At 36.6% G+C, this 72,089-nt stretch overlaps 1 protein-coding gene across 1 annotated transcript in view; it reads right to left on the reverse strand.

The window, feature by feature from the left end:
• Positions 1-1,684, reverse strand: part of LOC113355673 (potassium channel AKT1-like) — a 6,032-nt gene extending 4,348 nt beyond the window's left edge. The window contains exons 1-4 of the mRNA XM_026598589.1: positions 1,230-1,684; positions 373-729; positions 204-261; positions 1-110 (exon numbers count right to left, since the gene is read on the reverse strand). The exon at positions 1-110 is cut by the window's left edge and continues 208 nt beyond it. Of these exons, the coding sequence (XP_026454374.1) occupies positions 1-110; positions 204-261; positions 373-729; positions 1,230-1,426 (722 nt within the window). The 5' untranslated portion in view covers positions 1,427-1,684. The remainder of the gene's footprint in view (positions 111-203; positions 262-372; positions 730-1,229) is intronic.
• Positions 1,685-72,089: the final 70,405 nt, after the last annotated feature.

The following is a 72,089-nucleotide window of genomic DNA, read 5'->3' on the forward strand; positions in this document are numbered from 1 at the left end:
TCATGAAAGTTACCAAAAGATGCACCAAGCCACGTTCTTTCGGCGTGTTTGTGACGTGCAGCGATAGTATAATAGAAACACGCAGCACAGTGAACGGCAAATATAGTCACCTAGAAAAGTTACCAGCCCAGGTAAGATATCTATTAACAGTAAGAAAAAGAGAAAAGAATCCATAGAATTTGATATTCCGGTAAGACACTCACACAGACAAGCTTTGCACACCTCAGCCAAAAGTAGTTAAAGTTTCTATCTTTCTCCAATCTGTTACAACAAAGAACAACACAGAATGATTGATGTCCAAAATTTGTCTTCCCAAAAACAATAATTGCATTCATTTATGTTTTTCAGATATCTTCGACACCGATTACTTACCTAGCGAACATAGAACTAACTCTACGGAGACGCCAGAGCCGAAGCATAGTAATGAAACCATACTGCGGGCCAACCACTTTCCGGGCAAGTTCTGATGGGATTGTAGCTATAACATCAAGTATCAACCAAGTTTTTGCATATCTTATGGCAATATCCCTACGGTTGTCAACGAATAGGTACGTATTCCGGTCAAGAAAGGCAACAAAGAAAGTGAGAACAATATCAATTGCAAAGAATGCATTGACGATATTATCTGTAATGGCTAGTCCTCCTTCTGGTTTTATCATAAACCCAAATTCAAATGGAGATACCCAAGCTGTGTATGCTACCAGAAGAACCAGAAAATTTTGCCAATATCTGCAAAGAACAACATTTGCATTAGATAGAACTCCTCAAATAGCTAGAAATCACACATTTGCGCAAAATGAAAATTTAGCTGAAAATTGATACTAGTACAAATGAAAACAGAAACCCAGAAATCAATTCTTAAAAAAATATATGAAAAATGGAACAATTTGGAAAAAGAATAAAGGGTTCCAAAAGAACTTCAAAAAAAAAACAAAAAATGCTGTTTTGCTTTTCATGCATTGTTAATCTCGTCAAAAATCAATACTTTCTGCATTATCAATTTTCAAAATGAAAACAGAGAGATATAAAGAATATTTCAAAAAAAATAATAAAATTAATAAATTTCCACTCAAAAAATCATAAAAAAGATTGAACCCTTGGAGGAAAAAAATTCTAATGAAAATGAAAAATCAAAATCATTGTGGGCTTTTTTTCTTCAATGAAAATGAAAAAAATCCGAATGAAAATGAAAACTCAAAATCCTTGTGAGAAGAAGTAGGCACTCCCACCTGTAATTAGGATCATAAGGTGAAATAATGAATCTACGAAGTTTGAGTCTGCGATTACTCCTAGCACCAAGAGGAGGTAATATTCCAGAAGAAAGACTGTAATGGCTTCCATCCATTGACATCTGTTCTGCTATTTCTTCCCCACACATTTTTACCCTAAACACACCACCACCGCCGCCACCACTTCGTTTCTCCATTGTTTCTTCTGCTTTGGTTTTCTCCTCCCTCGGTTTCTGAAGTTCTTTGCTTTTATAAGCTTCCCATTCCACCTGCTGTTTCTTGTTTTTTAATCCCTCGACACCTTCTTCTTCCTCCCTCTCCCTTGGAAAAGTTTTTTTTTTTTTTTGCTTTTCACTGTTTCCTGTTGACCCTACCTGGTTATTATTATCGACCTAAATGAAAAAAAAAAATGGAAAAATGATAATTACCGTCTATCTGGAAGATTCAAAACACACCCTCCAAATGACGACTACCGGGGATTCCTCGCGAGAACTCTAAAGAGTGAAAAAGACAGCCTGCATTTCAAAAAGTGGGATCCAACCAAATTGTTAGACAATTTTTTTTACGCAAATGTCCGGGCATTTTTGATCTAAAACATTACGACCAAAATATATGATGGCTCCGATGACATTTGATAAAATACTTGTTTAAGCAAATAAATTAGCTAGACGTTATTCACATTTCTAAATGGTTTATTGCAATGTTGTTAGATCAAAATATGTTCATAAATGCATGAACAAATTATTTTTCTAATAATTTTTCGGGACATTCTTATTAACATTCCGAAGAAGAAATCAAGGACGGTTAAACAACAACTCTATTATGGGGATTGAAATGTATAAACAGGTTTGATTCTCTCTCAGTCAAGATACGTTTGCGGATTTTTTTCTCAATAAACATATCGTTTTTTTTATTATAACGAAATAGATTAGTATTATACTATCCTATTGTTGATGGTGGTTTTTAGTTTAGGGTCAAAATCGTAAAATTGTACATCTAACATGACGTCACTATGACCATTAGCACATTTATTGAATCAATCAGCATGCCTACGTAAGAATTACCGGGGTACCTTTTTTTTTACATGGGTCATGTTCCACGGCAAAACCCTTAACACTGACTGACATCATTTATGCCAAACCCTAATTCTCATGCTACCGCGCCAAGGCATGCCAACCATGTCAGTCGCACCACTGTGCCAATGGCAGACCATGCCAGCCACATCTCCGCGCCAAGGCATGCCAACCATGCCAGCCACATCTCCTCGCCAAGGCATGCCAACCATACCAGCCGCACCACCGCGCCAATGGTATGCCATGCCATTCGAACCTCCATGCCAAGGCATGCCATGCCAACCACACCTCCTCGCCAAGTCTTGCCAACCATGCCAGCCGCACCTCCGCGCCAAGGCATGCCAACCATGCCAACCGCACCACATGTGTCAATGGCATGCCAACCACCTTGTCGCGCCATACCATGCCGGCCTTCCCTATGGGACTACCAAAACGAAGGCGTGCGATGATTAACGGCCACCCTTCCATCTTAGATGCAAATCTTGGCCATCCAAGGTCGCCAAACAACGCATGGTAACCTTTGGCCCAAAACCCTAGTTTTGGCAACACCTCCCGCCAAGGCATGTCAACCATGCCAGCCGCACCACTACGCCAATGGCATGCCATGCCAGCCGCACCTCCGCGCCAAGGCATGCCAACCATGCAAGACGCACCACATGTGCCAATGGCATGCCAACCACCTTGCTGCGCCATACCATGCCGATCTTCCCTATGTGGATACCAAAACAAAGGCGTGCGATGATCAACGACCACCCTTCCATCTTAGATGCAAATCTTAGCCGTCCAAGGTCGCCAAACAACGGCATGGTAACCTTTGGCCCAAAACCGTAGTTTTGGCCATGCCAAACCGCGCCAAGGCATTCCATGCCACATGTGCCAATGGCATGCCAACCACCTTGCCGCGCCATACCATGCCGACCTTCCCTATGCGGCTACCAAAACGAAGGCGTGCGATGATTAACGGCCACCCTTACTTCTTAGATACAAATCTTAGTCGTCCAAGGTCGCCAAACAATGCATGGTAACCTTTGGCCCAAAACCCTAGTTTTGGCCACGCCAAGGCATGTCATGCCACATGTTCCAATGGCATGCCAACCACCTTGCCGCGCCATAACATGCCGACCTTCCCTATGCGGCTATCAAAACGAAGGCGTGCGATGATCAACAGCCACCCTTCCATCTTAGATGCAAATCTTAGTCGTCCAAGGTCGCCAAACAACGCATGGTAACCTTTGGCCCAATACGCTAGTTTTGGCCACGCCAAGGCATGCCATGCCACATGTGCCAATGGCATGTCAACCACATTGTCGCGCCATACCATGCCGGCCTTTCCTATGCGGCTACCAAAACGAAGGTGTGCGATGATCAACGGCCACCCTTCCATCTTAGATGCAAATCTTATCCGTCCAAGGTCTCCAAACAACGCATGGTAACCTTTGGCCCAAAACCCTAGTTTTGGCCACGCCAAACCGCGCCAAGGCATGCCATGACACATGTGCCAATGGCATGCCAACCACCTTGCCGCGCCATACCTTACCGTCCTTCCCTATGCGGCTACTAAAACGAAGGCGTGCGATAATCAACAGCCACCCTTCCATCTTAGATGCAAATCTTAGCCGTCCAAGGTCGCCAAACAACGCATGGTAACCTTTGGCCCAAAATCCTAGTTTTGTCCACGCCAAACCGCGCCAAGGCATGCCATGCCACATGTGCCAATGGCATGCCAACCACCTTGTCGCGCCATACCATGCCGGCCTTCCCCATGCGGCTACCAAAACGAAGGCGTGCAATGATCAACGACCACCCTTCCATCTTAGATGAAAATCTTAGCCGTCCAAGGTCGCCAAACAATGCATGGTAACCTTTGGCCCAAAACCCTAGTTTTGGCCACGCAAAACCGCGCCAATGCATGAAATGCCACATGTTCCAATGGCATGCCAACCACCTTGTCGCGCCATACCATGCCGGCCTTCCCTACGCGGCTACCAAAACGAAGGCGTGCGATGATCAACGGCCACCCTTCCATCTTAGATACAAATCGTAGCCGTCCAAGGTCGCCAAACAACGCATGGTAATCTTTGGCCCAAAACCCTAGTTTTGGCCACGCTAATCCGCGCCAAGGAATGCCATGCCACATGTGCCAATGGCATGCCAACCACCATGTCGTCATTCTCTATGCGGCTACCAAAACAAAGGCCTGCAACAATCAACAGCCACTTTTTCATCTAAGATGCAGATCTTAGCCGTCCAAGGTTACCAGCTAACGCATGGAAACATTTGGCCCTAGTTTGGTCGCGCCTAAACAAATCCAAAACCCTAACTTTTGTCCGCGCCTAAACTAGGCCATATTAAAGCCATACTGATCATGCTTTCATGCCACTGGCTACTAAAACGAAGGCCTGCAACAATCAACGGCCACTTTTTCATCTAAGATGCGGATCTTAGCCGTCCAAGGTTACCAGCTAACGCATGGCAACCTTTGGCCCTAGTTTGGTCGCGCCTAAACAAAGCCAAAACCCTAACTTTTGGCCGCGCCTAAACTAGGCCTTATTGAAGCTATACTGATCATTCTTTCATGCCACTGGCTACCAAACGAAGGGTTACAATAATCAACGGCTACCTTTCCTCATAAGATGCAAAATCTCGACCGTCGAAGGTCACCATCGAGTCGGCAAGTCTCCCAAGCTCAACTTTCCAGACAACAACAACATGCTACATGTTTTCAACGAAAACGCTCGAGACATCAACACATGTCACAAACTGGGGGATGCTCATTGGGTATTGGTTTGGCGGTTTACAGCGTGCGGCATACACTACGCCTGTTATAAGACAGTGTCATAAGGATGAGGCGGTTAGTAAATACAGGGAGTAATGGTGAAACGATTTCTTTTAAGGAACATCAATTCCAGGCGTTACCGGTTACCACCACCTCCCATTTACTCACCCGTTTTCCATTTTTTAATGAGACCAGCGTACGTTTCACTTCGATTGGTATAAATAGGCATTACCTATTTCCACCGAACAACAAGTTCTGGTCAGGAGGATACAACACTCAGAAAATATTTGCTAGCTTTCCATATGTTAGCTTCTCACTTTCTGATACAAGTCATGAAGCAACAACTCTTCCAGAATCAACTATTCTGGTATGAACACTCTCTTCGCTTCCCTCCCCAAAACCAACCCTTGTCCTTCACTTTGTGACCAAAAAAAGTCTGGAATGACCATTACTTGGTTTAGGCCGTATTTGTACATATTGATCTCTCGAATCTAAAGTACTCCCTTGCAATACATTGTTTAGAGTTTAAACTCGTTTCTCACCCACACACCCGAAATTACCAAAATCAGCATAAATCGTTTTCACCCTCAAACACTTGGCGACCACAGTGGGAGATCAATCTCTCGGTTGCAATATCAACTTCCAAATTTCTGATATCACCTTTCACTTCCAACTCCAACATGGTGGAACCCAGATCCGGATCAGCCGCCGAGAACACCAATGCAGAATCTGTCCCTGGTGTTAACGCTACTTCCAACGGCATCACTACGCCGCCTACTGACCCCAGCAGCACCGAAAGCACTCCTTCAGGTGTAACACCACCAATCACCAAGGCCAGAGCCGCTGCCGCCTCGAATGTTCCAGCGCAACTTGTTAATCCTGACAGTACAGAAAGCGCTCCTTCAGGTGTTACGCCGCCAATCACCAGGGCCAGAGCTGCCGCTAGCGCTCCTAACTCTTCGCCAAGCATGGCGCCTCCAACCGCCACTAAGACTCCAATTACCCCACCAACGGGACGAGAAACCGGAGGAACCATAGGAAGCCGACCTTATGTTACCATCGCTGATTTAATGGAACGACAGGAAGTTCTCGCTAGACCCCAGACGAACATGGTCTCGATACAGAAAGAAGTACTTGTTTTTCTCAAATCCCTGACAGAACGGCTGCCGCAGGAGTCAGGACCTCCAGAGCCAATGAGAGACGTCTTCAACACCCCTGGCGTCAGCACCTCGACGGAACGCATCTCCGTGGACGAGGAGATTCGTGCCATAACTCCATTGGAAAGAAATAAGCCGTCCAATTTTGTCACACGAGAGGATCTGGAGCAACTTCTCCGGAATCGAATCAAGAATGATGAAATAAACATGCATCAACATCAACCTCCTTACCCACCTGAAATACAAAGAATTCCTCTTCCAAGAGGATACTCCTCTCCTCTTTTTTACCCTGTACGATGGTACCGGAAATGCACGTGAGCATGTCTCTCGATTCTTGGAGTCCCTAGGAGAACATGAATACAATCACGTTCTTCATCTAGGAGAGTTTTTGAAATCGCTTACCGGAAGAGCATACACATGGTACAACAACATCGTGCCAAACAGCATCCCCAACTGGGGTGGCATGGTTACCGCATTTTACAAAAAGTACTTCTTTGTGTCTGAACAAGTTACCTTCTCGGACCTAGGAAGGATGTACCAATGGGACAATGAACTTCCAAATGATTTTGTCAAGAGATTCAGGGTTCAAGCACTAGACTGTCATGACCCAAATGTGACCGAACAACAACTGGTGAATTCATGCATCAATGGTATGGATCTCATTTACCGCACCTTGCTATAAAACCTGTGTTTCCAGACATTCTCTGAGCACCATGAAGCTGCCAGGCGATCAGCAACGACAACACCAGCATTATTAAAAAGAGATAGACCAACCAGAGCTGAAGACGTGCGCGAAACTCGCGGGAATAGACGTTTCATCAACAAGTAGTACAACGTTGGTCCCTCCTCTGTGAGCGTAGTAAACGAGGGAGGAAAAAGGAAAACCCCAGCTGCAGACCAGCAACCTAAACGCGAAGTACCAACATGATGAGAAACTCCTCCACGGAAGGCCGCCGCTAAAGATCCCATGCGTCATCACGAAGTTGAAGGAAATGCCCTGGATTTCCCGTTTCCCATTGAGGAGGTGATCGATCTATTAGAAGCATGGATTCAAGATGATGTTATCAGACTACCATCTCCCAGACGCCCACCGACTGAGGCCGAGATGGAAAACCCCAAATACTGCCACTATCACAGATTTTTTTCATCACCCAACCAGTGATTGCAACAGACTAAAACATATTTTCAAAGAAAAGATAGAGGAAGGGGAACTTCAGCTAGGAAACGAGGGAGTATATCGAGACCCACTTCCGGTGAGGAATTGTAGAGTCTCTGGGGACTCCGTGCACGAGACTGTACGATCCATGATGCAGCACATATGCAAAATTCTCTACCTTTACAAGGTACAACGCCAAGATATCTTCACGGCTCTCAATCATGTCATGTCAGGCAAACGGCTTTTTCCCACTACAGAAACCACGCCAAGATCCCAATCTCTCTCAGGAAGCGGAATCGAAAAAGACAACTGGGGACTGCTGACCACATCCTATTTAAGAGGTATTGAGTTCGAAAAAACGATAATCGATGCGGCCTCTGACTTCAACATTGTTACCTTCAAGACTCTGAAAGCTGCGAGATTTACGAAACAAGAGGCTACCCATTCCCCATACGTGATTGAGAGCCCGGGAGGAGAAGCCTTGAACGCGTACGTCTACATTAATCTCGAGATCAGGATGGGAGACGCTATAACGCATATCAAATTCCACATTGTCAAAGAACTAGGTTACGACATGATATTGGGGCACTTGTGGGTACTCGATAACAAGACGAAAATGAGAACATCCCCTCTACCGATGTCAACATCCTTCATAATATTATTAATCTAATTTTTAATTCTTACAACCTTGGGGAGGAAACCATGACACATTTCTTCATGTATTGTCCATTTCCCAATTATGTCTGCAGAGGCTCTTTGGTTATAACAACTCTGAATCTGAAAACACTACCACCCAAAGGAATGGTTTAATTCTTGGTTTGAAAATAAAGCCCAACGAAATTCATGTGATTAAAAAAACTGAGTTGTATCGTAATCTGACTGTTAGAAGCATCAAACAACACCTCTACTCTTCTAACAGGGTCCATGATAAACATGATCATACCCTTAACAACAAAATTACAATACATTTGACATGATTCAAAATGATTATTTCTCATCCACTGACAAAGATCCATCCGATGTAACCATAAAAATCTGTATTATATATGACTCTGACAACAACAGAAGCGACGCTTCCCTAATTGATGTCGATCTTGCTGGAAAATTAATGTATTCGAGCAAGAGGACTCCCGAGATATTTTGGATAGGATTGAAGCTTGAGAAGAACTGTTTTAGCTTTTGGATGGGCCAAAGAGATGCAACATCATAATGTTGAACTCCAAGTTGAACATATAGCTATGCTCTGGAAAATTAAAACCTTTTATGAAGATGTTGTCCAATGAAGATTTGCCTTATGTTACCATGCAAGTTATAAAGATAGAAACTCAGACAATATCCATCTATTCTCTTTTGTTCTCGTTAATCTCAGGATACATCAGAACTATCAACTTTTTAATATTACTCTAATTTGTAAGAGATATAACATCTGTTTTTTTATCAGTTGGCTTGGCCAGATTCTTACAAATTAATGTTGTAGTATCTATAACTCTTCTATCGGCATGGATGGCATGATTATCTCCATATTTCATGCTGGAATATATAACATTTCAGGGAGAAGGAGGTAATCATTTTAGGCTTTATGTAATTTTATTATACAAAGAAAAGGTCATATAAAAATTATTTTATGCAAGTTTCCTATTTGGTACTTTACCAGTATGGATTTCGTTTTACCTAGGACATAGGCTTTCAAATAATATGCTACGACTTTCATTCAGATTTACCAGGTTGATGATACATTTTTACTTAAATAAGATTAACCCATTGATAACTATTATTTCTACTCATGACGAAATAAGAAATGTTATTTTTAGCATGCATCCTTGGACTACACCTAGACCTGATGGTTTCTCCCTGGTTTCTATTAAATTATGTGGCCTACTGTAGGTAATGATATTGTTAATATGGTTCAATCTTTCTTCCACTCGAAACACTAACTCAAACAGCTTAACTATAGTTGTACCGCCCTCATCTCCCCTCCCCCCCCAAAAAAATAAAAATAAATAAATCTTGTTTCTGCTATTGATTTTAGGTCCATAAGTCTCTGCAATGTGAGCTACAAGATTATATCTAAGTTGCTTGTCACTAGACTTAAGTCTATGGTGAATTAGTTTTTATTTCATCGTTTCAGACTGCTTTTATTCCTGGTAGAGTGGTAAAAAATAATATTGTTATGGTACATGAACTAATTGATACCATAAAAAAAAACAAGAGTAAGAAAGGATGGATGTCTATAAAACTTGGCATGGGTAAAGCTTTATTTGATGGGATATAGCGAAGTTTTGTAATTAATAGACTATAAAGCTTAGGTTTCTCTAATGATTTTAGTCAATGCATTACTACTGTTTCAGCTTCAATTCCTTTGAATGGTTCCCCTAGTGAGATACTCGAGAACATCAAAGAGGTTTATGATAAGGTGATCTTTTATCACCGTATGTTTCCATACTTTGCATAGAATCTCTTTCTAGAGCTTTATTTACTGCTGAGAAAAACAATGATATTCACGGTTGTACTGTCGCTAAAAATGACCCTTCTGTGTGTCACTTATTTTTTTGCAGATGACTGCCTTCTATTTGCTAGAGCATAAACCTCTGAAGCTAAACATATAACTAATGTAATATATAAATCTAGCATATATTTTGGCCGCTCTGTGAACTTTGAAAAATCTAGCATAACATTTAGTCCTAAAGTCCCTAATAACATCAACTGTGAAATTTCTAATACTTTGAATATCAAAATAATGGCTTTGCGGGATAAATATCTACGTGTTCCTTTTTTACTCCAGAAGAACAAGGTAGAATCCTTCAATCCTTTGTTGGAAAAGTTAAGTGATAGACTTGCACCTTGGAAGTCAAAATACATTGCTCAGTCAAGTATGATAACTCTTAATCAGTCACTTTTAGGAATTCTTGCAAGCCATCATATAGCTGATTTTCCTATGCCAAAGAAAATTACTGATAAAATGGATGTTGTTGTAAGAAACTTTTGGTGGAATAAGAAACAAGGTGAAAAATGTGTTTATATGAAAAGATGGAATCATGTAGCTATTTCTAAAGACTTAGGAGGTCTAAATATTAGGAAATCTGTTATTCTTAGTCAAGCTCTGCTAGGTAAATTAGCTTGGAGAATGATTGAAGATCCTGAAGCCCCTTGGGCTATTCTGCTTAGGCAAAGTATTTTAATTATTCCAACTTTCTCAATTTTGTCCTACCCAGACAACGTTCTTGGGCCTGAAAAGGCATACGTGATGGGATAAACATCATCAAAAAGTTATCTTGTTAGCAAATAAGCGACGGTACTGATATTTCCATTTGGAAGGATACTTTGATCCCTAATATAAATAGTCCTCCTAAATCCATTTATATCTCCGATAATATAAATAAAGTCTCACATTTAATAGATGAAGAAAATAAAACTTGGAAAACTGATACTCTAGAAGCTTTATTTGATAGAGATATTGTTACTGTTATATAGAACATTAGGATACCTATAGATGGAAAAGATACCACAGATGGAGACCAGTTTTTAACGGGGAATTTTCAGTTAAAGCTGCTTATAGGGCTATTTTAGATGATACCAAAACTAGACCCACTAGTAGTAATGATATAGATCGGAAAGCTCTATAGAAAACTAAATTTCCAATAAAATTGCAACACTTCCTGTGGATTTTTTTTATCAGTGCTTACCGACTAAAGATAAAATTAGTAGATTTAGTTCTCGTGTTTTGGATGAATGCCCTCTTTGTAAATGTCACAAAGAAACTCATCGACATCTTTTTTTAGAATTCAATGTTTTCTCTAATGTTCTTTCTAATATTGATCTAACTTGTGTGCAGCTGCTTCAAGGTAAGGATATCCATCAGTGGATAAAATCCTGGTTTGATAAGGATGTTTAGAATAGACCTGATAATACTACTCAATTCTAGTATATTTTCTTTATAATGTAGCATATCTGGAAATTTCGGTGTAGTGTTATCTTTGAGAATTCACAGATTAAAACTGATCCAATTGTTGCATGCATTAAGATTCATATCTTAGACTGTTTAAGAATACAATAAGTTCAACCTCCTGTTAGAAGAGATAAAGTAACTGAGATACATTCAAGGAACTGGAAAAGACATTTGAATAGTAATACAAAAGTCAATTTTGATGCAACCTTCTGCAATTTTGATAGAATGCATGAAATGGGCTATTAAGTCGTGATGTTTCAGGTACAAGCAATGGAGCTCGGGGAATCTGCACCACAACTCTAGATCCGAAACAAGTTGAGGCGTTGGCAGCATTTGAAGCAATTCTTTGCGCTAAAGATAAAGGCATTTTACAGCTACACTTGGAGGGAGATAGTCAAAAAGTGGTGAATGCTATCAACGGAGAAAATGAGCAATCAAACGGACCAATGCTCCTATTATTCAAGATGTAGTTTATTTACTTAAAGTTTTAGCTCATTGACATGTAGTTTTATCCATTGTGAAGAAAATAATATCGCAGACACTATTGTAAAAGAAAAACACTTTATCTTTTACAAGTATACAGGAATGGCAGGAGCATATGCCTCCTTGGCTTACTGATGCTATTAATTCTGATGAAATATTACAGTCAGTCGAATAACTAAATGAATAAATTTCTTCTAATGACTAGATGAATAAACTTCTTGAAAAGATTACAAAATTGCCTCAACAACAATGGTACAAATATTAAGGCAGATAACTTTTTGTTTCACAGACTGAGAATTGTCATTCAAAAAAATGTAGGATCTTAGCTTGTCATGAAACTCCCATCCAATTGATGTTATTATTTTATAATGGCACTCATGTGCACTGCACGTGAACAGTTAGTTGGCTATTAACGGCAGTTATAACAGATAGGGGGTTTCATCAATTAGAAATTTATAAAGGGGTAATGAAAAATAGGTATCTTTTTTAGGGGGAAACGCAAAATCCCCAATCCCAACCCAAAAAGAAAAGAAAAGAATATTGTATCAGCCATGCAAATTCAGTTCTATGTACATACATTAGTTGGAACAAGTGGAATGCACGTCAATACTCCTTTGTAGTTTGGACTTTGGACACATTAGGCGGTACATCATTTATGGGATGGATCTAGGGTTGCACAACGGGTAGGGTGGGTAGAATATGGTCTATACCCGCCACCCTACCCGTTTACTGGCGGTTAAGCAAAATTTTACCCGTCACCCTACCCGCCATTAAACGGCTAAGATCCTACCCAACCCATTATCTGGCGGGTCGGGTAGGGTAGGGTGGCGGGTATAACCATTTATTAAGAAAACCTTTAATTCAAACATATAAACTATGAATCCTAGGTAAAAACTATATCTTACCTCAGTTTTCCAATGTACGTGTTGCTTGCCCGAGAGAAATCATCAGATACCAAAGATATCACAAAATCAGTGTTGGTTGCTCTTCTAACTTTTCTAGCAGCAAACAACAATTTCCCATTCTCCCCCAACAATGCTGCAATTCGAGAAACATAATTAGGATCGTACATCTCTTTCCTTATCACTTAACAAAGGATTAAGATTACACTCTAGTCTCTTACTCATACGTTACACTTCAGCAATCAATTTCAACCAAACACGAGTCATCTCAAGTCCTCAGACTCCTTAACAGTATGAATATTCTGAAAACTACACAACTTACCAGGGGTTAAACCCAGATACAGATGATAAATAGAAGTTGTTCTTTCCCTTTTGATGAAGCATTGTATTGGCGATACCCGAGGACCCGGCTACACAAATGAAAATCAAATTCAACCCTTTAGAGTCTCACAAAAATCAACCAGAGAAACTTAATTTGTCACGTTAATGAGATAGGGAAAGTGAAGAATCAAACATGTTTTAATGAGATAGGGAAAGTGAGTCTACCAGACTGTTCAGGTGTCTTAACAACTTCTTTAGTAATATCTCTCCAAGACCTACAAACTGAACCACAAGCAACAACATGTTGTCTCGCAGGCCATGAAATTTCACTTGCTTCTAATCTCTGAAATAGGGCTGCACAACGTGTAGGGTGGGTAGGATATAGCCTGTACCCGCCATCCTACCCGTTTACTGACAGTTAAGAAAAATTTTACCCGCCACCCTACCCTCCAAATAATGAATAGGATAAGATACGGTTAAAAAACTGGCGGGTAGGGTAGGGTTGGCGGGTATGAGTAGGGTATGTGCACCCCTAGATGGATCAGTTCGATTACGGTAATCTTGCCATTAAAGGAGCCCTCTGCCTCTCTTATCCAGTGGTCTTCAGTGGGTCCCGTCTCACATGCTCATTAAAGCCTAAACACCGGATCTAGTATCATCTTCCTTGTAACTGTGTCTGTGTTTGAAGAAATTTCGACTAAAATACCCTGCACAAACTCCAAGTGGTCGGTGAAGTAAAGGATATAAATGTCTTTAAATACATAATTAGTCTAATCTAGGCTCTAAGCTAAAACTGGAAATTGTCTGGGACATGTGTACCTCACTTTTATGCGCCGTGCTTTCCATTTCAAGGGCAGTGCCTTAATTGTTAATTTTTGTTATTTTGAGAAAAGAAAAGGTTGAATTTTTGTCTTAGAAATCACATCCTAAACACGGAAATGCCTGCCCAGTTTAGTCAAAAATACATGCATTCATATATCCAACTAACAAATTTCTTTTATAGATTAGGAGTTTTATTCCCGTGTTATCTGATATAAAAAGATATAAAATCATACGGAATGCCGTCCGTGCGGACAGCAAACTTATCTTTGGCTCCATCCAAACCCTCACGTCACGTCTCAAGAAGGAAAGAGTTAATGAAAAACATGGGAACTACATGCCCGTAACAAGTTGATTAGGTCGGGAATTCAAATTTTGTCAGACACCAAATTCTATATCAAAAAAAAAATGTCGATTCACACTGATATAATGCTAATTTTCGCAACTTTTTATCCGTAGAGAAAATGTCGAAGTAAAATAATTAAGATGCATGAACCCGGCCCTCTACGTATACTCAACGATCACGTATGGACCTTTTTCTGTTGTTGCCGCATGAATCATCTTTCAAAAGTGATTTAGCTCATGATTGTCAAATTGTGAACCGTCCACTTCACAAGTTAAAAAGCTATCTACAAGAAAGTGAACAGTTTTGGACACGAAAATACGTACACAAATTTGTAGGGCAGTTCGAGAACTCCCATGATTCATACTACTTAAATAACATGGATTCATGGAATATTCTTTCCCTTTTTTGATTAAAAGCCATTTCTAGTAGTAGTATAGCCGTAGGTTCTTGTCATTTCTTAAATGGTTTTCGCGGTTTTACCTTCACCTGCTTTTGAACTTTTTTGCTAAAGCAACCAACATAAGTATTACTTCTACTATACTATCCATTATTAAGTTTATAGAACTGATTTGGTTGGTAATGACTTTGCCAAATTGTTGAGTTTTTGATCGTTCAAATTTATGATGATGAGTGATTCCACTAATTACTTTGAATATTTCGAACTTTTTTGCACATGTTTACACTCAAAATATGGCATAAAAATGAAAAATTGTCGTTGAATACTTAGTTTTAGCGGAAAATGGGTCATTTGTCTAAATATTTTTAAATCACTGTTCAAATGGACGATTAAAAAATAGTTTGGGTGAAATGACAAAAAAAAAATAGTGAGGATGAAATCAGTTTCATCCTAGCTTAAATTTAAAAAATAGCAAGGATGAAATTGGATACATCCTGTGTAAATTAAAAATAAGAAAAAATATTTGAAAATGGACACGATGAAACTGGTTACATCCTGCCTATTTTTACATTTTGTCCATTTAAACAGTATCAAAATCTAACTGTCCATTTCACCCAGAAATGGTTGGTTTTGGTCTTTTTAACAAATTTTGTGTAGTTTTAAGATTATTTTTAAATTTGGTTATCGTGTCAATGTAATAGAGGTTTAAATTTAATTAATCAATTTCAGCTATATGGTAGCTTGATTGGCCATGTTCTTAGGGCATGCAACATGCTAGTTGTTTTATGGACCTACTTTGATAGCTAATGTCGTTAGATAGGCGATTATCAAACGTGGTTGGGTTGAATTTGACTTGAATATTACTTATAGTTTCTTTAACATAGGCTATGTTTTGTCTATTGAGTAGATTTTAGGTTAAGACTTGGTTTTCAAATCCACGTGAAGATGGGAAAGAATTTCGCTCGCGCTGCATAGTATCTCTGAACTAGTAACACTGCAAACGACTAATATGGTTGGTTACCATAATGCTAGAATCATTGCGCTCACATAAAAGGCAGGAGTTTTCATTTCAAAATGGTTTGTGCATCTAATAGTCCTTAGTGCATATGGAGAGTTGCGCACCAAATGAAAAAACTATATTAAGAGGATACCGTTGTTTTCAGATGAACTTGAAGTTGTGGTTCTGATAGTACGACTAGAAGTAAGCTTGTCTTCAATCATCCCCAACTGTTGCCTTGCCATGGGGAAAATTCTGTAAGGAATTTCAAGGCTCCGCCAACTCTACATCACCCATCATCTTGCCTTTCGATCTTGTTTTCTGATAAATTTTAAAAAAACTTGTGTTGCAGAGCCTCTTCAAATAATGTTGTTAGAGCATTGGTTGAACTCGCAAGTTCGCTACCTCAAGCTTGTTATCAATGTTAGATGTGCAAAACTATATCTTGATTTATAGTATACTAAAATCAAGTCTCGACATGAATAGAGTATGCTAGTCGAGTATCAGGTATCACTCGTCGAAGATCGAAGACTGAAGAACTGACGAAGACATTTACGAGAACTTTAACAATAAATAGCTTGTGAAGACTATCTTATCCTACTTAATCATGGTATAAACCATTCTATCTATGAGACTATGTCGTATGATTTTAGTAGGTTTAATATTGCAAAGAGGAAATTTTAAAATCAAGCTTGTCTTGGTTAAACTATCGAAATATGATTCAAATAATGGATGTTCATAGATGCTTCACAATCTTAGTTAGAACAATTTACTGTTCACAAACTATTTTTGTTTCAAGTTGGTCATTGGGAAATTGCCTAAGCAACAACGTATATTGTTTATAACTGTTGAGAATGTTTCAAATATAGTTATGAAAGAATTGAACTGCATAGAGCAAAGTAGTCGATCTGAATTCCGCGAAATGTAGAAGTTTGCAAACCCAGTTTGCATACCTTTGCATCTGGGATCGAAAATATGGGGATGTTTGCATACCCTTAGGATCCGACTTTTGCGAACTGTAGAAGTTTGTAACCCGCACTTTACATCTGAGTTCGAGAATGAGGGAAGGTTTGCGAACCCAATTTGTGTACCCCTACAGCATGACTTTGCGAACTTTTAGTAGTTTGCAAACCTATCAATGTGACGGACCGGAAAATTACGCCTGGGCGCGAAGGCCATAACTCCCCCGGTGCGTCATGATGAAGCTACGATCCGGTCCTTATGGTTAGGAAAATGCATGTCCATTCGTCCTTGCAAGCATGCACGTGGAGCATGATGCAGATAAATTAGATTTAACACCGTTCCAACTTACCCTCGTTCCGAAAAGGGTTCATTAAGAAAATAAAGACTTTCTTAAAACGGCTAAAACGGTCTTTTGAGGCCCTAAACGATGTAATTTGGATAAATTCTGGTGACCATGTGAATCTATAGATCAACATGTTTTGATCTTTGGGCCATTTCCCATCAAAATGGACTCATCTTGAGCTAAATTACGACACTCGGGTTTTTAGCCTATGTCGAACGCCTTGATAGGAAGTATGAGCATCCAAGGAATGAAATGCAACTAGCCTCATCAAGTTTGGCCACAATCATCTCTTGCATCGAGCTACCGAGCCAGATGATATGAGAGTCCAGGATGTCGCAATCATCTCACAATTAGATGATATGAGCAACAAAGTGCTGGACCAGCAATGCTGCAACTCATTGCGGCTGCCTACGTACCATCCCTACTATAAAGTGATCAAGCACAGACCGTAGTTCATCCTCGAAGTGACAAAAGCTTAAGCCAACTCGTTTGCATGGTCCAGGCCAAACAATAATGGTAATGGCCTAGTCCATGTAGGAGTTCCGTAAAAATGCATCCAAGTGATAAATACTTGGCCCGCGGCATGGAATAGTGATGCCCATGCTTAACACGCTCCATTGGTAAGGCTACGCATCTATAAATGGTCCTAAGCATCATTTATACTCTTCCGACTAAGCTATGAATCTTACTTGGTACATGGCCCGCATATGTACCTTCAACCGACTACCCCTCCATATATATGTTAACTTTACATTTTTTACAACTTAATTTGGGGGACCAAAAATCATTCATCAACTCCCCAGGCCGTGATAGCTGCACCTCACCACCCTGGCCAATTGCGATGTACGACCTTGATGGATGTACATTCAATTCTGGCTCACATGCCAGTTCTAATGTCCGTCCATGACGGCTGAACATTTCCTGAGCCAAGTCTCGTGAAGGTTCGTGATGGATGTACTTCCGTCTTTGGCCCATATGCCACTCCAATGTCCAGCCGTGATGGTTGTACATCTTTAAGGCTATCTTACTTGGTGCATGGTCCGTATGTGCACCTTCAACCAAGTACCCCTCCCTATATATGTCTTAGTGGAATTTCTACAAGTATGGGAAGGGGACCAAAATGACATGCCTGCTTCATTGTTCATCGTAATGAATGCGCATAATGATTGTGCAACATTCGTTCGGCCAGCCCTCTCTGGCCTGATGCACAATGATTACTCACCACTCGTTCTGCCGTATTGCACAATGATTATGCAATATTCTCTAGGTCATCCCGCTCTAGCCTGATGCACAATGATAGTACGATATTGGCTCTAAGGTAGTCTTCATAATGCGCAATGATTACGCTACAAGCTCAATGCCACCTACCCAACTGGTCTAATGTATCATGATGATGCAACATTGGCCCTTGGCCAAATGCCAAACGTAATGCGCTATTTTGGCACGATATTGGCCTTAAGCCAATCTACCGCTTACCAAGCAACGGAAGCTTTGAATGAAGCTTCATCTCAGGCCATGACGCATCTTTTAGCATGCGCCATGCTAAAAACACTGTGTGTTACAATCAAGTTCCAGTTTAGCAAAAGCTAACAAACTATTCTATATGACTATGTTCGATTTTTCTACAACTTTCATAAACACTTCTAAGAAAACGTTATTCACAACTTCACTTTAGGCTTGTGTATTATTGTTTAATCTTGAGTATTATTAAACGCTGCTAGTGCTTGTAAGTTTAAAAGATGATTTAACTTCTACGGACTATCATTATGCACGGTTCAAAATCCAGACCATAGTGTATATTCTTACGTGTTTCAAGACATACTTTCACATGCTTACATGAATTCCTAATAAGAATTTCACCTGAACTGAGAAAGTGTTTGCATGGATCTCAAAATTTTCTTAGCTTGATTTCAGAGCTATTTGTAACCTTGAAAATTTATATATAGAGAGACCCTTCTAGATGGACTTTATAATCCATGACACTCGTGTGTCCTAGTTGAAGACTTCACTTAGGTATTCATGAAACCCTGTTAGACTATCTTTTTACCTGATAGTTCTTGTATCCTACTGTTGTCCTAATGGTTATTGAAGTTCATGGATCATGAACAATATAGATAGAAATCACAAAGTTATCTTTATCTCAGACTTTATAATTCCTCAAGATAGATATATAAATTATTCTTTGATTCGTTTGGATTGTTATTGAGAGGTGATTATAGATTTAGGCTTCTCTGCTAACATAGTGTAAGTTTTCCGTATCCGTGAGGTTTGCTGGACTTCGTTTGCTGCAAATAGATTTCCAAACCTAGGTTGAAACATATTAAACGGGAACTCAAATAGGCTTGTCAGTTAGAGTTAGAGGTATAAAGACTCCAGCTAAGGGAATCAAGTGCGTAGACATAAGGAACACAACTGCAGTTGAATTTCATGTAGGGATAATTCGGTCTCAACTACATTTCAGTCTGAAGTCCGATAATATGCTAGTGCCTTTAGAGGTTTAATACAGTGTGGTGTTCAAAGATGGACGAGGGCCCCGGTTTTTTCTGCCAGTACAATTTTCCTCGTTAACAAAATTCTTGTTTGTTCCTTTTACTTTTTCTCATTAAAATTTATTATTTTGATTGTTAAAAAACATTACACAGGTACATACTCTCATTGAATGGGAAAATTGGTGGTGTAGTTCGTACCCTTTCCTCTTCAAATGTCACGCCAGATAAAGGTACCATAAGCTTTTTCTTAAGAGTTTCAGTGAACTGGTTTCCATGTTAACTACTATATAACTCTCCAATAATCAATCTCCATAGAGTGTCTTTTCTTGGGAAAACCTCCATATCCCTTTTCACTAAAAGACAATCATTCATGAGATCCATTCTTTTTACTTCCATACCACTATCATTATTCTTCTTGATGACTTGCTCCCATTTCACCAAACACAACTTTCCCCCCACCTTTTTTTGTCATCCCACAACAGGTTACGCATCAGTTCTCCACGTGATAAACTATAGAAGTTGGCATCTCAAATAACGATATAAAGTATACTAGAAGGCTTGAAATAGCGTTTTTGATGAACATCACTTTTCCAACTGTTGAAACATAGGACTTTTTCCAACCACAAATCTTTGTGTGATTGTATTAGTTAACTTTCCCAATTTTATAAGATATACGTATCTCCTAACTGAAGACCTAAGCAATTTGTGGGCAAAAATCCTAAAAACAACTAAGAAGAGACGAGTATCTGAACATATCTTCAATAAGACCTACACCAATAATTTTTTTCTTAGCAAAGTTTATTTAAAATCCAGATAAAAACGTGAATAATCAGCTAGAGTAGTTGATTGTGATGCTGCTAGATCAAGAAGCACTTCATTATGCATCTTGACATTACCTTTGCTCTTGCACTATTGGAAAACCTTCTTAAGTAACAAACAATTCAAACAACTACTGAATTTGACTTCAAGCAATCCTCGTCTTGAACATAATTTACTCTAACGAGGCAAAGTATTATAATAAAATTGTGTGCATAGTGACAGAGGGAAGGTTTATTCCTCCTTAGTCAAAACTGACCTGACCAAAATCTTCGATCTCTTTATCCTAAATTATCCCCACCAATGTTTGATTTACAAAAAAAATATATCAAAAACATCTATCCTAAAACCTACAAAAAAATGGGTCCTACAAACCCCACTTGCCTCATTGTGCCTCTGCCGTTGTTTGTGCATAAAAATGCTTTTCATATTTGCGCTATATATTCAATGTGTTTGCAAACATAATACTACTATCTTCACACTTTTTAAAATTAAAAAACTAGTATGTGTATCACTTTAAAAAAACTGGTTATGTTTTAAAAATATCGGTTCGAAATTACTATTACACACATCTTAATGTTTAATATGCTTCATGTTCAAGCCTTTATCAATAAATTTCACGGAACAAAGTTTATAGTTTTTTTCTACCTGCTCTCGAATTTCCCTTGAATTTATCGGATGAAACTGTTGTAAAGGTTTAGCTTTGTAACCCTTTTCAACTCCATCCCATTAGGGAAATATTTTTTAACCTTACCATTGCCTATTCACCCGGAGTTTCAAATAAACCAAGATTAATCAAACTAAACTTGTATAACTTCGGGCATCATGGTAATCAAATACTGGTAAATTCATTGTCAATTCCTTTTTATTTTCAGTAGCTCATGTATTCCTTTTTTTTATGAATGAAATATTTCTCTCAATAAAAGTACATAAAAACAATTTGGAACATATCTTCAACAACTTAAGTTTGTTTCTTAGAGTAGCAAAATGTGGTTAATGAAGCCCCTTTGTGAAAACATCAAAAAGTTGATCAAGAGTGGGATGTAGGATATTTACAAATATTTGGACTGAACTAATTGTCGTACAAAGTGAAAACCAATAGCGAAGCGCTTCATCCGGCTATAAAAAACTGGATTGGATGCAAGAGAAATAGAGCTGATATTATCACTGCATAGTTGAGGAGACATAAAATAAAAATGAAAAAGTACTTAAGTGGTTGACAAACCCATAGACAACGATATTCAACTTCAGTTGAACTATGAGCAACTATGGGTTATTTCTTGGAGGATCAAGAAATAGGGTTAGGGCCAAAAAATATGCTAAAACCACTTGTGGATATTTTGTCATATGGAGATCGTGTCAAACTATATCCATACATAGCAACAAGACCTTTAGAGAAACAAATACCATAATCAAGAGTGTCTTTGATATACCTGAGAATATAAATTGTTGCAATGAAATGAGAAGTAATGGGTGATTGCATATGTTGGGAGACTTGATTAATTGAGAATAAAATATCAGGTCTTGTCCAAGTTAGGTACTGCAATGCACCAACTAGAGATCTATACTCTGTTGGGTTGGATAATAGCTCACCATCCTCTTTGTTGAGCTTGAAATTAACAGGAAAGGAAGTGCATCATGGTTTTGCACCAGCCATTCCAGTCTTGTGAAGAAGATCAGTAGCATATTTGGTTTGTGAAAGGAATAAGCCTACAATATTCCTCTTGACTTTCGACCTCAATAAGTAGTGTAGAGATCCCAAATCCTTGACTGGAAATTGAGAACAAAAAGAAGTAGACTCCTTGTGATAATTATGTCATCAACATAAACTAGATGTATTGTAATGCTAGTTTTGGATTTGTGAACAACCATTGAAGAGTTTTTTAGAGAAGTAGTAAAACCCAAAGCCAAAAGTGCATCATGCAGCTTATCATACCACGCCATAGGAGCCTGTTTTAGTCCATAGAGGGACTTGTGCAGTTTACATACATAGTCTGGATGATATGGATCCATAAAATCTGGATGATTCATATAGACATCTCCAGTTAGATCACCATGCATAAAGGAATTACTCACATCTAATTGAGCAGTATCCCGGTTGAAATAAACAACAAGAGATAATATCACCCTGATGGTTATTGGTTTCACAACATGACCAAATGTTTCATTGTATTACAGCGCCTCTCGTTGAAGAAAACCTTTGGCAACAAGTCTACCTTGTATTTGTATTTATACGAAAAACCCATTTACAACCAAAAATATTCCGAGAAGGATCAAGTGGCACTACAATCCATGTACTAGATGACAACAAACCATTATGTTCATTCACCAAGGAATCCCTCGATATGTGATGTTTATTGGCTTGAGTGAAGCAAGTGGGAATGGTCCCAAGGTCACAAAGAAAAGTACTAGGAATGGATGTTTTGTGGAGAAAAAAATACGATTTTGTTTAAATATACCATATTTTCTTCTAGTAAGCATATTATGAATGTTCAATGGGGGTAAAGGAGATATGACAGATTCAGCTGCAAAATTAAGTTGTAGTGCAGAAGAAGTAGAAGTGGGTACGATAGAGGATGAGATAACTGAATCAGATCTTTTGAAGATATTATAAATGCCTGCAAGATGAAAAGTTCAGTAATCCAGGAGATCTGGTATATAGATGCTTTCAACATCATGGTTGATATATGGTTTACTAGAAACAGAGCTTACTTTGAGAATATTACACCCAATAGTACAGCTGCACATAAATGAATTTTCTCAATGATACGGGACTATGAACCAAGACTCAAAGGATGTATGTATAACTCTTCTTATGACTTACAAGTCCTTAAATACTCAGTATGAAATTCAGGAAGGTCAAAAACTTCAAAGCCATTGAATGTACTTTCTCATTGCCTGGTCCTGATTATACCTTACTTTATTGTGATGGTGCTTCAAGAGGGAATCCTGGAAATGCAGGGTATGGCTTTATTGCCAGAAATAGTGAAGGGGATTTCTTATCAGCAGAAAGTGGAGGACTTGGTATTTCAACAAATTTTGTTGCTGAAGTTATGGGAACAATACAGGCTTTAGAATGGGAAGTATCTAAACTCAAGCATAAGGTAATAATCAATTATGATTCCACAGCAGAAATAACAACATTTAGACAGAATAAAGTCCCTTGGTTCATATTGAGTAGATGGAAATATGTGTGCAACAAAATGATGTCAATACACTTCAATCATGTATTCAGGGAGGTAAATATCTCTACAGACTTCTTTGCAAAAAAAGGTGTCTTTTTGGCAAAGGGGAAAGTACTGAAATTCACAGAAAGACCCCAAAACATGCACATAATGGAATCCCCTAGTACTACTTACTACAGATTCAATTGATGGGCTAGGATCTGGGATTACTTGTTCCAAGTTTGATTAATGGGCTAGATAGTTGACTGGGCTTTCTTTATTTTTAGTTTTTCCTCTTTTAGTCTGGACATGTTGTCCTCTTCAGTTGTTTTTTTATTGATTTCTTGTAATTGCTTATTCTTTAATCAGTAAAAGTTATTTTTTGGCAAAAAAAAAAAAAAATAACCGAATCAGGTGAATAAGTAGATATTGCAGATGGGGTGAAGGAACAAAACTAGAGGGACAGAGAGCTGCATAGGTAAAAATACTTTCATTAAATGTTACATGTCTGAAAATGTAAACTTTGCGAATGACAACATCCAAACATACATAACCTTTGTGAGGGTCATTATAGTCTATGTAGATGTATTGTTTGCTTTATGGTTTAAATTTTTGATAAGTGTAGGGTTTCAACTAAGGAAAATACAAGCAACCAAAAGCTTTAGGAAAATAAAAAATTGGGTTTCTTGTTGAAAATTTTTCAAGAGGTGAAATGAAGTTGATAGCTCCTGTAGGTAATCTATTAATAGCAAAGTTTACAGTGAGGCATCCATCTACCGAGTAAGAATCACGTAGACCATATTGAATTAAAAAGGTTCTACAAATTTCAACTAAATATTTGTGTTTGGATTCAGCTGTCTCATTTTTTCTGAGGTATGAGGGAAGCTGAGCACAATACCAAAAGTAGAGGTAAGGGATCGAAGTTCTCTATTTACAAACTCTTCACCATCATCAGTCTTAATTCCCTGAACATTAATACTGAATTGAGTCTCAACCATTGTTATGAAATGAACAAAGATGTTATTTAAGTCTGGTTTATGGGATAAAGGAAATAACCAGCAAGATTTAGAAAAATATCAATCAAATCACATAAAAACTGAAACCAGTAAAATACATAACAGGTAAAGAACGTCGAAATTTCATATGAATAAGCTCAATAGGACTAGAAGAACAAGTATCTGACACTGAGAAAGGTAATTTATGAGCTCTACAAAAAATGACATTCTGTACAAGAATATGGTTTATTTCTAGTAGTAAATAAATTTAAAGGGTGTAAAACTTTCTACATTTTTTGAAAAGAGGGATGAGCTAATATCTTGTGCCAAATGGTTGGCGTAGGTTGAATTGGGGATAAAGCTGATGGTGAGTTGAAGTAAATTGAGTAGTTTCCACCTTCATGTGGTCCTTGTAAAAGTATCTTCCATGATGGAAGATCCTTGATACAAAAACCAGATGAGGTGAAGGTCAGAAATCAGTTGTTATCTTTGGAAAATTTATGAACAAATAGAAGGTTTTGAGATGCCTAAGGGACAAAAAGAACTTTGTTTAAAAGAAAATGACCATTATAAGTGTTGAACAGAGGAACCTGTATGAGAAATGGACATACCTTGTCTGTTATCCATGGTGATATTCTCACACCAATGAAAGGAGAAGCAGTTTAAAGAATAGAAGCATCATTAGTAATGTGAGTATTAGCTCCCGAGTCTGTATACCAAGGATTTTCGCCAAGTATATTTGTTGAGGCTAGCATATCGTAAAAATTCTAAGGTGGTTGGCGACCTTGATAGGTAAAATCAAGTCTCTGACAACATTAATCAGTAGTGTGGCCTACTTAATGCATATTTGATATGCAATAGGATCACCAGAAGGAAAGGAGATGGATCTAGGAGCAATTATAACCACCACGGAAACTTATATTAAATGGACGCTTACCCCGATAATTAGAACTATGACTAGTGATAGGATTAAATTGTCCTTTACTAGCATGAAATAGATTTTGAAGTGTTTGATAGAAAAACATGATATATTTCAGTAAGAACATTAACATATCTATTTGCAATAACTATTTCTTCACTAAGATGCAAATTATGTAATTCTCTCATTGAAACATGTGGATAACGAAGATGAATCGAAGTAGAAAAATGAATGTGATCAAAATTGAGACATTTAAATTAGTGACTAATATTTTACTATCAGAAACTATAGATCTGTAGCGCCCCCTAAGCTAGCAGATGACTAATCCAAGAGATTAACTAAATAAAGAGGCACTATAATCTAAATCCTTTACTTAGACATTCAATTAGAAATCTGCTACAAAACTTAACCCAGATACTATCCCGCTCTGAAATATATATATATATATATATATATATATATATATATATACAAGAACTCCTCTCAAATGATACATATACAATCATTTGGTTTAAAAATAGAATATACTACACAATAAACATAGCAGAAGTTAACCAACTAACGAACTCAACACTTCGACGCATCCACCGCGTAACTCTAGTCTGTCTCTGAAACTAAAGGTGGGAATGGGTGAGCACATCATTCATAAAATGGGTGCCCAGTAGGAATAACATTTAACTTTAAAGTAATCATAAGCAAGAGTTGGAAAACAATACATGTTTTTCCCAAACATTATAAAGTGACCAAGTCACTCAAATAAACAAACATGTATATGGAAAAACTCCTTCTTCAAACAATGTATAATATTGATGCCAATTCCACACCGAATAGTTAATGATATCACCCATTACTGATGACCCATAGTAAGCATAAAAGTTGAATTCATGTAGATATAAATGTGAAGGAGCATATCATATATACCATAGGTGGAAATTATTATTTCCCATAACAATTCACAATGACATTCAAAACATTACAAGTCCTTTCCAAATCATGGAAAGATTAAAAGAATCAACAGAACAATCATAATACAAATAAACAATGCATGGAAAGCACAAACGGTCAATGCATGAGTTTATTAAACACAGAATTTTGTAAAAGAAACAACAATGGTTTCAAAAGAGTTAAATGTATTCTCACTTATTTTGATGACAAGCCACGCCTACCTCGAGATCCACGATACACTGGTTCATCCTTTGAATTGATCGTTGTTAATATAGACTAACTGTTAATACAACAAGAACTCTAAGAATCTAGCCAAAATGGCTCACACAAGAATCGTACAAGTCTATCTAATGATTCTAAGCCCACTTATGGTTTTATATCTTTTATTATCTATCTTTAACATATCTAAGAGTTAGTAATTCACTTAGTTTTGTTCTATAGTCTATTAGCTAAATATTATGAATATCTATATCTTTGGAGAAGGAACCAAAGACTAATTCATACCATAAGAGGTCCAAAAAATCTAATTAAGAAAACTGCCCCAAGCCCAAGTTCGGAAAAGTCAACTAACAGTCACTAATGGTCGAATTAACGGTCAATGATCAACTAACAGTCAACGTCCAAGGTCAGGTCAAAATCCAGGGTCAAATAGTCACAGTTTAAAGTCTAAATCGGTCAACTGAGTCAGTTCGGGTCTAGACAGGGAACTCGGTGAGTCTACACTGATTCAACTCAGTCAGATAACTGAGTCAGGCAGGGTAATTCAGTCAGACACCTGACTGGTAACATGATTTAGGCACAAGCCAAACTTCTAATGCATGACAACCCTAGTTATTCTACTTGCAACGATTACAGCAATTCACTTATCAAACAAACTTCATAAATCTTCAGAGACAACACTACTATCCCCATCTGTATCTCTAATTCAAAACTCAAGTCTTCATGGTACATCATTGCAACTATTCTTTCTCAGAACCAACAACTCCAACTTCTAATTATCCATTAAACACTTCTTACTTCAGTTTAATCAACTCAACATCATTCTTCAAATCACAGTTCAGTATCCAAATTTCACAGACATCAATCACATCCATACTTTAGTAAATATAGTAATCTTACTTCAACAACACAACTTCATTTCTTGGTTCTCAATTCAACTACAATACTAGTTATTCTGCACCTCAATTCAACAACCACCAATACAGACAACTCTTTACACACAACATGAATCTCAACAGCAATACCAATAACAGCACAGGAAGTACACCATCTTCTCAATTACAGTAACTCTTTTAACTCTTCTATCATGAACAATCTCACAAACTTAAAACAGAACATAATAACTTTACTAAGCTATTGAGAAATAAATTACCTCATGATAGGTCAACTGAATCATCACCAATAATAACTTCATCACCTTCTTGATACGAGAATCAAACCCCAGTTCTTCAACAACTCCAATCATGATCTTCAGTTGATCTTAGCTTCAAAATACTGACTTCTTCAATTCCTAATTACTCTTCCTCCGAACCCTAATTCACTTAATTAGTTAAACCCCATCTCTAATCATTCCTCCATACTCTAAATTTCAACTTCTACCTCTTATTTGAACAATTACACGAAACCCTAACTCTCAGATCATCTCCAAAACGACTTCAGAATTTCAATTCAACTACAACTTTCTTTTCTTCATCTTACAACAACTCTGCAACCCAACTAATTCACGTCGAACTCAAAAACTAAGTAAATACCCTAGTTCTGCTTCTCACTAATTCATCTTTCTTTAATCTTCTTCAAACTCTAATCAAACACCATAACCTAATCCATCACCACCATCCTCGATTCATTTGTCTCATAACTTATCTTTAGAAATTTCCCAGCAGATACTTCTCTCTGAATTGCAAGAGGAAGAACATATGAAGAGGAAGGAAAGAAGAAGAAGAAGAATGAAGAGAAAATAAGACTTATCTTCTAGATCGGTTGGGGATAAGACCAACCAAAAATGATAAAGGCACTCTCCAAAATGATGTGGGCAGTCACAACGTGTCCTTGTTGCATCAAAAGCATTTTCTCGGAAATGGCAATTTTACCCTTCATATTGTCTTGATGTTTTCTTCTTCGTCCGGTATCCGATTCACACGTAGAGTAGTCCATTTTGCATAACTTTTCGAGATATAATCGATGGTACGAGTTTCGTATCTAGATCGTTGTTTGATTAATTTCTAATAATTAACGTTCGTGTTAAACTAATCGAGTTATTATCGACTAAATCGTCTCTTGACTAGTCTAATAGCGTTGACGAGCTTGAGGGTCTTTACAAGATCCACCGACAACAAGTTCATCCTGTAAAATTCTAAGAGAATCTAGATAATCTGAGGTAGATCTATTATCTTGCTTAAAAGATTGAAGTTTTGTTCGAAGTTGGATAAAATGAGTAGCTGAAGCTCTAGAAAATTTCTCTTCAATAGCTAATCATAAAGCTCTTGAAGAACAAGAACCAACAAAATAAGGTAAATGCAAATTTGTAGATTGAATCCAGAATATATATAATAGTATCATCTTCATCCATACATTCGGTGTATTCAACATTTTCAATGGTACCAACTCGAGTGGTAAATTAAGTAGGACAAGGATGAGATCCACCAAGAAATGTGAGTATCTTAAATCGAACAATAAACGACATCACGAGATACTTCCACGTTAAGTAATTTGTATTGGTAAGTTTTAGAGAAACAAGATTGGTTGGTTAATGAGTTGGAATTCGAGCAGTTTGATATTAAACCATGAAAAATTGAAGATGAGAGATGAAATCTGAAGTATGAAAAAAATAAAATAGCGAAAGAAAAGAATTGATCGAACTAAAAGAAACCTAAATTGAAAGGTTTCTTTAGCTGATACCATAATAGATTTTAATAAATGAAACTCCCATCTTATTGAATCTAAGAAACTTATATATGAAAATAAATTTTTAACCTCTCGAACAGAATAACAATTTTGTTTTACAGACAAAAGGTAGATAGATAGATAGATAGATAGATAGAGGACGGGCATACTAATCCTAGACATACATATGTAGGATTGATAGTTAATATATAAAGGCAGAAACTGTAAATTACTGACTCAGGACAAAACTGAATCACACAGATTCAACTGTTGTTAGCCTCTACACAGCTTAATGGTGAACAACAACAAAATGACTAATTAGCATGCCACAACACTCTACGAGGACAAAGAAAGCCTTTTTTGCTTTCAGCTATGCAACGTTAAAACTTTTTTTTTTCAGATTAGGTTAACCATATCAATGCAAGTGCACCCTTTATGGAAACTTCCCATCCTCTTAGTTTATTTTCAATGCCTTAATGAAGATATTAATCAGGCCATCTCATTTAGAGAGCCAACACAATTTAATCAATTTATCTTCGTGATCAAAAAAATAAAAATCGATCGGAAAAATGAAGCAAAATCTTGTGATAAATATATTGCAACTCTCCTCATTTATTTGAAAATCCCATAAAGAATTCTACTATAAAACTCCAAATTATTTTCCCGGTGGGTGTAAAACTATCAGCAATTTAGCATCTACTATTAGTAATGCTAATTTTGATTCTTGGGTTGTGAATACTTTTGCACCTCCGTCTACTGTTATTGTGCAGCACTGTTGATGGTGGAATTTCAACAAAGGCTAAAATCGTAAAATAATTATCTCGCATGTTTCTCACACGGCTTCAGATACGTATGTGAAACTCATATTTTAGGATTCGTGGAAGCTCATTTCACAATCTCTGACTGAGCGTACACCCTCTCAGAGGTATGTATGAATATATTATTCGTAAAGCCTCCCCGGCTGAGCTTTTTGACACTTCGCATATTTCATCAACACCTCTATATATAAGCGAAATGATTGGACGGCTCCTAGACATATTGCATGCTAGTATAAAGCGTTAACGTCTTCAGGATGCCAAACTGTTCCCTGACTATGTAGAGCGAATATATATAGAATCTCTTAACAATTGGACGGCTCCTAGACATATTGCATGATAGTATCGAGTGCTAACGTCTTCGGGATGCCACGTTGTTCCCCGACTATGCACAATCAATATTCCAAATGAGTATGATGCTTTCATCATCTCATACCTCATTCTCGAATAAAAAATGCTCTAGACATATTGCATGCTAGTATAGATCAATTCTTAGATTAAATTCTAGCGCAACATTCCTTAATCGAATTCCTAGAAAAATAACCTATTTTATCTCATTACTCCGTTTCATGGCTTATTCCCGTCTGAATTCCATGAATTAGTAATTGATAATCAATCTATCTGATTACTCTGTTTCATGGCTTATTCCTGGATGAATTCCATGAATTAGTAATAGATAATCAATCTATTTTATTACTCTATTTCATTCTTAGCTGAATTCCAAGAATTAGTAATAAACATTCACTGTTCGGGCATCTGGGTCACCACCGAGTAAGCCCCGAGAAAATGGTGCGAGTGTATTTAACAATAATGCACGAATGAGCACTCAAATGCATAAACGAGCATTCAAAAATATGGACGAACGAGGAAACCTATGCAAAATTTGAAAGGAAAATAATTAAAAATAATAGAGAGACGCGCACGGGACCGGGCCCATCGGCCGGCCGGCCATGCCGTTGTGGCCAGTCCCACGCCTCTTTCTTTTACTTTGTAACTTATTTTAGTCGTGGCCGGTCCCACACCTCCAATTCCTTATTTTATTATTATTATTTCTTTGCTCATCTCATGAAACTCCTTCGTTTGAGCAAAAACCTAATTTTTCCATATTTCTCAAATATTTCTCAAACTATCAAAAAACCAAAAGTCAATTGGTCATATAACCGACCGGGCTTGTCACGGCACATATTAAAATATCATTATTTTAATATTCTCAAATTATTGGTCGCGCGAGCAAGATTCTACTTTCTCACTCAAGCAAAATTGAGAGTTTTAGTCAAGATCAAACTCTTCTGAAAATCCAAAATATTGCTCGAATGCACATGAGAGAATACAAAAATTCTCGAATTGAGTCACGGACAATATGGTGACACGGGCATGCCACCTTGACCGACCAAGGTCGGCCCTTAGGCTTGCAGAAGCCGATCCCACATCTTATTAATGATTTTGACCAAATTAATCTTTCACGGTCCATATTGGGTTCAAACTCTCTCCAACCAACTTGGAACTTGATCAACCGACCATTAGCTGGTCCCACGACCACCAAGGGCCAGTTTTACACCCCTTGGTCGGTCCCTCCTTTCTCCATAATTAGGTTTTACCACCTAATGCTCAGACAAGTACTATTTTTTAATGATTAAACGATCATTTAATCATATTTTCACCAACTGGTCTACAAAGAAATTTGGTGCACGCTCATTTGAGCACTTTGGCGCTACATGGTCGATCATCATCCCATGTAGCCGGTCCATCTCTCGCTCATTGGTTGATTTTCAGTAAATCATCAATTGATCAACAATCGACCAAAATTTAGGTTTCAAATCAAATGCTCTGCAAAGCATGATTCTGGACACATTCAAACTCTAATAATTTTATGTTTATCTAGCAATCAACATTCTAATTAATTATATTATTTGGTCCCACCACCAATAATTCATGAAACGAGTAATATATATATTGCGCTTAAGCTAGGAGCATGTACGATCAACTGGATTCAGAAATCATTGATTCATCTATCAATTGCTCGACTGAGCAATATTCCTCATGTTGATTCAACTATCAACATTCGAGAATTCTATTGATCCATCAATCAATATTCTAATTTAATGTTTATTCATGTTTGCTCGAATGAGCAACATGGTTCGAACAGACGACCATCCAATATTCCTACGGACCATATCAGAATAAGTCCTTGATTGAGCAACCTCATCGGACGATCAAACCATGAGTCTCAGAGAATACCACATTCGTTCATTATGCGACTCATCAATGCTAAGACTCATGTCTAGTCAATTCAACAACTGACTAATTAAATACATGTCTGCCTTGCAGACTTCACGTTCGTGAGACATCAATCACATCATATGGGGGATATTCTCTAGGGTTTTGGTTTGGCTGCCTACGACACGTGTGTACACCCACGGTGATAAATGTGAGTAAGTCCCGCAAGCATCTGAGGGATCTATCAAAGTAGTGGATGGACAATCAACCAAGTCTCCTCACGACATGGAACTGGTTTTACCATGATTTCCCACTCTTTCACTTCAACAAACGTCATACTTACTGGGATCAATGTGTCTACTATTCTTGCAATATAAATAAGTCTCTGAATCCACGATTGAAGAATTAAGAATCATCTGGAAAACAACAATTTCGAATGACAAGAAATTATCTCTCATTCAACAGTTCACTTGCAGAAATCTTCAATACACATACAATCCTTGATCATCGTTGATCTCACACACTTCTTAGTTTCCCTCCTACAGATCGACCCTCATCCCTCTTTGTGACCGAATTGACTCTGGAACGACCATTGTCTTGGTTTAGGCCGGAGTCCTACAGATTGATCTCTAGAACTCAAAGCACTCTCGTGCAGTGCATCTGTTTGAAGCGGGTTTAAGCAGTTTGCTCGGTCGAGGAGTCTCCGTCTGCATGGTCGTCTCTTCACTTTCCTAAAAACCCATCAAATTATTTTCCCCCATCAACAAGCACAATCTGCAAGGAGGAGGGAAAGCTGATATAATCTTATGACATTTATGGAAGGCTACATGTAAACTAGTCTTCGAAAACGTTCAGCCTAATGCAGGAAGTATTTCTCATGTTATTAATAGTTATTATGATGACTGGAAATCTAATAGCATTTTATTCCCATATAGTAACAGTCATATTAATACCAGGCACTCTAATCATTGGAAACCACCATGTGTAAATGTCATTAAAATTAACTTTGATACCTCTTTCATAAAAGATACGGGTAATGCAGAATTGCAACTAATTATCAGAAACTCTGCAAGTGCACATCATGGAATGAGATCGTGGTCAACAACAACAGTAACTGCAGAAGGAGTTGAAGCTGAAGCAGCTCTTATGGCAGTCATACAGGCAATAGAACTGGGGATTAGAAAGCTTCACCTGGAAGGAGATTGTAGTTGTGTTATTAAAGCAATAAATGGCACGAGAACTGCAATTCGGTGGACTACAAACACTTGGATTGAAGACATTATTTCTTTATTATGCAATTTTTTCGAATTTTAGAAACATACTTTTGAACATAGAAAAGAAAACAATGCAGAGAATAAGCTTGTAAAACATGCAACTTCTACTTTTATTAGGAATAGTTGGTTTGATCCTCCTAACCGGATGAATGCCAGTTTACAGATTGATCTACAAAACATGCTTGATTAATCTTATTAATAAAATTATTTTCTTATTAAAAAAAAGGGTGTGATTTTGATAGCATTATTAGTTATGTGAAAACGATGTTAGATACCCCATAAGTCTGGACCAAGTTTGACAACAAGATCGTAAATGGGACCTTAAAATGGGAAAATCTAGTCCGAAAGAGAGTAGTCCTTGAAGGTTTTGTCTATAGTTAGGGAACATACGTACCCTTGCTAGTATGGATCCCAATTGAGGTCTCAAGCGTCTACATTTGGAAGATTCAGTGTACAACAACCAACCTCTTTTTTGGGTCAAACTCTATGACCACTTATTTCACATGCAATTGTGAGATTGTTTCTGAGGACTCATCAATTGGGTTCCTAAATCACATTATATAAATACACGACAATCTCATTGCCTATGTCATCGGTCCCACGTTACCGACAGCATGATATGTTCGGTTGGCCTACCTAACAGTTTATAGTTATTCAGTTCTAAAAGGGAAAAAAGCCGTTAACATGGAGGGATTACTTGGACTAAAGCGTCATTTCAGCTCGATCTCTTTTTTGTTTTCTCCGGACCTTTACGAGGCTTGCAAATTGCAAGCTACGAATAATAATACTTCGCCGCGAAAATTAATGATTTGAAAATGGGGCTCTTACCTGTAGCATGCACTCTTTGAATCCAGTTACGTTTTGTCCGAGGGAGAGCAAAATGTGAACTGAAAAATATCTGAACCTTTTTACTGGGTTTTTTCAGGTAGGTGTAGAAATTTTTTAGCACCAAAATATGCAAAAGAAGCCCTTTGCCAAGTGTAAAATCAGGATTATTAACTTCCGACCAACTCAAAAGTCAAAACTGTAACCAGTTTGTCGCTTCAGAATTATGGTGCCTACACCAGTCCCATTGTTTTGCTTTAGTGGTTTAAGAAATCAGTGTCTTTTACGGCTTCATCTTTGAATAGAATTTACAGGTGGTGAAATAGTATCAAAAGTACAGTGCATGCGTTTTACATTTTCAATCTCCAGAAGGTAAGGTTTGAACTTTGAAGTCCAAATCAGCTTATTTTCCTTTTTCATAATTTCATCTTTTAACACTTTAGTCCCAAATAACCAACCATTTTTAGGGGAGATCCGGGAAAAATCAGGGGCGACTTTTTTATTCTCATTTTATAGGTGTGGTTATGGGATGTCCTAATGGTTTGAAAATAGCTATATGCCTTTTAATGATCGGTAGTTTAGTATTGGTTTTTGTTTTTTCAACCGATTATGATTATGTTCTTCTCTTTTTTGCTTTGTTTCGAAAAATTAAATTTGGGGCTATTATCATGATCGGTAGATAATAAACATCACGAAACTATAGATTGTGAAAATTGAGAAATTCAAAATTCTTAATTGAAAATTTTGAATATGGAGCGACTATCATAATCGTTAGATAATGAACATCACGAAACTACCGATGGTACAATTGGTAGGTAATCAACATCAAGAAACTACCGATTGTGAAAATAGAGAAATGCGAAATTCCATTAGTTTTCGAAAATTTTGAATTTGAGGCTATTAACGCAATCGGTAGATAATGAACATCACGAGACTACCAATTGTACAATCGCTAGATAGTAAACATTACGAAACTACCAGTTGTGAAAATACAGAAATGTGAAATTCCATTAGTTTTTGAAAATTTTGAATTTGGGGCTACTACCACAATTGGTAGATAATGAACATCGCGAAATTACCGATTGTACAATCCGTAGATAATGAACATCACAAGACTACCGACTGTGCTATCTATTTGAACAGAAAGATATAATCGGTAAACAAGAGAATACTATTATCTACCGATTGTGAGACGTTAATGGGGCTGAATGCATCTCTTTAATCAGTATTAAACTTTATTGATGTTTCTCACCTTCTTCTTCGTATCCATTCATGTTTGTTGTTGATTTAAGAAAAAGTGGTATTCTCCCATTTTTTTCTTCTACTCTGAAACCTTAAAACTACCAAACCAAAACAATTTTCCTCTATAGTATAAACTAAACTTCCGATTGTTATGGATAGAATCGGCATTATGAAAAACGGGAGATAAGGGATGGTTTCATTTTAGGTTTGGATGATCCTATTTTGTTTTATGAATCGCCCCTAATTCTTTCGCTTCCGGTATTGCCCTAAAAATGCTAGGCAAAATAACTGGTTAGTTCTCATGAGCTCGCTCACACAGGATTTGTGTAGGTATTTTGACATTGTAACATGGAGTCAAATTCATGGATCAATGACTCCCAAATTTGTTGCACCATAGACTCAACAACATGGAATCATATAAATCTAGTTTCATTTTGAGAGACTTGGTCACAAAAATCCTAAAAAAAAAAATAGCTCTAAATTTTCCAAAAGAGTCACGCAACTACTATGATGCTACAATGGTCCATGGCATACTACCATTCCATACTGGTCCAGGATCTTTATTCAAAAAAAGAATGGTCCAGGATGAAATAGTCCACAGTTGGGACCGCAAATTTCCATTCCTATTTGTTCAGAATGTATATAGTCTTGGATATCCCCGCAAGTGTAACAAAATACAATAACTACACTGTACAAGCGTAGTGTTTTTTCTCCAACTAGTCAATGGTGATCAGCTTAACTGGTAGCTAGGAAGTAGCTATTGAGAGGTTTGACATTTTGAACGTTAAGAGATCAATGTCGACTTCACATAAGAAAATCTACAAAAACAAAAACACAAGCCATTTTGCAGGATTGAAGTGATAGAGTTAGGTTCATGGCTATAGCCAATATGGATATATTGGGCGACCCTTTGACCCTTAGATTGTTTTCCATTGTTTTTGTAGTGTATAATTGAATAGGGCTTGGGGTTGAATTCTCTTGCATTTAAGAAACATGCCATTATTGAGGAAGCCGTATCCATTTCGTGTTTTTATGATCATATTTTTGGCCATAATTCTAAAAAGTCAATGAGATTTTTGCTAAAAATTAAAACACCAACTGCGTATGGATGATCACATCATTGATGGTCTCAAATATTTTATTTATATTGAGCTAAGCCTATCGCACTATGTTTTATCTTTGTCACTCATTTTTCAGTTATTGTTTAAAATATTATAGCACGCTCACTTATTTTTCAGGTATATTTCAAAAGATGCATTTTAAGGAGTATTTAAATAAGTTTTCCCGCTTTTATTATTTGTGGCAACAGTCTAGCAATGAGCGATCATTATGATCGTAAAATTGCTAGATTGTGGTAACTAGCTATTCAACGGCTGATGAGCACTACACGTATATAGTGCTGCTAAACCATGGCTTAGCTCGTGGTAATTGTGTTTCCGCCTATATATGCATTTGTGTGTAGTTTCCTCCCAAAAGATATATATTTGAGTTTGAACAATAGTTTCTAATCTCTACCATCCTTCTACATCGTCATATTGAGTATAAATTCCTATGCAATTTAAAGAATGCAGTATAAGACATGATCTTAAATCGAGTATGAATTTACGTAATTTTAAAAATCAGAATAAGTTTACACATATTCTTAAATTGAGTATGAATTCCTACACGATTGGTGAAAGAGTATAAGTCGGAAATAAATGCAACACACTCGGATCATCAAAAAGGTGTCTGTTTCAAAAAAAAAAAAAATCAAAAAAGTGTCTGCAAAAACAAACAAACAAACTTGTAATCACTTAACCTCCATTACACTCTGCTCATTCTCAAAATCTTGATTTTCATTATTTTTTCATAATTGCTCGAATGTATACAGGAAAAACTGGATCAAACTAGGTTGTCGCCTGGTTAAGGTCCTTTGACTTTTGCGTCAATCTAGTTTCCACCAAGTACTATTTATGTGGAAATCGAGTTTCCACCCATGGTTAGCCAGGGGTCATATTAGTAGCCACTTTCTCTCGCCTTGGCTCCTTTGTATCTCTCAACCAAGTGACCATAATACTTGCTTCCAATATTTTAGTAGTTTTGATAACTTTTACCATTATAAAATGTTAATAATTACTAGGATATGACCCGTGCCGTAACGGCACGGGCTTTGGTTTGAAATGTTTACTTCACTTGTTCGATTAGTTATATTATTGTAAATCATACTCCTTAGGAGTTCAATTTGTAATAAAACATTTTTATTGTGACGATTTCGTAATACTATGAATTTGTATCATGTATGTTACTTTATATCATTAGTTGTTAGTCTGATGGACCTAATGGTCGATCTATCAGCAATCAGATTGGCAATGAAACCTTTTTCCACCATTTTTTTTTTGTTTCTGAAGTTGTAGAATGTGATGGTCCTATTGCTACACCGGAAAATTATCATTTACCATTTTTCTACCCATTGCAATCATTCGATGATGTCTATGAATGCAGTTGAATTATTTCCATTTACTGTAATTTTTGTAGTATTCTTACTTATTATTAAAATGAATCTTCAAAAATATTATTATTAATTCAGTTAGAGTGCCAATTCGTATACGTTAACCCAGAAAGCTCAACTATTTTCGTGTCTCCCGGTAAAGAAATCCCTTGGTTGCTCATCTTTTCCCATCATTCGATTTTAGGCTCCCTTTGACATTGCTTGAATAGTTCTATCAGATTTTCCATTTGGGTTTATCAGTGTAACCTTCGAAGAAAATTATTACAGCATGCTAGATTCTGTTGGTACTGAACAACTGTTAAACCTAAAACGTGGTCTAATTATGGTAGCCTTTTAAATTCCTATTCTGTCGGCGATCAACCTAGGAGGGAGGTAATGCATTTCCAGGATATTTTTTGGTCCTCTTTTATGTTCTTGGTGTATGGAAATTTTCAATAAACTTTCATTAATCATAAATTTTGTAAGCGATACGTGAAAATCTGATTGATACCATCAGATTTCAACCAAAAATTGTGAAGTAACACATGAAAGGGTGATCTTTGATCATTCTATTTTAAAATCCTACACGAAGGATGTGTCAATCAAATCCTCATACGGGTATCATTTAAATTTACACCAAGGATGTGCCAATCAAATAACAGTAGTGCTAGAACTTTCCTTTTTGTCGTAATAGGAGGAGATTTAAAAAGTATTGGTAAAATGAAAATATGCAATCTCGTACTAATTTCAAAAGCAATAGTATGTGTATTTACATGATATGTAAATTGGACGGAAAACAATGGATTTAGTAACGTACCGTAGTAGCCGTGGAAACTCACAATGAGAGACAAAACAGATACCTGACATGAAGGTGGACACTATCTCGAGTCTTCAAGCATCAATTCGACTAAAATATGTAAAAGTTAAATCTACTTTAAATTGAATTGAAAAGAAGTATTAGAAAGATCGTTGATTATGTATAAAGAAATAGTATCTTCTATGAGAATAACCATTTTGTTTTATGTCAACTGCGTGTATATAACCATTTTTGTTATCTCAAATTTAAAATAAGCAAATACTCTTTTTGTAAGCCATCCAAACATTCTAAATATGAAGAGATGTAATTTCAAGGTTCATATAATATAAATAAAAAAATAAATAATCAGGAATCCCCAGTCCATAGATACCAACATGTACATGACTTAGTCCAAATAAGAGGCTGAAACTCTCCGACAGAAGTAGCAATACAGTTAAAAAGATATTTAAAAATTCAAAGGGCAATAACGGTGGAACCGACGTTTTCTTCGTTAATTATTTTCCATGAAAATCTCTTGATTTTGGCCGAAGAAGTCAAAGTTAATTTCGGAAATATAAAAAAAAAGATTCAATGATATGGATGGAAAACAATGGGATTTAGTAACGTACCGTAGTAGCCGTGGAAACTCACAATGAGAGACAAAACAGATACCTGACATGAAGGTGGACACTATCTCGATTCTTCAAGCATCAATTCGAGTAAAAGATGTAAAAGTTCAATCTACTTTAAATTGAATTGAAAAGAAATATTAGGAAGATGGTTGATTACGTATAAAGAAATTAAGAGTATCTGCTAAAGAGAATAACCATTTTGTTTTATGTCAATTGCATGTATATAACCATTTTTGTTATCTCAAATTTAAGATACGCAAATACTCTTTTTGTAAACCATCAAACATTATAAATATGAAAAGATATAATTTCAAGGTTCATATAATATAAAGAAAAAGAATATATAATCAGGAATCCCCAATCCATATATACCAACATGTACATGACTTGTCCAAATAAGAGGCTGAAACTCTCCGGCAGAAGTAGCAATACAGTTAAAAAAATGTTTAAAAAATCCAAGGGCAATAACGATGGAACCGACGTTTTCTTCGTTAATTATTTTCCACGAAAATCTTGTTGATTTTGGCCGAAGAAGTCAAAGTTAATTTGGACAACATAAAAAAATAAAAGATTCAATGATATGGGTATTAGGAAACCTAATATAAGAGTAAAAATGAATAGAGAACAATCATTTTTGAATATCTTTTAACTGCAAACGAAGAAACAAAATCCATATTTTTACTATGAAAGGGATTAAGTTAAAAGAGAATTAATTTAGAATAAGGGAAACGGTTTCACATTAAATGAGAAAAGTAACTCCCAAATAAATGACACTGGGAGGGTGGAGAGGAAATTAAAAAACTTATTAAATATGTGGCACGCTCTAGGTCACTCTTTGTATGCTAAAAATATAGATTAAAAATATTAAATTTGTGGTTCAATCTCAACCCTTCTTTATATGCTAAAAATGTAGATTGAAAAACTTAAATCTAGACCGTTTTTCATGTGTCCCAAATGTAGATAACCGTCCATATGGAAAAACACCATTGTACCTTATAATATAGATTGATTTTGGCCGAAGAAGTCAAAGTTAAATTGGACAACATAAAAAAATAAAAGATTAAATGATATGGGTATTAGAAAACCTAATATAAGAGTAAAAATGAATAGAGAACAATCATATTTGAATATCTTTTAACTTCAAATGAAGAAACAAAATCCTTATCACAAAATACGACATTAAGGAAGGTATGAAGCACCACCATTCTTTTATATGCTAAAAATGTAGATTTTGATTATGAAAGGGATTAAGTTAAAAGAGAATTTAATTTTGAATAAAAGAAATGGTTTCACATTAAATGGGAAAAGTAACTCCCAAATAAATTACATTAAGAGGGTGGAGAGGAAATTCAAAAACTTATTAAATATGTGGCACAATCTAGATCACTATTTGGATGCTAAAAATGTAAATTGAAAATATTAAATATGGGGCTCAATCTCAACCCTTCTTTATATGATAAAAATGTAGATTGAAAAACTTAAATCTAAACCGTCCTTTATGCGTCCCAATTGTAGATAACCGTCCATATGAAAAAACACCATTGTCCCTTATAATATAAATTGTTAGATGATATTAAATATGTGGAATCAGAGGTAAAATTTCTAAGAGTTTATATCGAATCACTGATTCCAGAAATTCAATCGAAAAACTAAACTGTAATCCGAAACACGATATTATCTATCCTTATTGCCGATTTATCGATTATAAATAAAAACAAAAAAAAATCTAATAGTTTCTCTGAAGTCTATAAGTATTTATATTTTAGCACAGTCTAATCATTCTAATACTACAGTTATAGAAAAAAATATCCGAAAAGAATTATTATACAAACAAATTCCTAAATTATTTTATCTTAATTTATGAGAATCAACTATTCTTAAATATATACATGATCCAATTATCTTTTTCAATAGATAATATATTAATCATTTTCTTTTTCGATTTTTTTTTATGTTTTTTTAATTTTTATTATTTGTGAATTTAAAAACTTGCATGATTAAGACTCCATATACCAATAATAGTGATATTTTATTTCTAAGATTCTATGTTATAATCTCCAATAAACAATGGATAATTATCATTTTATTTTATTTTTGTGATATAGTTGACTTACATTGAATCATTTTCTATAAAATATATTGTTATTTATACAAATATTAGTAGGTAATGTTATTAATTTATTTTCCCATCACCGTACAGTTTCATCACCAACACTTAATTAGCGTGCTCTGCAGAGAAAATTCTCAAAATTTAATCCAAGTGAAGAGTGTGATATTCAATTATTAGTGTAAGAATTGTGATAGAAATTTAAATATCACCTTATAATATGCTTACAATATCTGTAATTTCAAAATCCAGACTAAGACGTTATATTCTCCGTATTAATGAGAAAAATGAACATTCTTCATTAGCTTAAATAGTGATACCTGGGGCTTATCAATCATTTTCCTTGAAGAAAATTGCAAGAATACGATGGTTTTTCATCGACTAAATACGTGCATGCACCATATTGGGTTTGCCAAAATCTGCCAAACATTAGGCCGAAAGTGTTGTAGCTTGGAGCGCAGTCACCAAAGTTAGAAAGTTGATAATCTAAGTGATCAACTGTTCCACACTTGCACGGTGTAAATATCCAAACATGAGTAACACATAATAATAACGGGGAATTGGGGATATAGAAATTAATTGGGGGATATGAATTACTTCCTCCAACCAAAAGTGTCTGCTAAGGGGTGATTTTGGGACGAAAATACTAAAACACCTTTAGATTAATTAAAAAATATTATGAAAAGACTGTTATACCCTCCCCACTAAATTAAAAACTTAAAATCAAAACCAAAAAAAGAAATCAGTTATCCCCATTTGATTTGTGCCGGCATACTCGATACTTAGGGTTAGGTTTTGAAAATTTTTTTTTCCATCTTCCTCTCCTTTTCTTCATCGTTCTTCATATACTCTACGATTAATCGTTGAACCAAAAATTTCTTCGTCGATTAAAACCAACCCATAAGAATGCCTCCACGAAACAAATCAGATGCCCAATCGAAATCAAAATCGATTGCTCAACATAAATTTAAGAAAAGGCTTGCTTTGATTGCTCAAGAGCAAGAAAACGAAGAACAAGAGTTATCGGACGATCAACTACTCAGCAATATGGCTTCTTTGAGAAGGTAAGTCATTTATAACTGTTTAATTAGTGTTTCAATCGATTTGTAGCAATGGGTTTAAGTCGAAATAGCGAAACCCCAAGTGAAACAGTTGAGTTTCAGAAATTCCGGCACTCATTTTAGTATGAAGACCGCACCGGAAACTAGTACCGGCAGCCAATCTAGGATGCAGACCACACCGGTATCCCGTTCCGGCGTTCAATTTAGGTTGAAGACTGCACCGGAACTTAGTTTCAGCATTGAATTTAGGATGAACACCATTTCTGAACCTAGTACCTGCATTTACTTGAACTTTTACGAGTACGCCGGTAGCAAGCTTCTAATCAATAGAAAACCCTATGATTTTGTTAGTTGTTCCGGCATACATTGTATGTTAGATTACATGCCAGTACTAGAGTTTTTGTATCCAGAAACTTTAGAACTACTACCGGCATCCTGGACAATTTTATTTCAATTCCGGTACTCCGTTCCGGCATTTATTTTTATTTTAGTAGCTGCCAGTACTTGAGTTTTCTTATCCATAAATTTCCTATAATAAACCGGCATCTTAGAAACTTATTTATCAATGTCGTCAGCCGCTCCGGCATGTAATCGTTTTGATATACTATGCCGGTATTGTATCCCGGCATGTTCGATACTTTTTTTCAGTATGCCGGTATTTATGATTCTATGCCGTAATGTGGTTTATCTATGCCGGTATTAGAAATTAAAGTTAGTTGTCTTATATTTATTTCGTGCTTCTTTTGAAATAGATCTAAAGCAAAAGAATCTAAAGCAAAGGAGGCTAACAAAGGAAAATCTAAAGATGCTGTCACTAAGAAAAGAAGGAAGGATGGTCTTGATACTCCTCAATCTCTGCCTCCTCGAGGGAAAAAGAAAAAGTGTTTGGGTGCTAATACAAGAGAGGAAATTTGGGAGAGTGGTCGTGATCGTAGTAAAACCGGAGCTGTTGAGGAGGAAGATGAGAAAGATGATCAAGATGAGCAAGAGGAAAGTGAGGAGGAAGATAATGAGATTGAACCAACTCAATTAGCAATCCAAAGCCAAGGATTAGTGGAACAAGGTGGTCCAAGTCAAAAACTCACACAAGGCAAAGGGAAAGACAAAGGCAAAGGAAAAGTAAAAGTTAAAGGTTCGCACCTTCCTCATGTTGATGACATGATGCCCGACCTTGATCGTGGTAGAATTTGGGGCACAGCTTCTTATGATCCTGGGTATCTATTTGGCTACAAGCACTCGTGGGCTCGTACTATATATCAAACCTATGTAAGAATTTTTATCTCGTGCATATGTATTGTTTTTTATTTATGCATAATCTCTTAATCATATTATCTCTTAATTGTAGGATCATACGAAGGCTGTGCGTGTTTGCCGAAATCAAGACGCGGCTCATTGGGATTTGTCTAAGGAGCATGAAGATGTTCAAGCAATAGTTAAGGATTCTGGTCTATATCCTTTGGTTGAAAATTATGTGAAACCAGATATTGTGACAGTCAATTGCTTCTTCGAAAAGTATCATGGTGAATCAGATACCATGCACTTCCCGTTTGGCGAGATAGCCTTGATCCCTGATGATGTTCAGAACATCCTAGGCTTGGGTGTTACCGGAAAATCAATTGCAAAAGGAGATAATCATTCTTTTGAGCTAGAATGGACGAAGTTTCACGAGCTTACTAAAAAGTTGCTTGGTTGGGACTACAAAACTTCTGTGGAAAGCTTCTATGTATCTAAGCTTAGTAGGACAAAGACCATCAAGATGACCCTGCTTAAGGAGAAGTTTCAAAACTCAAAGGAAAGAAGTTTGAAGGATGGATGGGATCCCGCACAGATTCGTTATACAGCTGCTGCGTACCTGTTATTCATCTTGGGCACTAGGGTATTCCCTGACACTAGTGGCAACATGGTTAGTGCAAACTACTTTCAATACTTGGATCCGTTGGAAGATGCCTTTATCTATTCTTGGGGCACCGTGGTAATGGAATATTTGATGACGGAGATGAGAAGGGACTCTTTGGCGGTTACAAACCAATTTGTCGGAAATTTCACTCTACTCCAGGTAATTTTGTTTTTAAACTTAGGTTCTTATTTATATTGTTCACATGTACCCTTTTCACAAAATTTACTGATTTTTATATGTATCATTTCACATTGGTATAGGTGTGGGCTTATGAACATTTCCCAACATTGTTCAAGGACAACCCCTTCTTGAAGATTATTCCCGTTGATGACCCCGAGGATCCTAGAACCAAGAGATACCAGTTCAACAGCCATCCGAAGCCCGGTAACGACCATCGAATGACAGATATGAGATTGTCTCTGGAAGCGATGACTACCAAAGATGTTGTGTTCGACCCTTACAAGGAGGCTAGAGAAAACCGCCAATATTTGAGGTCTCATAACGTTGCATTTTACAACGGGCCTTTGTTCCACCCAAAGGGATACGTTATGGCTGATCCTCGACGTGTGATGCGGCAACTTGGATACAAGCAATTACCCTGCTACATGACATCCTCTACTGAAAGGTATCATCTTTACCTTTCTGTGTCCATGGCAAGTTCCACAAGGTTGAGGGTAGAGTATGATCCAACTCCAGAACCAACACATTGAAGGGATAGGGAACCACGTCGTTTGGTAGATGCTACTAATTGGGAGCTTGTGAACAACGATGATGAAGCCGACCCAACCTACATTGCTAACTACTTGGAATGGTCACATCCTTTTGGCGTGCGCCCGGAAGACATCGAAGTTCCACCCCAGAAAAACCCTCCCGTTCCAACTCCTATAGAGGAACCACCTACGATGACCCAACTTAATAAGACCGTCGGATTGCTAATAAGTATTGTTAATTGCTTACTCGTTTAATGTACACATAATTTTATATTAGCATATATATACTAATTATGTGTTGTATGTATGAAACTAGCGGCGTCGGCTTGGCAAGTTGAAGAAGATGTTAGGTTGCAAGTACGAGGAAGGAGAGGTGCTATCCCTTAAAGAAATGAAGGAAGTCGTGGAAAATCTTGATAAAATTGAAGACCCAAGTGAAAGAACTTTGTTTGGGGAAACAAGGAAGGTGCCCGTTTCTAAGAAGAAAAAGACCAAGTGATGACTCTATAGTTGTGTTTCGTTATATGGATGGTGGTTGTTATGTTTTGAACAATTTCTAACTTTGTTGAACTCTATAGTTGAACTCTTTTATGTGTTTGGTACCGTACTTCCTTGGCCTACCCTTTCGATTTTTAAAAGAGACTACTTCACCATCGTGTTGTTGATGACTAGGCATTGGTCGCTTACCTTTGCTATCACCTATCTTTGGCGTGACTTCGGAATTTTCACCTTGATGTACTTGACTTGATATAGGTTCCTTATTCGTCCTTTCATTTTTGATATGCAAATCCGCCCCTTCAACTATGGGTGTGACTTCGGAATACTCTCCTTGTTCAATCATTGTTGGTACCTTTCTAGGCCTACCCCTTTTCTTTGTAACCTCCGTTACATCGACTCTAGGCGTGGCATCTGCTTCCTCGGCTTGTTGTTCTTGTTCCATCGATTCGGGTACCTTCGTCGGCCTACCCTTTTTCTTTGGAACTGGCACTTCATCGGCTTGTGGTGTTTATACGGAATCCGTCATTTGTTCTTGACTTGATAGTGGTAACTTCTTCGGCCTACCCCTTTTCTTTGGAACCGGCACTTCATCGACTTGTGGTGTGGATACAGAATTTCCCGTTTGTTGTTGACTTGATGACGGTTCCTTCCTCGGCCTACCCCTTTACTTTGAAACCGGCACTTCCTCGAGCCTTGCTTCCGAAAGCTCACATCCGGTTGGGTCTCGTTTCTTACTCGCCTCGTCTTCACATTCGCGTTGACTCATTGATTTTCATTCTCTCATTTGTTTTCTCCTTGTAATTTTAGTTTGTGGTCTACCGGGCGGATATCCCTTTGTTGGATCTTCACTTTGTGTTATCCATGGACGTGTGATTATCCTTAGTTGGCTCAACAATACTTGTCGGCTAGTCGAGTTTCCACGTGAGTAAGCTTCATAGAATTCCCTTACTTCATTTGTATCCCATGGTGATTGTCCCGGAGCTTCCGTAGGGGAAGGGTCGAAAGATAGTTGCTTCCAAAACGGATCTATAACCTCAATAGGTATCACTTCTTCATACTTCACAAGCATATGACGACACGGAATCCCCAACGAATACATGTCGTGACAAATACACACATCACCCGGTTTGCCGTAGTTTATCTCTTTTTCCATTTGTTTAATCATATGTTTTATTACCCATTGCGAGACGTTGAATTCTATTCCTTGGAGCAATTTACCATATCGAAAATGTGATGTCATCCTTTCCATTGAGTTTTTCTCAAAAGCCTTCTTGATCCAATCGATATCATCCTTAAAGTATTGTTCAAATGCCTCGGTAACCATAACCACGTTTCCTTGTCCGGACTGGATGAGATCTTTAAATCTCCCATGAGATGACTCCGCTATACTAGTTTCTTCATTCCCGTGGTGTCTATACCGATTTGTCCATTCACACACAAATTTTTCCTTGAACTTATCCAACAATTTATCCCGACAATATGAGACGGCACTTGGATACACTTCGTTATATTTTGCAATAAACATGTTCAATCTATTATCATATATATCCTCGGTAAGAGACCAATAAACTTTCTCCCAATCCTTTAGAAATTCCAACCACTTTTTTATGATTTTCATCGTATTCTTTGTCCACTCGCCTTTTAATCTTTCCTCTTTCATCATCTTCTTCTTCGGGTGATAGTTTCTTCTTGCGAACATCTTCCTCTAGTTGAGCAACCATTCTCTTCTTAATATACTCCTTAGAGGGTTCAAACAAAGCATGACAATGTTTTGTCACATTTTGACGTATATGGTACATAGAAAATTTTGTGCATCCGGAAATACATCGGATATAGCACTCATTAGTGCGTCATCTTGATCGGTTATGATGACCCTCAGAAATTGATTTTCCGGGAACAATAATTTCAATTTTCGTAATGCCCAATGATAATTATAATCCCTCTCGTTTTCCATTAAACACCAAGCTAATGTAAATGACACCTTGTCCGATGTTTGCCCACGATGTTGAACAAAGGCATGTTGTATTTGTTTTTCTTGTAGGTGCAATCCATCATAAGAATACCACCATATGTATGAGCCAATTATGAAAGCAAAGGATGCGCAATGAATATTTGAAGGGGTTTGTTGTCCGGTCCTCTTTTAATGATACGCGTGTAGTTGTGATCCCAAACTAGCTTCTCAAATTCTTGCATAACGGTCCTCCCTTCCCATTCCACCTTTCTAATGGTTGCTTGTGCGTTATAGATTGTACTTAGAGAAGAAACGTTCTGATCATCCTTTTCCTTGAAGCCTCTGAGAATCACTCTTGGTTTGATACATGCTTTGGTCATTATCTTTACATCCTCGAATTCATGAGGTTTTAGCTTCGCAACTAGGGAGTGACCAACAAAATATTTCGGATCCCGGTGGTTATGAAGGACAAACCACACCGCACAATCTCATTCCTTTTCTTTGTCTCTTAAATAGAATACAAGCTTGAAGGGGCAATTATCCTTCCTCGTATGAGTCTTGTATACCCTATTGGTCTTCTTTGGATATGCATAACCTTTTCTCTTATGGCTATTCTTCTCCTTGTATTGCCCACTTCTCTCGCAAACCATCTCAAAACGATTATCTGAATGTTGGGTATTCCTCACCAACACACACATGTTCTTAAAAGCCGTCTCTTTTGCCCAAGCAATCGATTCCTGTGGAGATTTTATTCCCTACATAAGGACAACAATGGAATATTATAAGGTTCATTACAAGCAATCCCCACATAAATTTCTAAAAACTAGGTGAAAAGTATTGTTTGGTAACATACCGGAGGCATTTTATAGTATTCGGATGAAAAGAAAATTGAATTAGTTCAAAAAAAAATTAAAGTACTATGCCGGGTACTATTTCCGGCATGCTCGACGGCAGTTCGGCAAAAACTACCTAAGCCGGAAATTAGTGCCGGCAATCTCGAAAAATGTTCCGGCTTTCCGGAAATGCACTTGAAAAAGAGCACCTAATTTTAAACAGTACCGGAATTGTATTTTCTTGAACATCGATGCCGGAATTTGTAATACCGGCATTCTCTTTACACAAGGTCTAACGCCTGAAACCGGAGACGGCATTCCAGATACTTCTAAAACAACGTCGATACCAAAGTGACTAACTTTTGGATGTTGTTCTAGTGGTACCGGCATTCTAGATATGAAAGATTCCAAGCCGGTATCTCGTGCCGGCTTGGTCCGTAATTTTATTACCACGCCGGTAATAGGTTCCGGCGTGCTCGATAATTTGTATAAGACGCCGGTATTTAAGTTCAAAACTCTCTAACTCATGGATTTTTTATTGGTGGTACCGCCATGGAAAGTTAGGAGGGAACCATGCCGGTTTGGACATTCCATGGAATATTCGGTGGTAGGTAAAAAGTTAACTTCGTGCCGGCATGGTTTTTTTGGTTGATGACCACGCCGGAAATTGTTTCAGAATTGGGGAAATCTATTGCCGGCATGGAAATAATATGAATACTGTGCCGGTTCTGGTGGTGCCGGCGTGGTATTCATACTACGGGTATGCCGACACCAAGCTTCTTCAGAGAAAAATGGCGGTTTCAAAAAAAAAAAAAACAAATTTTCGACCCTTAGGAACATTACATGTGTGTTGGGGTTGCTTGTATGTTTTGTATGTTGAACATGTTTACTTTCTTAGGTTGGTTCTTCAAAAAACACTTGATGCTCACGAAAATCATGATCCAAGGGTGTTGGTTCATCATATAATTCCAATTGTGAGTTGTTATCATTAACCGAAGATTGAATATATGATTGTTGCTGCAGTTGAGCTAAAGATTCAGCAGTTGCAATTCTCTCCTCACAATCATCTTCCATTTTCACAAAAAAAATTTCCACCCAAAAATATTTTTCCCTCCTTCTACTCTCACCTCCCTCACACAAATTCAAATAAAAATACACACTAATCTATCCACCAAATACTTAAGATTTTACTAATTATTATTAACCACTAAACCTGATTACTGAGGACTAGATTAGGAATTAAAAAAAAATTACATAAGGGGTTCCCAGATTTGATGTTTGGATCCCTATTTTGTCATGTATCTATATCCCCAATTAGTTTTGATATCCCGAATCACGCGTTCCATAACAACTCAAATTTGAAACCTTATTAGGCCTAGTGATTTTGTGAGTCCACACTATGCTTAGTGGATGATTGGGCGAGTCAATATGGAGCCCGTTTTCATACCTTGGGTATAAACCCCTCCCATATGTTGATACATCATCACCTAAATTGTATATATAATTTGGGTAGAAATTGCTGGCCTTATATTGAAAATTAGCCAAAAACTTGAATTCTAGAGTTCTTGGACCCCGGTCAATAGAAATTAAGAGTTTTGCATTTTATTCGGCATTCACAAGCCAAGGTCTCTACTTCTCTGTAACTATCTTCATCTAAAATATCCTCTCTTCTTTTTGGTTTTTTCTATTTCCCACACCCACTTTTCCTATTTCCCATCCTTCTCACAATTTCTAAGATTGATTCATTTTTCAATTTTATTTTTTCTATTTACCACCTAAAAAAGTCTATTAATTATGACCTTGACTAGTATAAGTTAATTCAACAGTTTTAAATAGACCACCATTTTAAACTATATAAACAAAAATAGGAGGTCCCATTTTTTTGATTTGGGTGTGAGTGCATGTGGTTTAAATTCACTGTTTAAAAAGAACTTTTGAAATTAATTATTGAAAAACAGTCGTGGATAATTTATTTCTCGTAATGGGTTATATGTTCACTTTAAAAAGATCTACCATGGTGATGACGTGTCAACATATAGAAGGGGATTCATAATCAAAGTATGAAATGGGTTTCATATTAACAGAAAGATTTGTAAAATCTAAATGAGTTGAGTTGTAAGAAAAAATATAAGTTGTAATAAAAGTAAAATGATCTTCTATCAGTTGTATTGAAGACAAATAAAAGATAAAAGATTACAGGACTCGACTATATGTAGAAAGAATACAAAAGACCAGCTCCAACTAAGAGCTTCTCCAATGGTCAAGACATCCTTTTTCTATTTTTCTTTAAAATTAATAAGGGAAAAAAAAATCATCTCCAACGGTATTGTCTTTAAGCTGTTCTTTTGATTAGTATATATTTTATTTTCAATCTTGTTTGGTATGAAGTCTTTGTGAGCATCCACCAAGATAGACCATCGTTTCCTTTTATTTTCACCCAGGAAGCAGATATTGAACCTCCTGCTGATCTCATCTCGTCTGAATCTAGAGAATCTCATATAGTTACTGAAAAAGCGGGGGTCTAACAACCACACCCAATATTTCGCTTAGCAATCTGATTGGACAAACTCCAATATACTTTTAAGAGAATCAACTAGACAGTCAGACTCAATCTTATAAAAAGTATATCAAGTAGTTATATCTCAATTTCCCTGTTCAATACTTATTCAAGCAAATAGAAATATGCGAGTCTAATTGAACACAAGATAAATTAACTTGAACGGTACGAAAGACCAATGTTCAAGTATCAATCAACAACCAAAGGTTGGATTTAACAATTGATCGATTCAACGCACAACCTGTGCATTTCAATTATATAAAAAAATATAATGCGGAAAAGAAATAACACTGACACCAGAAGTTTTGTTAATGAGGAAACCACAAATGCAGAAAAACCCCGGGACTTAGTCCAGATTGAACACACACTGTATTAAGACGCTACAGACACTAGCCTACTACAAACGAACTTCGGTCTAGACTATAGTTGAACCCCAATCAATCTCACACTGATCCAAGGTACAGTTGCGCTCCTTACGTCTCTGATCCCAGCAGGATACTACGCACTTGATTCCCTTAGATTATCTCACCCACAACTAAGAGTTGCTACGATCCAAAGTCGAAGGCTTTAATAAACAAATATGTATCACACTAAAAAATCTACAGGAATAGATAAATTTGTCTCCCACAGAAATACCTACCAGTTTTGTTCCGTCTTTTGATAAATCAAGGTGAACATGAACCAATCGATAACCCGAACTTATATTCCCGAAGAACAGCCTAGAATTATCAATCACCTCACAATAATATTGATCTACTAGAGAAACAAGATATTGCGGAATCACAAACGATGAGACGAAGATGTTTGTGACTACTTTTCTATCTTGCCTATTAGGGAAATTAATCTCAAGTCAATCTTACGATTGTACTCAAATACGATAGAAACAACAATATCAGATCATGCAACTAAAGAGAAAAGAGTTGGGTCTGGCTTCACAATCCCAATGCATTCTTCAAGTCGTTAACCTATAGGGTATCGATAGGAACCTAAGGTTAGAGGAGAATCGATTCTAGCTTATACAACTAGTATCACACAGGAGGTGTGGGGATTAGGTTTCCCAGTTGCTAGAGTTCTTATTTATATAGTCTTCAAATCAGGGTTTGAAATCAATGTTACCTTGGTAACAAAGCATTCAATATTCACCGTTAGATGAAAACCTAAGTAGATTCAAGCTAATATCTTTCAACCGTTAGATAGAATCGTAGATTGTTATACACGCATGAAATGTAACTTCATTTAGCTTTGAGTAACTGTACCAAAACGTGTATAAGTCATTGGTTCAACAGTAGTTAACCATAAGTTAGCCATATGAGCACTTCCATATCAACCTTATTCTTCTTTACCACAACTAGTTCAAATGACTCAAATGTACTAGTTAGAGAGTTGTTCAATTGCTTAGATCTCATAGAAGTATACAAGACACGGTCAAAACAAAAACAGTTTTGATTCACTCGAATCGATTCATGAACATTATAGCCACGGTTTGCAAATATTGCATTCCTTAAAATATAAATATCTTAGTTCATGAATTAAACTGTTTTTAGAAAATAACCTACTTAAGTGCGCATACGGGTACACGAAACTTAAGTACCCGAATTAAGTTTGTTTTCAGTTCACAAACTCCAGCAGAAATTCACGGGATGTGAACTTCCGGCAGTATGCGGACTTCAGTTTCGGTTATCCTGAGCAGTAAAGTACGCATATTTTGGTTCAAGGATATTGGACTTACACACATATGAGTTGTCTCACAATGTTTATATCCAACCATGGCTATGTATTTTAAACTCTCATTTCAATCATCGAAACATTCTTAGAGGACGTTATATATTTGTTATTCACAAACTATTTTTCGTCAAAGAGATTTTCAAGTAATTGAAACTAATATGAATTTTGTCACTAGTAAATATGAATTTGGACAAAGAGAAAGCTTACCAACACATATTTCGAGAAATAGATAAGCGAGATAAACTCAGCTCGAAATAGTACGTGTGCATAATCATAGTCTATATAGCAATACGACTTTTGTCTCAAGATAGGAGATAAAGTAGACTTTTGAGTGATATATAATTTCAAGTCTTCACATACCTTTTTGTCGATGAAGTTCCACCAGTTCCTTGAGTAGTTTTTCGTCTTTGCATGATGAACACCGTGGAGTCTAGAGCTCAACTACACTTTCTACCTAGTCCGAGACTTAGCTATTAGTATACTAGAAATCAAGACTTATAGTTTTGGAAACTAAACTTGACAAACAAGCTTGAGATAACAATGCTTGCGAGTTCGACCGAGCATTTCTCTAACAATCTCCCCCTTTGTCAATTTTAGTGAGAAAACTATCAATACATATGGAATACAAAATAAATAAACTTTGCATCTTCTCTTCCACATGCATGATCTCTTTGGTTCTTCAACATTGCTCGAAATCTTCGTCACTTCCAAGTACTCCAATGATTTCAAAGGTTGTAAGTTCAGCATCATCATTGTTGAAAATTCGTATCCATAACAATGAGAAAAAAAAAGCTCTCAATCATTGTTATGCAATGTCATAGTATCATTACACAACATCAAAGTTCAATTCTATCACAACTTCGACAACAATACTATGGTGATATGTATCATTCACCCTTACCCAATACTCCATCTCACATGGAAACCACTCCCCTTACATAATGATCCGAAAACCATATGTATTTGTAGTTTGAACTACACATTAGTTCTCCCCCCTTTTGCCAATAAAATTGGCAAAGGTACGAAAACTAGTGGGATCCTCATGAAATTTCCATAGAGACACTTCACGACCAAAAGAAAGTACATATCAACTTTTTATATGCAATCAGATAGCCGAAGCTAAATGCATTCATCAAGGATTTTATAAAAATAAAATATAACCCATAAAATATTCCACATCCGCACTCCCCACAAAGATTTGGCAATTAAACACAAGTTAAATTAAGAACTCTCCCCCATTAAATGTCATTCCCGAAAGAACAACAAGAGCGACCTTACTTTCACAAGAAAAGAAGGATTTATTTGGACAACACAAATCACATAAGAATATTAATTTTTATCCAAAATACTCAATTAAATTAACCACAAGAGAACCCATGATTAATTTAATCGGAAATGCTCAACATAAGAGAACTTACGGAGCCGCACAGTACATACATAAGAAATATGGATCCGGGAAGATCAATATTGTGGAATAGTCAAGGATTCATTCTATTTTCCATCACTATTTGCACAATGACATATAATAGACATAATCCTTGTAAACAAAAGCTCATCCTTTATTCCATCAATATTTGCATAATGATATTAAAGGTTTAACTTTTGTAAGTCAAAAGTTCATTCAATCTTTATCAATACTTGCATATCGACATATGAAGGACTTAACTTTTGACCACGTATGGGACATACACCGTTCACGGACGCAAACACACATATCCCGTAACAAATTGCAATATATAAAACCATAAAGATTGATACTGCAAAAATCATCTTCCAAACACACTTTAGAATTTAATCAAATAAATCTAAAAACATTGAAGATGAAAAACGTTGGACATAGCTATGTGTAATCACAATAATGGCTATTCCAAACTCTAGTTATTCTTCCTAAAAACACAAGAATAAAATTCTCATAAGAATATTTCCTAGACAAAATAAAATAAACAATCTAAAGGACAAGGACAGACTCTTAAACCATCAAAACTGAACACGAACTGAAATCAAATAGACGTTTTGGAATCCTCACGAGCCTTGAGGTCTTTGATCTTGTGATTGACATCATCTACTTCTTCTTCAGAGAAGATATCCTCATTGGGAAGATCTTTAACATGTGTCTTTATGAGACCAAGGTCAGAAGTAACATTCTTCAACTCAGTTTTTAACACATGAAGACTCTTCAAAGTATCAACGAGCTGCAGTTTTGCTTCCTCAAAATATTTAAGAAAATCATGAACTACTTCAGCAGAAACCATATCCTCATTCTCAACATCCTGATGTGTATAGGTATAGTAGCATGAGGCATTAGGATGATCATCTTCTACTAGGGTTATTTTTTTCCTTCCCTTGGACTCGAAACCAATACCTTTGTCAAGAAAACCTTTTGCAAAACTGCTAGAGTTAAAAGAAGACATTCTTGACAAACCACAAAATATCCCAGAGTATACGTACGAGACTCAATGGTTTTGGCATTTAAATGGTTTCTTAGGGAAGGTAACTTTTAGGGTTTCTAAATATTGATTCGTGACAGTAACATGGGTACTCATACGAACACAATATTGACCCAACAACAAAGATACGCAACCGGTCGTATTTTTTACGACAAGACAGAATTTCTGCTATGTGAAAAATATCACAAGATTTTTTGGCTCGATAAATTTTATATCTCCATAGAGAAATAATTTAGAGCAAACAACACAGTTACAACAAAAACAAAAGAAGAACAACAACATACACAACCAAAACTTTAAGCAAAGTTGTCTGCAGACAATAGTTCAGCTATGGACAATAAGAAAATAGCTCAACTAAACAGAAAGCAATTTTTCCAACAGTATACCTGATTATTAACACATCTTACTCAACATGATTTTTATGAGTAAGTTTTCAATCCTTGTGATTAATTGACACAAGTATGAGCTCTAAGATCATTAAATGAACTGTGTTTACAGTTGGGTCTCTTTTTCCTTTCGAATCTAGGAAATAATTCTTTTTGATGTGAGAAATATCATAGAACTTACTGTCATCATAATATGGGACAAGGTTTGAGTTCTTACCAGAAGAATTTTTACTGGAGGAAGTTGACAGTCTGTTAATGATTTCCTTATAACCTTCAATTATTACCTTTAGGTTATTTCTCATATCATCATTTTTTCTCCCTTCTTTTGAAATCTTGTCCACATCAGAAGTAGCTATATCTCCATTCATGACAAAAGTGAATTTCGAATCTCTTCTTAGACGATTTTTGTTGAGTCATCTGTTATGCTTCTGAGCATTTGAGGAACTCATTGAACGAGTCTAATTGAACACAAGAGAAATTAACTTGAAAGGTACCAAATACCAATGTTCAAGTATCAATCAATTTCAATCAACAACCAAAGGTTGGATCTACCAATTGATTGATTCGACGCACAACCTGTGATATTTAAATTATATTAAAAAATATAATGCGGAAAACAAATAACAAAGATACCAGAAGTTTTGTTAACCAGGAAACCGCAAATTCAGAAAAACCCAGGGACCTAGTCCAGGTTGAAAACCCACTGTATTAAGCCGCTACAGACACTATCCTACTACAAACTAACTTCGGTTTGGATTATAGTTGAATCCCAATCAATCTCACACTGAACCAAGATATAGTTGCGCTCCTTACGTCTCTGCTCCCAGCAGGATACTACGCACTTGATTCTCTTAGCTGATCTCACCCACAACTAAGAGTTGCTACGACCCAAAGTCGAAGACTTTAATAAACAAATTTGTATCACACAGAAAAGTCTACATGAATAGATGAATCTGTCTCCCACAGAAATACCTACGAGTTTTGTTCCGTCTTTTGATAAATCAAAGTGAACAAGAACCAATCGATAACCCAAACTTATATTCCCGAAGAACAACCTAGAATTATCAATCACCTCACAATAATATTAATCGACTAGCGAAACAAGATATTGTGGAATAACAAACAATGAGACGAAGATGTTTGTGACTACTTTTCTATCTTACCTATCGGAGAAATTAATCTCAAGCCAATCTTACGATTTTACTCAAATACGATAGAAACACCAATATCAGATCACGCAACTACAAAGAAAATAGTTGGGTCTGGCTTCACAATCCCGATGAAGTCTTCAAGTAGTTAACCCACAGGGTCTCGATAAAAACCTAATGTTAAAGGATAATCAACTCTATCCTATACAACTAGTATCACACAGGAGGTGTGGGGATTAGGTTTCCCAGTTGCTAGAGTTCTCCTTTATATAGTCTTCAAATCATGGTTTACAATCAATGCTACCTTGGTAACAAAGCATTCAATATTTACCGTTAGATGAAAACCTAAGTAGATTCAAGCTAATATCTTTTAACCGTTAGGTCGAATCTTAGCTTGTTATACACACATGAAATGTAACTTCATTTAGGTTTGAGTAATCGTACCTAAACGTGTACAAGTCGATGGTTCAACAGTAGTTAACCATAGGTTATCCATATGAGCACTTTCATATCAACCTTATTCTTCTGTACCACAACTAGTCCAAATGACTCAAATGAACTAGTTAGAGAGTTTTTCAATTGCTTAGATCTCATAGAAGTATACAAGACACATTCGAAACAAAAACAGTTTTGATTCACTCGAATCGATTCATGAACATTATAGCCACGGTTTGCAAAGATTGCATTCCTTAAAATATAAATATCTTAGTTCATGAATTAAACTGTTTTTAGAAAATAACCTACTTAAGTGCGCATACGGGCACACGGAATTTAAGTACCCGGATGAAGTTTGTTTGCAGTTCACAAACTCCAGCAGAATTTCATGGGATGTGAACTTCCGAAAGTACGCGTACTGGTACGCGGACTTCAGTTCCGGTTATCCTGAGCAGGAAAGTACGCATACTTTGGTTCAAGTATATTGGACTTACACACATATGATTTGTATCACAATGTTTATATCCAAACATGGTTATGTATTCTAAACTCTCATTTCAATTATTGAAACATTCTTAGAGGACGTTATATAGTTGTTGTTCACAAACTATTTTTCATCAAAGCGATTTTCAAGTAATTGAAACTAATATGACTTTCGTCACTAGTAAAGATTAACTTGGCCAAAGCGAAAGCTTACCAACACATATTTCGAGAAATAGATAAGCGAGATAAACTCATCTCGAAATAGTACATGTGTATAATCATAGTCTATATAGCAATACGATTTTTTTCTCAAGATAGGAGATAAAGTAGACTTTTGAGTGATAGATAAGTTCAAGTCTCCACATACCTTTTTGTCGATGAAGTTCCACAAGTTCCTTGAGTAGTTCTTCGTCTTTGCGTGATGAACACCGTGGAGTCCAGAGCTCAACTACACTTTCTATCTAGTCCGAGACTTAGATATTAGGAGATTAGAAATCAAGACTTATAGTTTTGACAACTAAACTTGACAAACAAGCTTGAGATAGCAACGCTTGCGAGTTCGACCGATCAGTGCTCTAACACTTAACTGCTTCATTATTGTGAATTTGAGCCAGATATACATCTTCACCAATCTTCTATGTCCCTTTGTTCTTCTTGGTTATATCTCTTGTAACATATTCCAAGATTTTCTTCATCCACTCAATCATTTTAATTAGGATGGAAAGCTAGTTTAGGATATGTAACCTCCATTCCCTTTTTTTGTGATTTTAATCACTCTTGTAGATCCGTAGAAATCAATCTCAATTGTAAAGGACTTCCCGTCGTGTTGAACTAATCTTCTCGGGATTTCAGAATCAACCGGGTTTGTCACCTCCAAGCCAAAGTTATCTTTTCTTCCTGAAGAACTAGTCCCCACTAAAGGTTTAGAAGAATCTGATCCTCTCATCATGTCTCTCATCTTCTTCGATCTATCAGTGATCATTACCAAAAATTTAGGTTAATAAAAAAAACAAAAAACAATGATGATAAAAATAAAACTCCACTAATCAATAATTCCTGGTCCTAAGGAGAAGATCAAGGATCCGTCCTTGGACAGCGGAGAAGTTCAATTAACACACTCACAGACTAATTCAAATCCGAGTATCGAAACGATCATGAGGCTGAGTTTGTCCAAGGAAATTGCCATGAGAGAGAAAATGTGTAGTTTCTTTTGGTATAGGAATGGAGGAAGTGGAGATCATTCCTTCAACCTACACGATTATCATTAGGGCTGTTCATGGTCGGTTTTGGTTCGGTTTCTAGCCAAATCAAAACTGAAACCAATACTATTGGTTTCTAAAAATTTAAACCAAACCAATCCATTAATCATTGGTTCGGTTTCCAAATGGTTCAAGTTGGTTTCGGTTTGTCCCAGTGGTTTTTGGTTAACCAATAATTATGTCAAACCAAAAAAAAAATACACAAATTTACAGATAAAAAAATCGTAGTTGCCGATAGTATTGGTTTACACAAATATACAGACAAAAAAATAAAATAAAATAAAATATCAAGAATAGTTAAAGCTTACTCCAATTCTAGAGATCAAAAGAAGATATATAATATATCTTAATTTAGTTATTGACAAATAAAAAAGAAGGAAGACGGGAAGAAAAAAGTCGAGTAGCAGCAGCTGTAGTTGGGGGTGGAGAAGGGAGGCGGCTGAGAGAAGGAGAAAGAGAAAGAGGGAGAGTATCATAATGAAATATTAGATTTAGGGTTTCTATTTATCCTCTAAATCAATGGGTAGAATCTAATACTTGTAAATCGACGGTAGAAACTAAGTTTAAAAATTAATCAGTTTTCCAATGGTTTTTGGTTCGGTTTTAAAGGTCAAACCAAACCAAAACCAACACTATCGGTTTCCACTTTCTACACCGTAACCAATCCATTAGTAAATGGTTCGGTTTGGTTTCTTCCTATTTGGTCTGGTTTGGTCCGGTTCCAGCGGAAAACCGAAACCATGTTCGGTCCTAATTATCATACTCACCATTGACTATTTCTCTCATGTGTTTGACTATTACCAAGGATGAGGGATACAGTGTGAAATTTGCTCGTCAAAATTTCTTCCATCCATGCTACAATTTTGAAGGATGGTAGGGGAGCATTTTAATTTCTTAGTGATGAAAATCTTTTATGTTGCTGGGAAAAAAGAAGAATAAAAAGGCCTTTTACGACGACAATTAGAGTAGAGTTTGTTCTATAATTAAGAAAATAAGGAGACAAGCTTTCTATTAGTTACTACCTCGTCGATTGTGTGAAAGAGAATTAAATTTTAAAGGGCACTCTTTAATTTCATCATTTCTTTCACGTATGCAGCATGGTAGTGTGAGTTTGAAAGATAGAAATCGAAAAAGTATCAATAAAAAAAGGACTTATTTACCGACCACAGTTATCTGTTGTTTTTTCTACAAGCCAATTAATGTCCCATATAAATCATAAAATAGGTGGATAAAATCAACAATTATGTTATCTAAAACTTAAAGGTCTAGATAAATAAAGTTCTCGTATTATACGACGGGGAAATCCTTGTTTTATATAGGTTGAAATAAGCCTTTTGTCGTTTTTGTGAAATGAGAATTTTGATGACGACACTTGGCTATGTATGATTGGTTTAAATTTTACAAACTCAAAAGGAAAACTTAACTTACCGTATTTGGAGGTTTATGGAAGTCCAAGTTCAACTCGAAAGTCAAGTACTACCGTATTAAGATTTTTTTTCAAAATTAATACAAAAAGGTAAAAAACAAAAAAAACCGCTTATTTTACATATATTTTTTTGCAGAAATAAAAGAAAATAATAAATAATATCCGCACACAACTTAATCCTTTTCTCCACTATTTAATGTATTCGTCTCGCTACACCAAATCAAAAATATATCGCCACTAACGGGGCTAAGCCCACCACACTAACCAAATCAAAAATGCACTGCCACGAAGCGGGCGGAGCGAAGCCCTGCAACACCAGATCAATAATATATCACCACTGGGCGGGACAAAACCCGTACACATCAAGTTAAAAAAGAAATGACTGGTGTAACTCGGGCACCAATCTAGTTGTTGTTTACAACGGGAATAGAAAAGAAATTTTAAACCAAAAAAATCTGTTGACAGGTAGACTAAATTTCATAAAAGTTACCAATCCAATGGATCCAGTACGAAAAATTATATTATTATTTTATATGGATTGATAACCCCTGCACTAATCACGGAGTTAAAAGTGCGTAGATAAATAATTGAGATTTTTTTTTTTTTGATCGGTAAAGAAAATATATTAAGAAGAAAGGTAATTTACAAGTAGCAAAGCTACAGCCACCCAATAGATAAATAATTGAGATGCATGAATCATTCTCTCGACCAACGTATACTCGAAGATCACGTATGGAACTTTATCGTTGGCACATGATGAATGATCTTCGAAAGGTGACACTGATACAACTCACAATCGTGAAAGACCTCAAATAGATAATACGTACACATGTTTGACAGGTATACTGGTCCGCGCCAGTTCGAGAAAATCTATGATTCCTCTTACTATCAAACATTGATTTTGCTTTTCCTCAAAAGCAAATCTCTCTCGATATAGTGTAGTCTTAGATTCTTGTCTGTTCTTATAAGTGTGTTTCATCACGGTTTTCACTTCTCTTTTTGAACTTTTCAAGCTAACTTACACCTTTCAAAAAGGTGATTAAGTAAGAATTTTAGATTAAAACTGATTTGATTGGTAATGACTTTGCTCAATTGTTGAGTTTGGATCGTTCAATCTAGGATGATGAGTGATTCCACTAATTGGAGTTTTTTTCTTTTCTTTTTTTGATCGATGATTGGACTTACTATACATTTCTCTGAATATTTCGAACTTTTTTACACTCAAAATATGGTAATAAAACAGTTGAATACTCTGTTTAGGATTGTTCAAGTTTGGTGATGGTGTCAATGTAATAGAGGTTTTTGTGCAAGCGGAAAATGGGTTATTTGTCCAAATATTTTTAAAACATGGTTTTAATGGACGAGTAAAAATTATTACTGGTGAAATGGACAAAAAAAGGATAGCAAGGATGAAACTGGATTCATCCGGACTTAAACTTAAAAAAACTAACAAGGATGAAACTGGATGCATCCTGATGTAAATTAAAAATAAGAAAAAATATTTGAAAATGGGTAGGATGAAACTGTTTACATCCTGTCTATTTTTATATTTTTGTCCATTTAAACAATATCAAAACCTAGATGTCTTTTTCACTCAAAAACTGTTGATTTTGGTCTTTTTAACCAATTTTGTGTAAGCTCAATTAATGAATCTAAGCTATTTGGTATCTTGATTAGCCATGTTCTTAGGCACTGTTTCATGTTCTCAAGGCATTAAACATGCGAGTGGTTTTATGGACCCACTTTGATAAATAGTGTCGTTAGCTAGGCGACTATCAAACGTGGTTGGCTCTGAATGTGACTTCTCTTACTTTGTACCTTTAACATAGGCTCTGTTTTGCCTGTTGAGGAGTTGTTGGGTTAAGAGCTGGTGTTCAAATACTTACGAGGATCGGACAAAAAAATTTGTTCCACTACTCGAGCACCTAGTTAGCAATTTGGGATACCGAGAATAATTCGGGATTGTAATTATATGAATATTATTCGGATTCAGGTAATTTGTATGGTCAAAAATTCAGTTAACGGGTTTAGATTTGGCGATAGTTCGGAACAGCATACATACATGTATAATCTGATTCTTTTTATTTTAAATTCAGCATCGAAAACTCGGAGACAAATAGAAAATAGTAAATTTTTATACTTATAAAAGTCTCAACATCCAAATACATATAAGAAATTTACGATCTACATAAAATTAACATATAAAATTACTAAAATCATATTTTTATAAGTTTATAACTGTGAAGGTACCCAAAAATATTATATATACATGCTTTACGGTAGAAAAGAGATAATTTGTATGCGGTAGAAAATAACATTTTAGGTTAGAGTAATACACTTTCTGCTTTTAATGTTTATATACAAAATTGAACACACAAAAAGAATTGAAATAGTGATTAGATGTTGAGTGAAGGAGTTCTCCAAAGGCCGAACCCCAGCAGTTTCGGAATAGCCAAAAAACACGCGTATTCGGTTCGGTGTTTCAGCTAGACGAATAGTTCGGAAACGAATGACTCGATTTAGTTTGCGAATCGTACATGAATAAATCTGGAACTTACAAACTAGGTCGAGCATTTTTATTAAACTAGCAACATCTTTTTATTTTTTCTCAAAAAAAGAGTGGCATCAAGTATACTAAGAATAATGCTCTGATTTAAATTTTGGTTCGGTACAAGATTGACTGGTAGATATGTGGTCGTTCATTCTATTAAAAAAGACCGGAGTCGTAATATTTATTTCACCCAAGATTGGGTATCTCTGCTTGGTTTTATTCCTGTGGCTTCAGGTGGTATTCACGTTTTGAATATGCCTGCTTGGACTGAGATCTTCGGGGATGACGACTATGTACTTAAAGTTCGGTGGAGGAACTTTAGGACACCTTTGGGATAATGCAGCAGGTGTCGCATAAAATCGAATATCCCTAGAAGCTTGTCATATTTGGAACTGAGATGAATCCCACCACCGACCTGTACAATGCAGTAGTTACCAGAAGGGAAGAGGCATATGAGATGAAACTATAGGTATTTCAAATGGACATCATTAACAGTCACAAGCAGCTCACATAACAACATAATTAAAGGACAAGATCAAATGCAGAATATTAATCATTCCATATAAGTTTCTAAGTAGCAAAACTAATTTAAACAGGGATTAAAAGTAACTCATCCAATATAACAAATCTACAATCATTTGAGATGATATGATCCAAAGATCCAACCATATCTCATATTTTTTTCTTAAAAAATTGTAAAACAGGTGACATGGGTGTAAAATTATCAAGAATCCACCCATTTTTCCAACGGTTTTTCAAAGTAGCAATAACAGGAACAAGGGTAACCTGAAACTGTCACCACTGGGGGGTGGGGGGGACAACCTGAATCGATATGAGTCTTCATCAGAATCGGTACAAAACTATTTGTTGTTCATGACTTTCGTGTCTTCATTGTTGTTGGTGGTGTCTTAGAATCTATTGTTGCCTCTGGTAACTTTTGAGACCATGCTGCTGAAAGCCTAAAACTGAAAATACTAGACGGAAGGCATGAAGATCAACTAAACCTAAAACAATGAAAACAAATATTCAATTACCAACCTCATAGAAAAACGCGGATATGCTTAGGATTAGTGGGGATACAATGTTATTTAGATGATCATTTATCAGGACCAAAAAAGTTGGTATGGTCCGATTTCTTCTTAATAATAGATCACAAATGATACTTGAAAAAACAACCATAGATCTAGAGAAGAAACACTGAAAAAACAAGAACATGCAACAAAATATACATCTAATCCGAAAGTAACCAAGATTTAAAAGTAACATATAGAGAAACAAGTAAGCTTGGGATGATAGTTGATCTGCTCATATCATGGGAGATTCGTACAAATTTTTTTTGTCTTAAGTTTGTTTTTTTTAGTTTTCTTCTTAAATTAGCAACATCAAAACCAATCATTTTACATATATTATCATATTTATCATAGTTGTTAAATATAATTTATATTTAACCATAGTTGATTATGATGCTACCAGATCAAGCGACATTTTATTGTCTATCTTGATATCACCTCTGTCTGCACTGTTGGTGATTCTTCCTGAGTAATAAACAGTTGATTAACTAAGGATTTGGATTCTAATAAGAAATCCCCGACTTATATGCAGTGACATAGCTAGGAATTTATTTTCTTTTTTGAATGGGGCCAACATATCATAATAGACGTTCCTGCATATACATGTTTTTCACATTTGATCTAAGGGGGAAACATACCATAAAACACATTTGTTGATTTCATCTTACTTTACTATTGAAAATTCCCCGAGTTCGTCGAGTGGTATTGATATGAACAATAAATAAGGATTTAGCTTCATGCCAGCTTCTAACTCTAACTCCGTAAATAAAATAAATTCTCATTTTACCATCACTTATTTTATCTCATAATGTCTAACATTCGGTTATCCTGATGTAGATACCAGAAATAGAGAGGAATAATAGAGTTGAAGGTTGTTAGGTTGTTTGGTTTAGGGTTTATGACGATTACAAAAGAGTTATCATGGCTATTCCTTGGCCTAAACCAAAGAAATTGTCGTTCAAAGATTGTTTCAGTCACAAATAAGAGATCAGGGTTGATCTTAGCGAGGAAAGCTGAAAGAAATAAGATGAGAGTTCTTGGTTGCGGAGAGTTGCAGAAAGAAAAGTCTGAGAGAGATAAAGTTTGTATCTAGGATATTATTTTGGATTGTTGTATCGTTTAGATTGACCGATTATTGGTTTATTTATATCTTGCAATACCTTATCTAAATTCTTTAAATAACAATGAAAAGTATGATAATAACCTTTTCCATAATTTCAGGAATATCTAAGAATGGATCAAGTATTTGAGTTTATCCTCTGCAGCCGACTTCTTGTGACCGACTATTATATTCATGTGTGAATGGGATGATACTCACATACACGAACCCAACGAATTGTCAACTTTACATGAATTATTAAAAGTTAGTAGGTGTACCTGTTGCCTTAATTCATCTTGAAACATCTCAACTCAACTTTACACGAACCCAATGAATTGTCAAAAATTTATCTTGAAACAACTCAACTTTACACGAACCCGATGAATTTTGAGCTCAAGAATTTTCTTATCCTCTTATTCATTCCTGTACTAGTCAAAAGATACGCCCAAGTTCAGGCCTACACTACACTACACTACACCTATACATATATAGATATATTAATAATATTTCGTTAGGTCTAAGATTGTGGTGAAACAATTTAGAATCAATAGAATCAAGCGTGAAAGAACAGTGTTATACTCTCTTAAAAGCTAGTAAGTGTGACTCTTGTTATTATTTCTCTTGAAACATCTCAACTCCACTACGCATGAACTCATTGAATTGTCTCATCCTCCCTTGTGCCTTGTACTAGTCAAAAGATTATTAGCTAGACGCCCAAATTCAAGCCTACACTTCACCTAGATATGATAATAATAATTCTATATGGTTGCGGTGAAACATAATATAATCAATAGAATCAACCGTGCAAGAACACTGTTATTAACTTATGATAGTAATAAGTGATAATTCATTTCAGAAGTATTTACATGAGATGGAAGCGTTCATGCGATGAACGGGAGACCACTGCAAATGCTTATAAAAGGGAGACCACTTCCGATTTTGAAACTAATATCATAAAGTCGACGTATGTTGTCATCGAATAATTATTATTCAAAAAAATATCAGTTAGACGTAAAGTTCGAAAAATATGGTTGTTTCTCAACCTACTATTTATACTCCCAATCCAGTTTTAGGATATTCATGAATCTTGACCTCTACCATACACGACCGGGGAAAAAGAAAAAAAAACGCTATCCAAACTCGTCCAAGACATGCTTTCACCTTATATTAATCCTGCGGAGCCATCGACACCTAATAAATTTATATATCCAGGGACAACACCTAACACGTAATACGTTATCCAAGTATCCTTGGAGCCATCAACACCTAACACGTTATGCAAAGTATCCTTCGGAAAATGACCATTTTGTCCCTGGTCTAAAGAATCACAATCAACACCTAATAATAAAAATTTATTCTTCACCTACTATTCAAAATACAGTCCAAATAAAACCTTTGTATACAAGGGACTTTTTCTAACTATTTTCCGGAAAACATTATTCGTACTGGAACCATCTGCTATCGGATAAATAATCGTGGGCTAAAATTACCTGGCGTTTTTAGGGGCCACTCAAAAGGATTTAGGGGCCAACAATAAAACAAAAAAGGTCACCCAAAGGGAAAATGTAGCCAGCCCTTATCTCGCGTAATTCGTAATGGCGAAATTACCCTTATATATTCGGAGGATATGATAACATTGTTATCCTCCGATTGCAATCGGAAGCCAAAATATTTCCCAGACTTCCGATTGTAGTCGGTGCAGTATTAGAATGATTTCTGTTTCATTTTTTCCATTTCTTTTTCATTTTTGAGTTGTTAGAGTTATAGAGAAGAAGGTGAAGGAAAAAAGGGAAAACCCATTTTATCACTACAAAAATGGATGGATATGAAGAAGAAGGTGAGAATCATGGCGACAAGCATTGGGGTTCACGACCGTTTAGAGAAGACGATTTGGGGTATATGTTGAATGATCCAAACTTATGTGGAGAGGAAATCCTAGACGACGGTTTCATGGAAGAACACGGAGAACCGCCTGATATTGAAGCTAACGATGCATGTAAAACACAGGTATTGTGTTAAGAAACTCAAATACTCGATTTGCATGCGTTTGTGTGCTTTTGTAAACAAGAAAAACCGTTTATTGCATGCATTGAATGTCATGAACTACCCATATTCGGTAGATAATTTCTAGAATAAACTTACGAATATAACACACTGAGTACCAAATATGTATATTCGGTAGTTCCAAGATACTAGTTTACTGCCGAATATGAGAAAAAACCCCAAACTGGTTTTCCAAAAATATCCACATTCGGTAGTTATGTAGAGTTATTTACCCCCGAATGGCCCCAAAAACGAATTCCTCAGAAAATTTCAAAACTCAGTATTCTTATCCTTTACAATCGGTAATAGTTTAACATTATTTGACTGCCGAATATAACAGTGGCCTCAAAATAAAATTTCCGAAAACTTGAAAATCGGATGTTTATCGATTAAAGTTATCTCCCGGTAATTTATATTCGGCTGGTTTACTATATATTTTAGCTTCCGATTATATCATTTTTTGCACTCAGTAAACTGTGTATATTCATTTGCATAAATCGGGTGTTTTGGGTAACCGATAGGATTCTGAATATAGAATATTCGGAAGTTTGACTTATTTAATAACCTCCGATCGGTTGAGGTTTCGTATCATTGGTGCACTACAATCGGTTGTTAACGATACACGTATTCCCCCCGAATAAGTGAAAACAATAATGCATAAGACATTATGCAGCTAAAACAAAATAATGCATAATGTCTAAAAAACCCTAGAAAATCAATTTCATACTCTAAAAAACCAACCTAGAAACTACTTACAGTTTACAAATCCTAGAAACAACATTTCGAAAAAATGAACGAAACACAAACAAAATGTTCTTATGCAGTAAAAACAACTATGCATAACTGCGTAACTTATCATGCATAACTTGTTATGCAATAAAAGAAAACATGCTGAACTGTGTAGCTTACTATGCACAATTGGTTATGCAGTAAAATCAACTATGCAGAACTGCATAACTTGTTATGCATTAAAAACAACTATGCATAACTACGTAACTTATCATGCATAACTTGTTATGCAGTAAAATCAACTATGCATAACTGCGTAGCTTATTATGCATAACTGCTTATGCAGTAAAATCAACTATGCATAACTGCGTAGCTTGGCAGGTCCTTAAAGTGTGTATAAATTATGGTGCGATGAAAAACGGGCCTACAGTAATACCGCAAGTGCACGGTCGTCGGTTGTAGCTCGTGCAAGTACGGGTCGATCCACAGAGATCGGGTGTGTTTTTGGAATGTTTCTAGCTAATTGGGTTCCTAAGTTTGCTTTGGGCTTAGAAGCCCTTTGGAAGTGTTGGGCTTAATGTACTATTGGGTTTGTTCTCAATAAAAGGAACTGAGCTTGGGCTCAGTTTGTTCTTTGAAGTATAAATGGGCTTTGGCCTTAAACTTAGGCTTTTGATTAAGCCTGAATTGGATTGGGCCTTGATGAATTTGGGCTTTGGTCTTAAACAAATGGGCTTTGGTTAAGCCCACAGGTGACTGAATTGGGCTTCAGTTTAAAGTGAGCCTTAGGCTTGAGATGTATTGGGCTTTAGCTATTGAACTAGGCCTTTTTGGGCTTTGGACTCAGTTGTTGAACTAGGCCTTTGTTTGGCTGCAGGAGTAGCAAGAACTGGACTTGGCTTGGCAGCAGCAGTGGCAAGACTGCACAGGAGAAGAAGTGGCAGCAGCTTGGCGGGGCAGCTGCAACAGAGAGTGGTAAACAGCAACAGCAGCTAGACAAAGGCAACAGCAACAGCAACTGCAGAGCCAAAGCAACAGCAGCAGCAGCAGAGAAATGGAAGTGGCAGCAGCAGCAGCAAAGTTGCAGCAGGGGAAGCAATGTAGCAGTGCAGCAGTAGAAATGCAGCAGCAACAACAGCACAGGGCAAGGAACAAAGCAATAGCAAAATAACAGCCAAACAGTGAACAGAAGCAAATGAAAATTACAGTGAACAAAACACAAAGGAGCAAAATGAAAATAACACAAAGGCAGTTAGCCTAAGGCAGGGGAAGAAGGTTAAGCTAACATGGAGGTAAGTTAAGGCACTCTTTTAGAGTGGGAAGAGAGCTAGCTTGCTCATTGTCACTAGTGAGCACTAGTTTCCTCCCACTACTCAATTAACACTATGCAGCAAGGTTTACTCCATTTAACAGAACTAACTGAACATGTATCACACTGAATTCTTAGCTACCATCATTCTTTCACCCCTAGAATCAGTTGTCTTCTTACAGCACAACTGATCACAGATGCAGTCATTCAAGTAGATATCATCAATTCTATGACATTTAAGCACTACAATACAATTAACATAACCTGAACTAACAATGTACACATACAAACTTCTAACACATTACTGGATACATACAATTAACAGGAGACAAACTAAACAGAACATTAACAGGATATAACATAACATAACAAACATAACAAGAGCACAGCAATTAACAGAAAACACTATTAAGCACAACATGAACTGAAATGAGCATAACAGGAAGCAAATAACATGAGCAAGAAACTGAAAATTGAAATTTAACAGGACATGAGAGTCCTGGATGTAGGCTAGTCCAAACATACCAATTTCATCACACATCAGTTCTATTTATAGTTTACAACAAAAATACAAACCCTAATTCGAAACCCTAAAATTTTGGGGAAAATCAAATTCTCTCACCAATTTTCTGAATTAAGCTCGACCCATGCTTTGGGTATGTCCCCTCTGCTCTTCTGAAGCTTTTCCTGCCCTCAATTTTGACTTCTCCTCGCTGTTGGTGAAACCCTAGCTTCTCACTGTTCTAGCTTGTAGCACCTAGTTAGATGCTAGAAACGAGACAAGGGAGAGACTTGGGATGGAGTGGTGATGTACGGTTTGGTGTGGTGGTGGCAGAACTGTGGAGGTGATGGTGTTGGCGGCATGGCAGGAGCAAGAGTTGCAGTTGCAGAGCTCTGCAACTGTCGGGTGGAGGAGAAGAAAGAAAGAGGAGAAGAATGGGTCGGGTTCAGGGTATAGGTATAGGTTGCTATTGTGTGAGGCGGGATATCAAATTTAGATGTTGGCGAATCTGAGTCACTGGATGCGAAGCTGGTAGGTAGATCGGACGGCTAAGAGAGAAGCAGTTTGTAGCGACCGTTGGATGCGAAACACAACGAAGTCAACGGTGCTAGATTAGGTTAGGTACTATAGTGTTGGGCGGAATCATCGGGATTTGATGCACAGGCATAGGAGCGACCGTTGGATTCAACTACCATCTAATCTGAAGGCTTGGAATTTCAGCGCTGTGGTGCTTGGCAGAGACTTCAGATTTTGATGCTCTATGCAGGAGCGACCGTCGGATGCTTCTGAGAACTGATCTGATGGCTGAGAACGGAGGCGCTTTTGTGTGTAGAAAATGAGGTTGTGCGCATCATTCTTCGGGGCTTCCTTGCGTAATTTCTCCCGGCTTTTCACTACTTTTCTGCTCTTTTCGCTCCGCGACTCATCCGGACTTTATTTACTACCTAAAATTGCAAAATTAATTAATAAAAATATTTATTCTTGAAAACAATGAAAATACAGAATATAGGATAAAATGTAGAATTAATGCACAAAAGATGAGTTAAAATGCCAACAAAAAGGGATAAATATATACAATATTTGGCACTCATCAAATACCCCCAAACCTGAATTTTACTTGTCCTCAAGTAAAACAAAACTAAGGAAATCCTAACTATACCACTGTCGCTGGTCTCTCGAATGAATTTAGCGTATGCACTAAGCCTTTTAAACCACTAAGTGTCCCTAGTGGACGAGTTGAAGTCTCGTGAAGGTTTGCTTAGAACGTACCTACAAAGTTCTAGGTCAAAATATAAGCTCAGATTCCATCAAATGTGACATGTGCAAAACAGTTTAAGCTCACAACAAAATGGAGATGTCAATCTAGCTATCGAAGGCACAATCCTAGCACTGATAACAAAAAAAAGACATGTGATAAGAGTGTAAAGTGTATCTACACATGTGTAAGTTATGACTACTAATCACCAAGAGATAGTTTCTCAGGCTAAGAACTGAGGTCGAAATCTAGCTAGCTGTCCGGACTTTACGAGAATTGTGAATGAGTTGGAGGTATTTCACAATTACTCGCGTTGTACATCAATGGCATACACCCTCCTTGCTTATTACAATGAAACAACAAAATGACTCTTTACATGACTCTTATTTACATTGACTATTCTCTTTTTATTTTTGGAACAAGAGATGATGGAATTGATAAATACTTGATTTTTTTGGAAACACTTTTGATACATGTACAAAAGGAAACAAAAGATTACATGACACTTTGCAAGAGGTAGCCCTTTTTGATGCACCCAGTTAAATTCGATGGTTGTCTTTCTTAATGTAACCTCCACCTTCTATCCCAACCAACCAAAGAACAAGCTAGTCAAGTTTCGTTCAGTATTCTAAAGTGATTGGCAATCGTGACTTCCTATCCAACACCTTGAAGATCGAGGCCATACATGTATTGGTAGATCGTGCGCGTGCAAATTTCTTATCACTATGTGAATTGTGCTAGAATCAGGGTGCCTAAATATCTAGACTAAGACTCCTAATAAAAATACATATTTGCACAAGAGTCAACATTTCAAGGTAAATGAGCTCCATTTTTTATGATTTTTAATTTTTTAATTTTTTTGAATTTTGATTTTTTAAATTTTTTTTGGAATTTTTCAATTTTTTCAAAAAGAAGAAGGAGTTCGATTTCAATTATAGCAAATTCTCATGGTATCTACTCTATACCCCCAAACCTAAACTAAACATTGTCCTCAATGTTTCAAAATATGGAAAGAATTAAAATGCAACATATGGAAAGGGACATGCTGAGTAGAGTAAAAGGAGAGAGAATACCCGATTTCGGCGAAAGCAGAATTAAAACTCCGTTATTCAAGGCAAAAATCCAACATATTTCAGCCGAGATCATATTGGATTAGCAGAATATATACAAAAGGAACAAAAGGGTTTTTAAGAAATTTTAACTACTGGATTATGTACAAAA

This window comes from Papaver somniferum, chromosome 3 (genome assembly GCF_003573695.1).
Source record: "Papaver somniferum cultivar HN1 chromosome 3, ASM357369v1, whole genome shotgun sequence".
Lineage (NCBI taxonomy): Eukaryota > Viridiplantae > Streptophyta > Magnoliopsida > Ranunculales > Papaveraceae > Papaver > Papaver somniferum.